Genomic DNA, 72,089 nt, shown 5'->3' with positions numbered 1-72,089 from the left:
TGTTCCTGATTGGATGAGCACCTCCTCTACTCCAAACCATACCACAGTTAATTGGTCCAGGGATAGAAACCTGGATTAGGTAAAACCAATCAGAGAAGTTCTGTATGCTCTGGGGATTCACAAATTATTATTCTTTCAGTTGCCAAAGCAAAAAGAACAAAATCAAAATATTGTGGGACATTTTCTTGCCAAATGGAAAATGAGGCCAAAATGCAGGGAGAAGCAGATTTGGGAACAAAACAGTGCCCTGCTGGAGTTTCTACCTCTGGTTTTTCTAAGACCAGGGTGATGTATTGCTTAATATTCATACTTGTATTCTGGGGCAAGAAGTTTCTCCTTTGCCTTAGTGATTTTGAAAAGGGACTCTGTCACTTGTTATAGAAGGACTCCAATACAATATTTCTTCAGAAAGCTTGTAGTGCTGAACAAACATCAGAGGATTAATGAATACTTGTTGACTGCCTACTTGCCATTTATTGGCTTAGGCTTTGCTGAGAGATATCATGGAAGGAAGGAAGTATTGACTGTCATGGATTCCAAGCAGGAGATGTGACCCAAGGCAATTCACACTTGCGGTACTTGTGAAATTCAAGTCCAAGGACCAGCAGGAAGGGAGAAAGTGATAACAAATGAAGGAGCCTCCATTGTGTGTAAGAGGGAGAGAAACAGGCAATGTGACAGATGTGCCCCAGAGCAATACACTTCAAATGCTGGCAGGGGAAAGGAACTGGGGGACAGTAGTCTAGACCAAGGGTCAAAAGACCCAGATCTTCACCCTGGATGTCCTGCTGACCAGGTGCAGTACTTTGGGATGATCATAGAACTTCTTCGGGCTTGTATTTCTCATCTATATTATTTATTTTGAAACAGGGTCTCGCTAAGTTGCGGAGGGCCTCAGTGAGTAGCTGAGGCTGTCTACAAACCACGATCCTCTGGTCTCAGCCTCCCAAATGCTGGGATTACAAGCATGTACCACCATGCCCAGCTGTATTTCTCATCTATAAATGTAGAAGCTAGAGGAGAAAATTGCCACCAGATTTATGAGGTGGAAAATATGGGGCTTCCCCTCCTACTGTGGTCTGAATATTTGTGCCTCCCATAATTCATATGAAACCTAATCATCTAGTTAGATAGTATTAGATGATGGGGCCTTGGGAAGATGATAAGATTATGAAATCTTTGCCCTTTACATGGAATCAGTTCCAGAAAGTGGCCTTGCCTTTCCAGGTGTGGAGGATACAGAGGAGGTGGCCTCAATGCCAGCTCCTTGGACTACTAAGCCTCCAGGTCCATAAGCAGTGAATGGCTGTTGGATAGAAACCACCCAGTCTGAAATATTTCGTTTTTGTAGCACAGATGGAATAAGACCCCTTTCTTTTATTCATGGAGTGCTCCTAGACCTGCATCCTCATTTCAAGGGAGTCCTGGACCCTCCACTCTCATTGGGAGGAAGTCATCACCACCTCCTCATGCTGTGCCAAGCCCTGAAAGTAGCACAGATCTGTGGCCTGGAAAGGGCAGAGCAGGTGGTTGGGGAGGCCTTTCCTTAAGTGGAACTTGGTTAAATTACCAGTCTAGAGAGCACAGGAGGAGAAATGGGGCCCACCAAATTTACCAGGGAGAGGAATCTAGGCTTCCAAGTCAAGGTTGCAGAGTGACATGCCTGCAGGGACAGAGAACTGTGACAGGTAGAAATGGGGGCCAAATAGAGAAATGGCTGCTCCTACTTGGTGGGTGACAATGGGGGCCTAGAGAACCTAGCTCTTCTGATGAAAGAAACACATGAACAGCAACAGCAGAAATTATATTGTCCTGTGAAATCTCATTGTTTTAAAGTGTATCAAAAGCACAACAAAAACCAACCATGCTGGCAAAAATAACACATCAGTAGTAACCACCTAAGCCTTCAGTCTCAGCTGGGCCCTGGGCCTCTTCACAGCATAGCACATAAGTTCAACAGTGACTCTAAGTCCCATACTATCTTACATACTAACCCACTACAGCTGCCAATGTCCTAGCAAGGGCCACTGTAGAGTGTCAGTGTCAATGTCTTAGAGATGCCTGATAAGGACGAACATGAAGTATACAGCCTCAGCAGAAATAGCAGAGCTAGAAGGTTCTAGTTATATCTAATAGGGTTTAATAATATAAGAACCCTGATCTCTCGTGGCTACATGACCTTTGCTTCAACAATCCTGGTGCTTGAGGGTCTGGTCTCTGGCTGGAAGCTCTGGAACTTACCACAGATCCAATCCCCAGTACTAGTCTTGGTAGCTTTGGAGGAAGGGAATGTATCTGAAACTCCCGCCCACACCCATATGGACTGCTGGAATTCCCTGTGCAAAGGTTAGGGTGCTATGGCCTCTCTGTCTCCCGAAGGAATGCGTACATGCCTATATGGTAGTGTATCTTAACAAGGAAGTATGGTTTGATTCAATTAGATAATTTTATATTGTATAACCTTTTGTTATACTCAGTAATTTTATAATGAATCTGACTCATTTGGAAAACCTGCCGCTAGTGGGTTTCCATTTATTTCAGCATAATTTAGGTAGCAAACATGATTCTCTGGATACCTTAGGCCTCCCAACCTAGATAGCGAGCCTCCCCAAGAGGACGAAGGGTGGGTGTCTCAGCGGGCATGCCAATTCTCAGCTGCTTGCTTTTTCACCACTTTTTCTACCTCTGTGCTGAACATAACACTTTTCCCTCACTGTTCCAAGGTTAGAAGACCCAAAGGAATCAAAAATCATTCAGCAGAGTCTTTCTGGTGCGGATAATGTGATCGAGTCAGGGACAGCTATTCTAGAATTCAACGGTCACTCATCTATATTTAATTCTGTTGGCTCTTTATGCAGTTTAGCATTTACTTTCCATTTATCTTAGTTTACTCTGCTGATAAGAAAGCAAAATTCAGACATTTTAAGTGCCCAGAAGGAAAGGATTTTCCAAACACCATTTTAGATAACCCCCTCCTCAGACATGCAGACGCACACCTCAAGCTGTGTCCAGTGGAGGCAAATCTTGGATTTTTGCTACCTAAGTCCCTGGTGTTAGGGGCTGTCAGCTCTAATCATCTGTCTTGTCTATTATCCAGGCGCTTTGTTGTTTTTGCTTTTCCTGTCTATAGCTTAAGTTGGTGCAATGCCATAGTTTCAGCTTGGGGAATAGGGAGCATGCTAAAGGTGACTCATTCATCCTTTGGAATGAGTCCTCTAGACATGTCTCCCTGGTTATTAAAGTGTAGCCCTCCTGTCCTCTCTTCTGCAGCCAAGTGGTCCAGGTTCAAGGCCAGCCTAGGTAACTTAGCAAAACCCTGTCTCAAAATAAAAACTAAAAAGGGCTGGGGGTGTAACTCAGTGGTAGACAATCCCTGGGTTCAATCATCAGTGCTGAAAAAAAAAAGGAAATGAAGAGAAGAGAAAAAGAAGAAAGAAAGTTAAAAAAAAAAGGAAGTCAATAGAAAGGTTATAGAAGGTCCCCAGAGCCATAGCGCTGGTTAGTGGCATAGCCAAGGTCTAGATCCACCTTCTCCCTCCAGTGTCTGCACTCATAAGTACTGAGATTTTCCTGTGGTTTAAAGTCATTACCTGAAATATCCTGAGTCTCCATGGGTTATTCTGTATCACAGATGGGATGTCTTGACCTCTGTTTTCTTTCTGTTTCTGAGCTGTGTTTTCTGTTATTCTAACAGATTAGGAGATAAACCAATCTGAACCCCACAAACACGTGAGTGCGCGTGCATGAACACACACACACACACACACACACACACACACACACACACACACATTTCTTCTCATAGCAAAATAGAAATGAGATTTGGAACACTGGACCTTGGAATATTTGATTAGAACAAGTATCTCCACGAAACTACATGGCATTACTCACTTTCCGCCACCCCCGCACAAGCAATAGCCACTTGATGGAAATTCAGGTTGCAGAAGCTTGGTGATTGCAATTGAGGATTCACGGGGTGCTTGGAGCATCAGGCAAGGAGCCCATTACACGCTTGGAATGATGCATGGCGTCTGCAGGGAAGCAGTAGTGCATTCATTTCTCATTCACGGGGAGACTGGGACATCTAGAAAGTATGGGTCTGAGGCAGGTGGCTGGGGATTGACCAAAAAGCAAGCAAGCTGTCAACTTGAACGGGGAGGATCACTTTCTAAAATAAGAGTTCTCCCTGCCGCCTGCACTGTAGCTAAGATGCTGCTGACGGGTGGAGAGTGCCTAAACCACCATGCAGAAAAAGAATTGGTGTAAAATCTGCATGAATCTCCACATTCCCACAAATGCGAACCATTTGTGTGCTTAGAGCTATCTCTTACTTATTTGTGTTAGTGAAATGACTGAAGTTTCAAATGTGGAGATTCAAATGTCCACATGAAGATTTTTAAAGTTTCTGATAAAATTCACTCATTTGGTATGCATGGACATCCAGAAATTGAAAAAAGAAGAAAAGAAAAAAAGTCAAAGAAAACCAGAGCTTCCATTGTTCTGAGGCTGGACTTTTAATGGGGCCACTATGCTTTCTAAGGAAAGAATGTTAGTCATTATTAGCACTGAATCAGCAAGAGCCGGGGTGCTTCTGAGACATCCAACAGGACTAGAGACACAGAAGTGGGAATCCCAAAGCATCTATCTATACAAGGACTGATTACAGAGACTTGCAAGAGGACCCCAGAGGCTGTAGAGCCTCCAACTGGTCCTAGAATTTGTGGACCAGAATCATGTGAGATGCTGGCTGATATACAGATTTCTGGGTCTCCTCTTGTGCCTATCAAATGAGAATCTCTGAGGGCTAGGCCCAGAAACATGCATGTTAATAATCTCCCCAAGAGATTTTTATGCTTATCCTTCATTTGATCCCTGGCTTAGTGATCAGGGCTCTGGACCCTTAAGTCTACAATTGGGATCAAGGGGTTCGACTTGGTTACTCTATATTCTCTTTCATTTTGGCGATGTTTTTCATTGTGTGAGTATGAAACCATCTATTTAGGAGTTAGTGGGGAGTTTATTAAGAGCTTAGGATTTATAAATCAGGAAAACCAGGTTTAGATCTGTCACTTAGGACTTACAGTAATCTTGGACCATTATTTAGTTTTTAAGCCCTGGTCAACTCATGTCAGGTGGGGAGTAATTCCTCTCAGTGCTGTGGAAGAGATTAAATCTGATCACACTTGTCAGGTGTTTAGTATAGGGATAGACATAGACCATGATAAGATGGTGTTACAGTGAGGCTCAGAGATGGAAGAAAGGGGGACCGACAGACCATGAGTTGTCCTGATCTTTGGAATCCAAAGACTTGTCAAAGTGAGATAAGAAACGGGGTGGATAAGTTCATGCGTTGATGTTTGTCAGGGACAGAGGGAGCGCCCTCGTTCCAGGGGCTCAGTAAACCACATCCCTTGGATCAACTCCAGCCTGCCATCTGTTTGTAAATAAAATTTCATTGGCACACAGCCAGGCGTCTTTGTTTACATAGTGTGTGTGTGGTTACTTTTAAGCTACAATAGCAGAGTTGAGTCCTTGTGACAGAGACCATCTGGCCTACATAGACTCTAAAATATTCACTAGCTGGTTCTCTTAAAAAAAAAAGTAACCCCATCTCTAGTGAGCTGCAAAGAAGGATTTTTATTTTATACAGGAAGAAGGGCTCATGAGAAGGAGCTGAATGAGGAAGACAAAGGTGTGAGCCGTGTAGTCTTGTGCGCACACATCCCATGCGCACACATACAGGCATTGGCTATGGTTTGGATGAGTGTCTCCCAAAAGCCCATGTGTTAAAGGGTTGGTCCTTGCAGTAGCACCACTGAGAGGTGATGAAACCTTTAGGGAGTGGAACCTAGCTGGAGGTTCTTAGGCCGTTGAATATGTGCCCTTGGAGAAGATTGTAGAACACCAGCCTGCCTTCTCTCACTTAGCTTCCTGTCTCATGATGTGAGATGTTTGCTATACTCTGGTATATAATGTCCAGTCTTTCCCAGAGACCCCAAATAATGGACTGTTTGATTTGAAGCTGAAACTTCCAGAACCATGAGCCAAAATAAACCTTTTATCTTCATACGTTAATTGCCTCGGGTATTCCATAACAGCAATGTGAAGCTGTCTAACACAGCACCCTTTCACAATAAAGCCTCAGGTACCCAAGAGACCATAGAGATTTATCAGTATTTTCTTCAAATGGCTTCTTTAGGTACTTAGCCTTCAGCCTGGCCAAGGACAGTGGGTACAAGGATGGGAAGCAGGACATTTAGACTCAGTCCTGGCTCTGCCACTAGGCAGCTCTGTGATCATGGGCAGGTCATCTTATTTTTTCTGAGCTTCAAGATTCCATCTATAGAATGAGGAAGCTGGGCTTGCTTGGGCTATTTACAAATGCCATACATACCTTAAGTGCATGCTTCCCATGAGGCACATTGCTATTTTTGTGTCTGTTAGAAACTGGGGATTAAAGAGGTAAAGAGATGGCTGGGTGCCTGGATGTCTCTTTGGCCCCTTCAGTATCAGGCTTCTGGGTCATGCACTGGGAATGGAAGCTTAATCTCTACACATCCTTGGACATGGCCAATCCACAAGTGCTAATTTCTCATGAATTGTGTCCCCTCCCCAATTCATCCTAACCTCCAATATGATAATACTTGGAAATAGGGCCTTTGTGGAGAGGATGAAGAGTAATTAAAGTCAAAAAAGGAAGAGATACTGGAGAGCTCTCTTTCTCTCCCCCTCTTTTTTTCTCCATCATCGTCATCTCTCAGAGCCATGCAGAGGCACAGTGAGAAGGCACCCACCTACCAGCCAGGAAGATGGGCCTCAGCAAAATCTGAGCCTGCTGGTACTTTGATCTCATTTCCATCCTCCAGAACTGTGAGAAAATAAATTCCTATTTTTTAAGCTGCCCAGCCTCTAGTATTTTGTAATGGTGACTTGAATGGGTGAATGCAATTCGACTACAGATAAGTGACCTTATAAGAAATTACATGGGTACCATCCTTGACTCTAATGTCTTCTTCTGTAGAATGAAGATTCAGAAGGAAGAGTGGTAGATATTCAATACTGCTGTGGTCACCTCTGTTAGTTTTAACTCATCCTTTTTAGCCCACAGGTTGGTTGTTCTCATGGCAAATGGGGCAGGTTGGGTCTTGAAATCAAGAGGTCTGAATTTCCATCCCACTTCTGTGATATTATGCAAATCAAGCTTAGCTTGAGTTCAAGGGTTGATCACACCTGTGGTCAGGTTGCAAACCCTTCTGACGAACAGTTTCTTTTCCTACGGAGTGGTAATAATATCAGCAACTTACTGGAACACTGTGATGATGATATGCAATAGAACACGTCAGGAACCCCACACTATGACAGGCATCTCGTGACAAGACAGCTGCATGTATCGCCTTTTGCTTTGCCAAGAATGATCGCCAAACTCAGCAGCTTAAAATGAGAATCACTTATTATCTTGTATTCTCTTGGAGTCAGGAACCCGTGCATAGCTTAGCTCGGTGCCTCTGAATCATCTACAGTTCTGAACAATGCTACCATGAATGTGTTGGCCTGAGCTGCAGCTGCATCTCGAGCCTTGGCTGGGGAAGGGTTTGCGCATTCCCATAGTTGTCGAGGGGATTGGGTTTCTTGCAGTATTAAGGGCTTCATTTTCCCATCAGCTCTCTCAATCTGGTGCCATGTTGGTTTGTCCATAAGGCAGCTCAGAATGTGATGGTTGGCTTCTCAGAGGGCAAACAAGAGAAAGTGTCCGAGATGCAAGTGATGATCCTTTTGTGATTGATCTTGAAAGTGACCTCCCATCACCTTAAGCCTCATTCTGTTCATTAGAAATAAGTCACTCTGTCTAGCATACACTCAAGGGGATTGACTCCACCCAGGGCATTGCTGTGGCGTGCAGACCAGGAGTTGGGGATCCCTGGAGGTCATTGGAGAAGCCCCTGATCCCAGTGGAGTGAGATGTGAAACAGAAAACACTATAGCCCATTCATGGATTCCACACTTGTACATTTTCCTGCTTGGTACAAGTTATCTGAAACAGAACAATACTTATGACACTTCTGCAGCCATTTGCAACCATTCTCAGAGCAGAAAAAAAAACCACTGAGTGCCCAACCTACACATTCCAAGTCAAAGTGGGACCAAAGGTGACACTCTGGTGTTTTGTTTCAGCTCAGAATGTGAACAAAGGGTCCCTTTTGCAGCCTATTTAGTGCCACATCGTTCTCATTTTTGTGCTTGTTGTTGTCGATGGAGATTTTGCTGTTTAAAACAGTCCCTAAACTAGGCATGGTGGCACATGCCTGTAATCTCAGTACTTGGAGGCTGAGACAAGAGGATCATAGGTTCAAGGCCAGCCTCAGCAACTTAGCGAGACTCTGAGAAGCCTAATGAGATCCTTTTCCAAGACAAAACAAAACAAGGGCTGGGGGGTGTAGGTCAGAAGTAGAATGCCCCTGGATTCAATCCCTAGTCTCACACACACACACACACACACACACACACACACACACCAAGCATAGTGCTAAAGTGGGGCCTAATGATCCTAAGTACAAAACGGCTGTGATGTGCATTTCACACTCACACACACACACACACACACACACACACACACTATATATATATATATATATATATATATGTGTATATATATACACACACGTATATAAGTGTTTTAGAGAAGCTTATTTGTGCTTGAATCATAGAGCAGTTGGCTGTATATTCAGTGCTAATGAGTCAAAAGATCACATTAAATAAGTTGCCTTTAAACAGAAGCACACTTAAACACAGTCATGTATTGATCAGTGATGAAAACATGGGGATCAGAGGAGCCTCTCTCTATGTCTCCCAGAAAGGATGGCCCAGGACTGGCTAATTCAGGATTTGTAGTCACCTTATAGAATGCAACTGCAGCAAATAAAAGAGAATCGCCTGCGTTTACTTTTTGAAACTCAATGCCCCCGCATGCCCCGCCGGGCCATCCCATCCTGGGAAAGCATCTCACGACATTTGTGTTTGATTTTCACTAAGAACAAACTGGAGATAATGAAAGGACCTATCATTGCCGGCTTTGGGAGGGTACGCTGTTATGATCCTAGCACAGCAACTGGCACATGAAAAACACCTCCTGAATAGCTGTTATGATAACGTTGATTGAGCTCAATTTTATCTGGATTGTGCTAGATTTTTCTGGAGGTTTCCCTTCTATTCTTGGACAGTGCTGGACACAGTGTGGGTACTAGTGAACTACACACTGAGTGAGGTAAGCACCTTGGACTCTGTCAGGCAAGAGACCTACAGCTGGAGAAAAGAGGCACCTCTGGGCCTGGCTCTGGATTTATCATCACTGTGGCTGGTGGAGGTAGGGGTGTAGAAAGCATTATGAGAACTCTCACATCAGAACCTATATTAAGCCGGGCATGGTGGCGCATGCTTGTAATCCCCGTGCTTGGGAGGCAGAGACAGGAGGATCGCGCAGGTTCGAAGCCAGCCGCGCGCACTGGCTTAGGAGACCCTGTTTCCAAATAAAAATATAAAAATAGGTCTGGGAGTGTAGCCTGGAGGTATAAGGGCTTCCAGGAACCCCAGTACCACCAAAAAAAAAAAAAAAAAGAACCTATATCAAAACATTAACTCCATAGTATTGACAGACCATTGACTCCCCCCAGATAATGCTGGCAGATTAAAATATGCCTGAGACACAGCAGCCATGGTATTTTCTCCATAGCACTGGTGTGAGGGCAGCAGTAGATTTGGCCGTAATGCATCTGGGATCAGTACTCTGTCAATAAGGTGCCCACGTTGTCTCGGAGATGATTTTCATCACTAAACCACCAGAGCCCAGGTGGAACATCTGTGTGGCCTCTGGGTTTGGACTCTGACCTTGCTTTTGCAAGTTGCTTTTCCAGCTGAGAGCCCTGCTCCCCAGATGCTGCCCAACACAGATGCTCTCAGGGAGGTGGCGCACATGCACGGCCAGCGCTATCGCTATTCCTCTCTCTGGAAAGCAGGAGAGCCATCTGGGAGGGAGCGTGTGATGCCCTGCCTCTTGAGAGCATCGCGACAAAGCTACGTGCCTCAAGACCAACCCGGCACTTTAGATAGCAGTCTCACCTATGAAGTAGCACTTGCTTTTACAAGGCCTCATAGAAAATTACCTGGGTGAAGGAGAAATCTGATTTTCTACCCGGTGGGGTCCTATCACCAGCTACCCCTTCGTTTCAATGTTTAGTAATAGCTCCTAACCCTGGTAAACTTTTGTTGAATGCTTACTCTATCTTAGGCATGGTCTCATCTGTTCTCCCCTCACCACACACACATAAGCCTGATAATTGTTCCCATTACACAGAAGAAGAAACTAAAGCTCAGAGAGAGAAAGCAAATTGCCCAGCGTCACACAGCTAATAAGTAGTAGAACTGGGACCTACTCCCAGCTCCTCTGATTCTGGAGTCAATATTAACACCTAGAATCTCCCCTGTTGGAGATACCTATTTTTTAAAAAGGTATCTTGGGGATAATATTTTAACCTAAATACATGATAGAAATCTGAGGTGGTATATCCAGCGAGTGCTAAAGATGGGGGAGGTGAGCCCCATACTCTGCCTGACCCATGATTATCTGAACCTCTCCTAGAGATCTGGCCACGAGAAAATGGGAACTGGAAACTTAACCTCACACATCTGTTTTTATTCTCAGACATCCATCTTCAATCTTAAATACGTTTATTGGTGCAACATCATTATACACCATACTGAGCTCCAAAGTGACACAAACATACATGCACCCAGCACTTGGTGTACTGACCTCTGTAAAATCACCCCCACGCCCCTTCTTCCCTTCCCACTCAGGCTGGTGAGATTGGTACTGAAACCTTCTTGAATAGACATAATCTTATTTAAACCGTCTTCTCCCTCACTCCTCGTCCCCCACCACCCCTGTCAACTCCCTCTCCCAGTCCCCATCCACGGTTCCACTGGTCTCTCTCCTTGTTTGACTGGAGTTCCCTTTGAAGCCTCTTTTTGTCTTAATTTCCACATAGGAGAGCAAGCTACGCTCCTTGACTTTCTGGGACTGGCTGATCTCACTTGACATATGCTTTAGTTTCATCCATTTTGCTCAATCTTAAATCAATAGTGACGATCAATTTTGTGTGTTGAGACTTTAGGGTCTTGAGCCCTGGGGAGTTGGGGTGGGGAAGGTGGCTGGCTCCCCATTCCATGCACCCCACCCTGTCCCTCACTTCATTTTTTAGTCAACACTATATCCAGTACTTGCTCTGTGCCAGGGGCTGGACTCGGCGTCTCTTAGGCCTGGTTGCTACTCCATTCAAAAACTCATGAGCCAGCTACCAAAGCCTTGTTGTAAAAAGCGAAGTCAGAGTAGTCGTGTGACCTCACAGGATAGATACTCTGTAAGAAATGGGAGGAGGCTCATGTCCAGGAACCAGAGCTGGCCCCACGCTCTAACCTCAGAAGGTTTCCTGAATGCCGCAAGGGTGCTTTCTATACCCAACGTTGTCATTACTCTGGCAGCTACGGGGTGGCAGCTGAAGCTACCAGGGTGCATAAAAGGCTGTTGAGCGTGGCAGGAGATGGATGTGTCACATAAAACAAAAACCTCTTTGGAGACAGGGGAGAGGTGGCCCGGAACAGCAGCTAACATATATTAGAGATAGACCGTGACTCGGGTTATAAGCTACCTTTTATCACACCGAGGAGGGGTGGAGATGGAAAGGCTTGTATGCCGGGACTCTCGCCTTGGATGTCAACCAGGTCTGAAGGATGTTCTTTTTCCACTACAAAAAGGCCAACTGCTAGGCCAGCATCACACAAAAAAATCTTTTCGAACATGGAAAAATCTTTTAGGCAGTCACATTTTGAACTAAACACAATAAAGAGTTTTTATTTTTATTATTTTATTATTTTGGGGGGGGGATCGCAAAGGAGGAAAAAACCAGCCAAGTTTTTGTGTGAGACCAGGCCTCTTTAATTAACTGGCACCTTTGAGGGAGGTCTGCCAACCGTGGGGGAAGGGACCGATGATCGGTCGGCAGAGTCACCAAAGAGTTTTAAAAATAGGACATAGGATAGATTCTTATACCCAACTCTAGGACCATTTGGTGCCTATTGAGCCAAAACTGGTCGTGGAAGCACATACTGGTGGATGTAGAAATTAGAATAAAATTCTGGAGGGTATCAGAGCTTGGAAATGTGCACAGCCTTTTATCCAACCCTTCTGCTTCTAGGATTGTATTCTATGGAATCTATTAAATATATACAAAAATGAGTTATCACAACATTATTTTGAAAACACAGAGAATGGAAACAATCTGCATGCCCCATAATAGGGATGGGTTATATTAACTCACCATCGTAAACCAGGCAGGAATTCAAAAGCTCAGGCCCTCCCCTCTCAATCCTGCTTCTCCTCCAGGGCGCCCCTCTGGTTGATAACACCTTCATCTATCCAGGGGCACTAGAAAGAAGTCGGGGTGTGTCCCTGGACACCTCTTTCTTCTCACCTCTCCCATCTAATCAGTTGCCAAGTCCTTTTCCATGCAATTCTTCAAGTGATCTCAATCATTGATTTCTCTTCATACCCATTTAAAATGACCTGGGTCTACACCACCAGTCATGCTCTCCTGGATACTCTTAGTACCCCGTATGCACCCAGAGTTCTCATTTCAAACACGTCCCACCACACTGGGCCAGAGTTCTTTCAAAAAGAGGTCCACATTTAGATATGGTGGTGCACATTTAAATCTCAGTATTTGGGAGGCTGACACAAGAGGATTGCAGACTCCAGGCCAGCCTCAGCAACATATACCCTCAGCAACATAGTGAGTCAGGTGAAATTGTTTCTCTGCTCTCCTCTCGAACACTCCCCATTATGTTTGTGATAAAAGATTTCCACCACATTCCCAGCTGCAAGAACCCATAGCAGGATTCCACAAACTTTCCTGTAAAGGACCAAATAGTAAATATTTAAGGGTTGGAGAAGCACACAGTGTCTCTGTGGCAACTCTGAGAATTGTCATCAGAGTGCAAAAAAAAACACAGATGTTGCAGAACCAAAGGAGCCCAGCTCTGTTCAAGGAAACGTTTACAAAACAGCTGGGATGCTGGATGTAGCCCCTGGGCTCTAGTTTAATGCCTATAGATCACCTGTAGATCCTATAGGATCTGGCCACTGTTCTCCTCTTCAACTTCTATGGAGCCACTCACCCTCCCCCAGCACCCCAATGGAAATTTCCCCATTCCCTTTAGTTTTCTGTCCGCCCCTCCCCCCCTCTCAACCTTTCCCGGCCAGCTTCTGTGTTCTTAGGTGGACTCCCTGAGATGGGACCACCCCATCTCAGCTTCTGTGTTCTTAGGTGGACTCCCTGAGATGGGACCACCCCATCTCAGCTTCTGTGTTCTTAGGTGGACTCCCTGAGATGGGACCACCCCATCTCAGCTTCTGTGTTCTTAGGTGGACTCCGTGAGATGGGACCACCCCATCTCAGCTTCTGTGTTCTTAGGTGGGCTCCCTGACGTCCCCAGGCTAGGTGACGACCCCCGATTCTCCTCAAACGCTCAATATGTGTCCTCTGTAAAGCTGGTCACATTTAAGATGAAGTAATTTTTAGCACAGTCGTGCATCTATATGTCAGTTCTGCTGGAACCAAAGTTTTATGTGATAAAAGGCTGTGCCTACCTATGATTGATCACAACTCTATTCCCATTGCCTGGTGCATGGTGCCTGGTGCAGGCGGAATGCATTCCAAATATTTGTGGAAATATTGTTGGGTGAATAAATGAACGCACAAGTAGGAAAAAGCCCATTATGGATGCACACGGAAATATCAGGGGATAAGTGTACAGATGAATCTTATTTTTTTCATATACTTTTTTCCATTTTTCAAATGTCAACTATTTCACTAAGAGCAGATATTACTAGGATACTCACAAAAGTAATCACTGGGAGAGAGAGAGAGAGAGAGAGAGAGAGAGAGAGAGAGAGAGAGAGAGAGAGAGAGAGTCTTGTTTCTGTTTTCAAATAATCTGCAAGACTAGCCCATTTTGCCACATCCCACATGAAGGATTATTATCTTTCCTCCACCTGTCAAAGCTACCTGAGAGCCACTCGACTTGCTTTGTTATTGTCTTTAACCTGGTTCTTCCCCCATTTATCCAGGTCACTTTTTCAGGCTCAAGAACAGCTGTGTACCTGGACTGTGATTTGAGTTGTACCACTGCCTGTGGGAATGCCTGTCACAGATGGACCCTGGGGCACAGACATCCACGCAGTCTAATTGGCCATCCAGGGCCTTCCGACTCCGAGCGTAAGGAGGGCTAAGGGAACAGTAGCTGCCGCGTGAGATAGCAGGCACTGGCAGCTTTGCAATGCAGAGGGCGTCCACGCGGATGGACCGTGTGACAGCTGACTTATTTATTTCACTCACCCATAGCTCAGCGTCAAACATCTGGTCATTTCCATGCCAGGCTGGTCTCCAAGTAGTCCTCGGGAGCAACAGGCCACATGGTCACCATGTTCCTGTTTATTCATCTGGTAATTCCCTTCACAATCAACAGGAAGCCAGTGAAGATGGGTCTAATTATTATCTCCAAATAGAGATAGCATTTTGGTCATCCTTTGAAAGATTCTGCATGGGTGGGAGAAATGGGGACATCCAGAATTGATGAGAGTATGTGGCTTATACAAAGGGTCATGGGCTATGAAGAAGTAACAGGTTTATCACTGCCCTCGATAGTGTGCGTGTGTGAGGGGGTACTGAGAATTAAACCCAGGGGCATTCTACCCCCAAGCCACACCCCATCCCTTTTTACTTTTTTATTTTTTAAACAAGATCTAGCTAATCTACTGACGATCTCACCAAGTTGCTGACGCTGGCCTCAAACCTGCAATCCTCCTGTGTCAGCCTCCCCAGTACTGGGATTACAGGTGTGCACCACAGGGCCTGACTATTGCCCTTGATTTTTAAGTTCCAGACTAGATGGGTATTCAAAACAATCATATTTGAAAATAAGCAACACAAAATAGATGAAATAGCAGCTATAATTATCAAATAAACGACAGTGACAGTAAGGTACACGGAGGTCACAGTTCCCCATAAGTCAAAGCCATTACTTCACATTGTTAAATTTTATTGCATATCAAAGTACTATTGGCTATAAGCAACAGAAAATCTTAATTCATATGAACTTAAGCAATAAAGCAAGTACCATCTCATATTTAGGAGTTATTGGGAACTGAACCCAGGGGCATGCTACCTCCAAGCTACACCCCCAAGCCCTATTTTATTTATTTTTTATTTGAAACAGAGTCTCACTACTTTTTGAGGCTCTCCTCAAACCTGCGATTCTCCTGTCTCAGCCTCCCAAATACTGGGATAACAAGTGTGCGCCGCCACACCTGGCCCATTTCACAGTTGACAAGGTGGAGAGGCGGGGCAGGGCGCCGTTGCTTAGCAGCTCACAAACTCACCAGGAGTCCCACCCTTTTCCACCTCTCCACTCTGTCAAAAATGGCTGCTTCAGCCTCACACTTGGAATTGAAATGGAGGCAGCACTTACAGCTAGATGCACATTCTTTCTTGTGGTTTTCTGTTAGGAATGAGAAGTTTCCTTGGAAACCCTCCAGCAGATTTCCCTAATGTACCCTTGGCTAGAGTTGGGCCATTTCCCGCAAAGACCAATCTCTGGCAAAGGGACAGAGATGACCCGAGGACCAATTAGTCCACTGGAGCCCGGAGTACAGGCAGCTTCTCCTGGAGGGCTCCGTGGGAGATGGCTTTTGTCAGGAAAGAAAGTGAACACTAAGTAGACAACCAATAATATCTACTACGTGTGGTTAATCCCTAGGGCAGGAACATCCTCTCCCTGTAGAACCTGACATTGCAATATTTCTAGGGTCATCTGTCACGACATCTCTCTCTCTCTCTCTCTCTCTCTCTCTCTCTCTCTCTCTCTCTCACACACACACACACACACACACACACACACACACATGATGAGCCAGAATGCAATAACCTCAGCTCTTCTGAAGCAACATGCTTTCCTAAATTACTCTGGATTTCCTTCAGCTTCTCAACTTTAGGCAAATCACACCTGCTGTTTTCCAAGAGCAGCCATGGTTTACACTTATGGCATTACTAATTACTAATTACTAATCGTACCCCCTCACTCTCATCAGCATTTCCATCTGAATAAGAGCATGAATGATGGAGAAGGGTTTTGAAGATTGGGCATGGACTCTCAAGCAGAGAAGAATCTAGAATGATTTTCAGGCATCTGACTTGGGAAGGCTGGGCGGGTGGTAGAGTCAGTCACCAACACAGGGAGTCAAGGGGGAAGAGACAGTTCAGGGGGTAGATGTTAGTGAGTTGACTGGACTCAGGAGATAGCCAGGTACGGATGACGGGGCAAAGATTAACAATCTAAGCTCAGAATTCAGGAAAGACCTCACTTGGAGATAGAAACGCCTGCGTCAATAGTATCCAAATACTTGAAGTCATGAATGTGGCAAGAGATGGCCCCAAAGAGAGAGCGAATTCGAATGCGCCTCCAGAAGAATCCTGTGGAGGCCAGTGCTTAGGAGTTGTGAAGAGGGAGAAGAGGCAGTGCTGAAGACTGGAAAAAATGGACGAGAGAGAAAACTGGAGAATCCGGAGACAAGAGTAATGGAAGCCCAGGAAGATGAGAGCTTTGAGGAAAAATGACTCGTCAATGAAGTCTATTGCGTAGAAAAAGCTCAGATAAACTAAAGACCTAAGAGCATTTATTGACATCAGGGACATCAATAAACATTTACTGGCTACCTTTCCTAGTCTTTCAGAGAACAGCATAGAATCATAATTTAAAGGTGAAAGAGCAATCATTGGTGACCTATTTTTTGGGTGTGTGTGTGTTTGTGTGAAGCAAAGTCCTGGGAATTAAACCCAAGGCCTCAGGCATGGAAGGCAAGTGCTGTATCCTGAGTTCTACCTCACACCCCTGACCTAATCATTTTTATGAAAAAAGTCTCATGCAATTGGTTAAGACTAAAGAGAAGAGCCTAAACTCCTCCAACGCTTGGCTCCTGGTTCATGGGATTATCCACTCTCTTGTGCTCTCCTGTGCCCTCTGTGTGCTGAAACTGGGTAGGTAGACAAACCTGGGAAGCACCAGGAGCAGCACACATCAGTTTCCGTCAATCTAGACCAACAATTCTGCTGTTTCCTGGCCCCATCTCCATGACTGCAGCCCTGGTTGTGGCCACTGTCCCATCTGGACTGCAATGGTCACCTCATCCCTGACCTCACTACCTCCAATCCATGTTTCCTAGTATGTGGGAGGCTGAGACAGGAGGATACAAGTTGGCCAACCTCGGCAACTTTAAGAGGCCCTCAGAAACTTAGTGACACCCTGTTTCAAATTAAAAAATAAAATAAAATAGAGTTGGGGGTATAGCTCAGAGGTAGAATACCCCTGGCTTCAATCTAGAGTATGACAAAATAAGTAAGTTAACAAATAAAACGAAATAAAACTAAATATTAAATGTTCAAAAAATGCAATTCAAGGTGAATTATAGATCTAAATATAAAAAGCAAAACTGAGGAGGTGCGGAGAAGGAAGCAGTAATGCTATGTGCATATATGAATATATCACCACAAATCTAATTATTATGTCTAATTGCAATGCACTAATAAAAATAATTTCTAAAAATGAAAACTGTGCTGCATCTAGAAGAAAATTTAATAAAATAACTCACAACCCTGGGGAGGCAAATAGTTTTTAGAAACAAAACAAAAATCACGAACTAAAAAAGAAAGATCAAGAGGCATTCTCCACAATTAAAAACTTAATGTTCACCAAAAGGCAAAATTAAGAAAGTGAAAAATAAGCATTAGATCCAGAGGAAATATATATGCTCTTGTTTCCAGAATATATAAAAACCTTTAAAAAGTCAATAATTAAAAAAACAAAAACCCTAAACCCTAATTTAAAAAGCTTCACAAAAGATGCTTCAGAGAAGAAAAATGAAAGGCCACAAAACAAATAAAAAGGTGCTCTAAGTCATTAGTTATCAGGGGAAGGCGAAATAAAAACACAATGAGACACCATTTCCTACCCATTAAGATGGCTAAACCGAAAAAGGACAGAGAACCCAAACGTTGACAAGTTATAGAAACGACTGGAATTCCAATACAGTACCATTTGGAGGATAAAATAATACAATTACTTTGGAACACTGTGGGCAGTTCCTTATAAAATTAAATACACATCCAAAGAAGAACAAAATTGGAGGACTCACACTGCGTAATTTCAGAACTTACCATACCCGGTGGCAATTAAACAGTGTGATGATTGTATGGAGTAGATCTAGAGACCATGGGATGGAAGAGAATCCAGCAGAAATAGTCCAACAACATATGGTCAATTGATACTTTTTTTGTGTGTGTGTGGTTCTGGGGAATGAACCTAGGGGCATTCTTCCTTTAAGCTATACCTCAGCCCTATTTTTTATTCTTTATTTTGAAACAGGGTCTCACTAATTTGCAGAGGGCCTCACTAAGTAGTTGAGGTTGGCTGCCAATCTGTGAACCACCTGTCTCAGCCTCCTGAGTACCGAGATTACAAGCGTGTGCTATCACACTCGGCTTCAGTCAACTGATTTTTGACAAAGATGTCAAGGTAATTTAGCGTAGGACAAGATACTCCTTTCAACAAGTGATGTAAGAGTTAATGGGCATACATATACAAAAATGAAGTTTGCCTCTTATCTCATGCTACATCCAAAAATTAACTCCAAATGAATCAAAAACCTAAGCAAGAGACTAAAATTATAAGACATCGGATAAAAATCTTGTGATGTTGGGGAGGATTTTTTTAGAGAAGACACAAAACAATAAAAAATACTCAATAAATTAGACTTTATACAATTTACTTTATGAAAGATATAGTTACAACACTAAAAAGACATGGTACAGACTGGGGAAAACAAACTGGCCAAACATATATCAGAATTGTATATAAAACGCACAAATAACTTTTAAAACTCAGTAACAACAAAAAAAAATACATTGCCTAATATTTATTTAGTGATTCGTTCGTTTGGGGGTATTTTGGCACTGGGAATTGAACCCAGTGGCATTCTACTTCTGAGCTATGCCCCCAGCCCTTTTTATTTATTTTGAAACAGGATCTCGCTGAATTGCTGAGCCTCTTGCTAAGTGGTTGAGGTGGGCCTAGAACCTGCGATCCTCCTGCCTCAGTCTTCCAAGTATTGGGATGATAGGTGTTCGCCATCATGCCCAGCTCTGATATTAAAAAAAAAGATTCTAGCAGACTTTTCACAAAACAATTTACAGGAATGACACATAAGCATATGAAAAGGTGCTCAATATGATTATTCATTAGGGAAATGCAAATTAAAGCCAAATGAGAAAACGGCACACTGAGCTTCCTGGGATTTCTCTCCTTTATAAAAGCAACGAGAAAACTTACAAAAGCGGTCAGAATCAACTTTTTTTCAGATTTCAGTAACCAACCGAAGTCTTGTGGCAAAGTGGGAAGCATTTGAGAAAAACATCTAAATCTCACTGAGAACAATGAGCTTTGTGCCATTTTAAATTGCCCTGCTCCCATGGCCCCCTGTTCGGTTTTACCCTTAGCCTTGAAAATTAGCAGCCCAAGTCACAGGGAAGACCAGGAGCCTGGCAGACTCTGCAAGGGGCAGAATGGGGCTGGAGCGCCTTCAGTCTCCTTTCCCAGAGAACTGTTACTATGCAGCCCGTCTAGTGGAACACTGCCCTGAAAGACTGCCATCAAAACAATATGCAGTGTGTACCTTCATTTCTATGACGTTGAGAATAAGCAAAAGTTATGTCTATATGGTCATAAAAATCAGGGAGAGGGCACCAAGCACAGTCTGAATGTCTGCCATTTTTAATATGTTCCACATAAAAAATTTTAAAAATTAAAAAATATAAAAACAGAAGAGTGGCTGTCCATTGGGAGTGGCAATTGATTTGAAGGGGACATGATGGAACTTTCTGGAGAGATGGAAATATTCACACACACCGGATGAGAGAATTTGTTATAGGGCGCGTGCACTTTCTTTGTTTCCTGGTAGAAAGGCACACTTAGTATCTGCACACTGACGCCTCTGTCAAGTTTACAAACTTCGAAGGATTCTCGTTGCTCCAAGAATAAAATCCAGACTTTACAGGGACGCTCAAAGTTTCAGCTAACATCTTCAGTTTTCTTGTTCCATATTGTCCTTCCCTTCCCATCCTCCAGGCTTCTTCTAGGACTTCAAACACACCCCAGTAATCAAGGTCTCTGCATGTGTGGGCCTTTCCGCTTACACATACTTGAGATCTCAGACAAATGCCAGCTCCTTGGAGAGGCTTCCCTTGACCACATCCAAGGTACTCTTTCCTGGATATTTGCTTTCCTCTTGGTTTTGTTTCATTCACAACTCTTACAGTTGATTCTTGCTTTTTTAAATGATCTATTTCATGCCGGGCGTGGTGGCGCACGCTTGTAATCCCCGCGCTTGGGAGGCGGAGACAGGAGGAGTGCGCAGGTTTGAAGCCAGCTGCGCTGGCTTAAGAGACCCTGTTTCCAAATAAAAACAATACAAAATAGGTCTGGGAGTGTAGCCCTAAGATAAAAGGGCCTCCAGGAACCCCAGTACCACCAAAACATAAAAAATAAATGATCTATTTCATTCTTTTGGCCTACCTAAACAATGCAAACTCCTAGCCACTAAATTTGGGGTCTTGAATGTACCCCAAACATTGAATGCTTGCTTCTCAGACTATGGTGCTGTTGGGAGGTGGTTAAACTTTTAGGAGGCGTAGCCTAATGGGAGGAAGTTAGATCACTGGTAGCATACCTGAGAAGGGGATGTTGGAGCACCACATTCTTCTTTCTCTTAGCTGCCACAAGGTCGGGCACATTCTCCTTCTGTGTGCTCCCGCCTTGCCACAGTAGCAAAAGCAACTGGGCTAACTGTTCATGGACTAAAACTTCCAAAACTATGAACTGAAATCAATCCTTCCACTGTTAAGTGGATTTATCTCCAGTATTTGTTATACAAATACCACCTATGTCAATAGCAACTCAATGTTTTCATTTTCTTTGTTGGAGGGTGTGGAGAATAGAAAGGTAAAATTGGTTTGAATTAAAAAGTAACACACATCTCTGTTTTCCCCTAAACCTGTATCAAGTACGTTTTCATCTCTGTTATGACTTTCTAGATTGAATTAAAAGCCCTAATCATAGGATTCATACTTATTTATTTCTACATGGGACTTTCCAGACACTTACTTGGTTTAGTTTGCTCTGGAAAAAAAAAAAAAAAACTGTATCTACCCTGCCCTCCAAGTATTAAGCTCATCTGCTAGTATGTCAGTATATCAGAATCCTCAATCCTTTTTTGGACCAAGACCATTTTTTGAGTCCCTTTTGGAGCCAAGACAAAATATCACTTGAGGATCCATGTGGAAATACAAATATATTCTCTGGAGTGGGTAAAATGTCATGTACGTGCAATTATTACTATTATATGACTGCTTATGGCCTTCAGAAAGTCAGAAATTCAAATCCTAATCCTCCAGATGATGCTATTAGAAGGTAGGACCTTCTTGGAGGGGAGTAAGTCATAAGGACAGAGCCTTCGTACACGGGAATAGCACCCTTACACAAGAAGCCCGAGAGAGCTTGGCTGCCACTTCTACCATGCTTGGACACAGCATGGCCTTCTAGAAATTAGGGGGTGACACTCACTGTATGCCAAATCTACCAGTGCCTTGATCTTCAATTTCCAGCCTCATGAACTGCAATATGTTTCTGCTCTTTATAAGACACGTGGTCCCTGGTATTTTGTTATAGCAGCATAAACAAAGTAAAACAATTATTAATAACACTGTTTTACTCTCCAAAGTGTTCAAGTTTGGGCTGGAAGTGGTAATGCATGCCTGTAATCCCAGCCTTTAGGAGGCTGAGACAGAAGGATCACAAGTTCAGGACTAGCCTCAGCAATTTAGCAAGACTCTCAGAAACCCAGAGAGACCTTGTTTCATCAATCTAGCGAGACCCTGTTTCAAAATATAAATAAGATAGGGCCAGGGATGTAGTTTGGAAGTAGAATGCCCCAGGGTTTAATCCCTAGTACCACAAAAACAAAACAAAAGGGCTGGGATATAGCTCAGATACAAAATGGATTGATTCAATCCCTACTCTGGATTCTAAACCTACTCTGTCTCTCTGTCTCTGTCTCTCTCGGTCTCTGTCTGTCTGTCTGTCTATCTGTCTCTGTGTTCTGGTTTGAACATTAAATTACACAGTCACCCTCAATGTCATATTGGCACAGAGAAGTGAGTTTTGGTAGGGCTGAGGGACAGAGGGCAGGAGGCGAGATGGGCCGATGAAACCAATGGAAAGTGCCAGGTATGTGAGAAGCCCTAGGAATGGCAGGTGATGAGCAGGGGCAGAACTCACCAGAAAAAGTGTGAGAAAGCCCGAAACTGGAGCCATCCAAGCAAACTTGGCTTCTTAACAGTTTTGTCAGGTGCCCGCCCATCCCGCGGCACTCAAAACACATTTGCTTTTTCCCACAGGCAGAAGTGATTACCTGGTGCCAGACTTGTCCAGAGGAAAATTAATACATTTCAGCAATTTATATTCAGCACCACAATCTTCATTTATTCCAGAAAAAGAAGTAGGAGCTTCTCTTTCAACACTTTAATCCTTTGGCCCGAACACCCTCCAGCAGTAGCTGCAATGGCGGACAAGGGTAGGCCCTGAGGGATGGGCTACAGGGGAAATCCTGGAGCCTGGCAAGCCGACCAATTCAGCAAGAAATGCTGGCTAGTGAGCTCCAGCTTCTCATCCCTCAGGGAAAGTTAGTGCAATTATTATTAATGCCTCCCTCAAAGTTGCCTGGCTTGGCCAGTTCACTGCAACGTCTCTTAAGCAGGCTGGTCTTCAGAGAGAACTCTTTGTCATTTATTATTCCTCACACCTGGAAAAGATTCTTGTTACACCTTTCGCCATAGGTATTATCAGGAGATGTAAAAGCCAGGGCCTCTCCTGAGAAGACGAATCTGAATGTTTGCACTCAAGGGCTTCTAGACAGAGGTGAATTCTCCCATTGCCCCCTTTTCTTCCTCCCCATGCTTATTCTATACCATGCAAAGGGGAACGTCTTGGTCTTCATGTACACAAGATACAGACACTTGCCAGCTTTTTGGCTTTTCCTCAGGATTGATTGTTTCCCAAGTGGCAGCTTGTGTTTATTCTACAGGGCTCTTGGAGAACTTAGGAAAAGGAGGGGGAAAAAAATCAACAAAGTGTAGCTAGGCACATGGAAAGCCATATGCTTCCTAAAGTTGCATATGTGTGGTGTTGGTGATGGAAAGGAAGATATACAAAAATAGCCACCTGCCAACTCCACGATCCACCTTGGTTAGAAAATTCCAAAGCTTAGAATCAGACGCAGAAAAGGAAGAAAGAAAGGAAAAAAATCAATGCCCATGTCTTAAATTTTACCAATTATTAAAGCTGAGCGCATTCAAGGGTTGCAGATGCCACTTCCTATAGCATGCAGGCAAGTAATGTAAATGAGGGAAGTGAGCCAGATGCGATCCTGTAGAACTGGGAGCAAGGGCTCTGCCTGAACAGGCTTCTTAGAAAAATCACTGCCTCATAGAAATGCAAAGGAATCCAGAAATCTAGGTTCTTATGTGAATTTTCCAGACGTTTTCAATGTTACGGAGTCATCCCAGTTTATTTTTAAAAACATTCTTTTGATGAAATAATATGCCTTGACAAGATTTCATTCAGGAGCCTCCAGTTTGTTTCTAGCATAATTCCATTACTAGTTAGAGGATGAGAAGTACAGTGTAAAGAAAGAAACTTTCTCACAGTCACACTGATTGTCAACGACAGAGGTCTCACTGGAGCTCCGACCTCCTGGCCATCAGCCTGGTATTTTTCTTTTTCTCCTCATCCTGGTATTGTACAACCTGTTTTAACTTGCAAGCTTTCACGCAAGAGATCCAGGTGATCAGTCTCATTGTGTGTTTATCCTGGTTATTTTTTCATTTTCTCCTTAGGATACAGTCTGCACCTCCATTATCTGTGTCTCTGGAGGCTGAGCCCTGTGGATTAGGTACAAGGACTCCCTTGCCCTCTGGCTTTTAGCTGAGTTCAGTCAGTGGGAGGCCCCAACAGGGGTTCAGAGTAGAGGGAGGAGAAGCAAATTGATGTATTTCATTCTGGTTTCTATCAGCTAAGGACACCCGGTGGGTAGAGTACGCCACAGAGCTTGTTCCTCTGGATTCAGTAGCCACACCCTCTTCTTGCCCCTTCATGGTTAGGGGCGATGACTGCCCCCCATTATTGTTAGGTCCAGGGAGCTGCACTGCTTTTTATTGGCTTCCCCAAATGCCGAATCCCAATTTTGTAATCATTGCCTTTATTTATTTATTTTGGTGGTACTGGAGATTGTGAACCAAGGGGCATTCTACCTCTGAGCTATGCCCTCGGCCCTATTTTATTTTATTATTTTGAAACGGGTTCTCACTAAGTTGTGAAGGGCCTCACTAAGTAGCTGAGTCTGGCCTCAAACCTGTGATCTTCCTGTCTCAGCCTCCCAAGTACTGGGATCACAGGTGTGCACCACCATGCCTGACTAATACTGCCTTTCTTAAAACCTCTTCAAACCTCTTCAGTTAGTTGAAGTAGGGTGACCAACCATTCTGGTTGGTCCAAGGCCCTATTTTAGTATTGAAAATTCTGTGTCATGAAAAATCCCTCAGTTGGTTACTCTTTCCATAAGTTCTGTTTATATATTTATATCTACTAATTATTTCATCCTACTATTCCCTCTCTTAGATCTTAAGAACGTCATATATTCTTATTTTATAGTATCTTGAAGACACTTCTGTTATTTCAGATTCTTCTGATGCTAATTATTCTTCTGCCGCACTTGCTGGAACTCCTTTTGGTGTTGAATTTACTTGTGCAAGTCTTCTGTCCCCTGAGTTGTAAAAATGACATGACAATCCAGTTTGGTCACAGTTTCTACTCCACTCTAGGGGTTGCCTGGGCCTGAGCAGTTTGTGCTAACTTATTAGTTGTACACATTTGGATATCACACCCAGATATAGTACAGACCTAGGGTTTCAATTTCTCAAACACTGCTTTATTATAACCAGGTCCTAGGCAGGTGGCAAGATTTCTCACTTTTTCCCCAAGAATTAAGATATGGAGTTTTTGAAGGTGCCTTTCCACGGACAGCTCAACTTTTCAAAGCCCACTGCTTTATACCGAAGCTCAGTTCTGGTTCTCTCCCTGACTGGGGCTGGAGGCCGCATTTCCTGTACCTAAGTGGCCATTAAATAGCCAACCTTCAGTTCTTAAGGCCTATATCTGGAACAGAAATTGTACTGAAATACCAGCTCTCCATTACTGTCTTGCTTTGATTTCACTCGTTATTCATTGCACCTGGGGATTTTCCTTTTTCTTTTTTTCTTTTTTTCTTTTTTTTTTTTCATGCCAGAGTATTTTTAAAAGCTCTGTTTTTTAAAGAAAAAAAATCAGCTGTTCTACCAGTTTGCTCTGCCATATCGTCAGAATCAAAGATCTCTTTGAGACATTGAAGTTCCTGGCCCAAGTAAACTTGAGACAGGCTGTGTAGGTCTGCTCTGCTTTCTGCATAGTTAATAACAGAGTTCAGTTGACAAATTGAGGCCAGGATAGAACAAGTCTGAGGGGCCAGACTTGTACACCTCACCAGGTGTGAGTCATTTCTGATATTAACCTCGTCTCATTTAAGATGATTGGCATTGTGACGCAAGGTGAAATGAAATATTCATGGCCCATTCGATATTACCTAATTTGTATGTCCAAGTGTTGACAAAAGAAAAGCTTCGGCCGTCTACTTTATGAGTAATTGTACATTAATATGCAACCCTGCGCCCAGCCCAGTGAGAAGAGAACCACTTGGATTCACCAGCTGCTCGACAACATGGCCTGGTTTCAACTGCAGATGTCACCCATAGCACCGCCATCACCACTGCGGCAAATTCAGAGGGGACTTGGAGACTTTCTAAGGGAACCGACTTTGCATTACATGGTAGAGTCTGGAATATAATCATCTTAAGTGATGAAGAGGAAGAGCAACATGAAAGACCACCTCCCCATTTAATACCCAAGGAAGATGAGGCCGAGCTTGCATTTCAGGTCTAGACGTTTCCTTCAACTCTCCCAAACACTGCCAGATGCGGTTGTTTTGCTCCTGCAAGTTATTTCCTCCTTTCGTGACTTGCTAGATCCCTCTTTTTTCACTTAAAAAGTTGTGCTGCTCAGATCCCTGAGTGTTCGATCTGTCCACAGATGTAGCAGACAGCAGCAGAGAGCTCCATCCATCCACCTGACTTACAGCCCACAGACGGCAGCTCTTTCTTCATTTGCTTAATACATGGGGCCCCCAAGGTTTCCTGGGGCTCTGTTAGGAAGGATATGCACCAGGCTTTGACACTTTGCAAATGTCAGCTCAAAGTTTCAGACATTTCTCCAAGCATGTAGGCTTTCTTTCTGCTGGCATGATCACCAAGGCCCATAGCGCAAAGCAAGTCCCTCGTGCTCCATGGCCAGGAACCACCTATCAGGGGATTCAGCACAGTCAAAGACTGGGAGTAGGAGGTCCTCTCTCTCAATCCTATTTCTTTATTTTATAACAAGACAGGGGCCAGTGGACGTGTATCTCAGAGGAACCAGGCTACGTGGCAGTAAACTATGAGAAAAGCAATAATAGAATTGGCAAAAGGAGAAATGGTCATGATGAAACTAGTAAGTAATTGTGTATGTTCTTTGCATTCATTATCATATCCATTACAAAAAAAACCCTATGAGTTAAGTACTAATATTAATCCTATTTTTACAGATAGAAAAACTGAGGCACAAAGCTATCAGATGTTACATAGCTGGTAAGTTCAGATCCAGGATTGGATGCAGGTTTCCTGGCCCCAGAGCCTCCAGCCTTAACCTTCGTTCTCTCCATTCCTGTCGGCTATGCCAAGAGCACCACAGTTCAAGGACTATATTTACCTGTTCCTCTTCAGTTTTCCTAGGTCTGATCTCGTCTCTTATAATTGTAGGTTTTAATAATAACAACAGTTACTGAATATTTCTCATATTTTAAAAACCACCGGGTTATGTACTTTATATATTATACGTCATCTCATTTATTCTCACAACCCCCAGAGGCATTATTAGCCTCGTCTTCCTGGAAAGAAAACTAAGGCTGAAAGAAGTTACATTACTAGCCCAAGGCCTGCAGGTAGCATAAGGTAGAGACTAGATTCAAATCCATACCTTTTCATTCCAAAGTAGGAGCTCTGGTCACTATGACAGTTGATCTCAACCTGGGGTGTGTGTGTGTGTGTGTGTGTGTGTGTGTGTGTGTGTGTGTGTGTGTGTGTTACTGGGAATTGAACCCAGGGTCATGTCATTCTCTTTCTGAGCTATACCAAGTCTTTTCTTTCTTTCTTTCTTTCTTTCTTTCTTTCTTTCTTTCTTTCTTTCTTTCTTCCTTCCTTCCTTCCTTCCTTCCTTCCTTCCCTCCCTCCCCCCTCCTTTCTCTTTCTCTTTCTCTCTCTCTCTCTCTCTCTCTCTCTCTCTCTCTCTCTCTCTCTTACGGCACTGTAGATGAAACCCATGGGCATCCTACCTCCAAGCTACACCCCCTGCCCTATTTTTTATTCTTTATTTTGAAAGAGGGTCTCTCTGAGTTGCAAAGGGCCTCACTCAGTAGCTGAGGTTGTCTGCAAACCACGATCCTACCCTCCCAAATGCTGGGATTACAAATATGCGCCACTACACCTGGCTCACTTTTAGTTTTTGAAACAAAATCTTGCTGAATTACCACACCTTGTCCTCAAACTTGTGATCCTCCTGTCTCAGCCTTCTAGATACTGGGATTACAGATGTATGCCACCATGCCTGGCCCGTCGGAATCTTTTAGGAAACAAAACTCTAGGCCCCTACTGACTGAAATTCTGACTAGTAGATTTGTGGACAGCTCTGGAATTTGAATCCTTTAAAAACATGGATGACTCTGACACAAATCATTTGAGGTCTCTGCTTTACCTAACCCCTGGTATCTCCCAATGCCACTGTGACTATAAAAGATCAGGCTTATATCAGTCAGTTGTATTTTAGCTGCAATAAAGTAGTGCTGCCAAAGTGTTTTTCCTCAGCCTGTTGGGTATAGCCAACCCCAACAGGATATATGCTATTGTTCACTGTATTTTCTTATTATATTAGAAGTGTGTGTATTGGGACATTTCTCATGGAAGGCTAAAAAAATAAAAAAATAACTTAAGTAATTGAAAGAATTCATTGAGAAAAAAGTCCAGCGGCAAATCTCCCTTCAGGCCAGCATCACCAGGATTTCTTCTCTGTCACTTTTTAGTTTTGTCCCCTGTATATTGGCTGCATCTTCAGGTCCAGATTTCCTCAAGAGCTTGTAGCCAAGTGCAACTTAAAGCTTATCTGTGTCTGTAGTCTGATAAGAGTCTTATTCTCTTATTTTGGGAAAAAACTGAGACTGTTCTAAGTTCTTATCTTTGTACCCAACACTGTGGCTGGAGAGTGTAGAATACTCTGACTGACAAGACATGAACCAAGGGAGAAGGTTACTAATCATCAGCAAATGGGTGGAGAATGGGGGACAGGTGGTCCTCCAAAGGGGAGAGCAGAAAGGAACAAAAGGTATAGATAATGAGTGGGCAGAAAATACCAGAGTCTAGAATAGCAGATTCCTGGAACAGAGAGGACTGTGTTATGCACGATTTAGTCTCCTCCAGGGACAAAAGCCCTTGAGGTCAGTCCCATATACACAACTAAGCAAGGCTGGCTTGGGGCCCCTGGCATTCTGTACTAACCAAACAAAACTTGGCCCTTTCTGCCTATCATGGACTACATCACAGAATTTTAGGGTTGAAAGAAATATATCAATCATCCAGTTCAGACACTTAATGTTGACATTTAAAAATAAAATCAACAGAATCAATCATTCTGAGTTAGAGAAGTCAATAAAGCATTCACTTAGCACACAAGTATGAGACAAGCTTGGTGATGTTTGTGGAAGCAGTCCTAGGAGTCTTGGAGTCTTGGGTTCTAGTCCCAGATAAGGAAGGTGAGCCTCCTAAGCAATGTGGTACCCCTTGTGGTACCCATCTCCCTCCATCTTTTATTTAGGAGACTTTTTCAGCAATGCATCATCAGAATCAGTATTGCAACTGAAGTCCCCAAACCTAGGACTCGCCTTCCTCTGTGTTTTTTTTTTTTAATAGGAGATCATCTTCTTTCCCTATCTCAGTCATACTTTCTTTTTATTATTATCATTTCTACCCATCAGAGCTTGACTATGCTCATCCAGCCAGTGTTTGTTGACTGCCCACCAAACATCTAAGGAGGGTAGAAGGTGTCAGTAACCAAGACATCACTGATTCCCCCAAATGCATTACGTTTTGCAAACTTCTTGGAAAATACCTCTTCCCTTTCACCTCACTCTTTTCTATCATATTTGGCTTTTCAGTCTCAATGGCTCAGAGCCATCCCTGGCCTCTCTCTCTTCTTTTGAAATTCGCTTTCTCAGGGAAGTTGTGTGGAGACAGACTGCTTCCTTCTCCTGCTCCTACCCCCACAGGTCCAGAGTAACCTTTCTCGGAGCTCATTCCGCACCACCTGACACCATTCGTTAAAACTTAACGGCAAGTGCTTAGCGCAAAGATGACGAGCTTTATTGGCCATTCAGATCAGGTTATTGGGCACCATCTGCCTTCCTTCAAATTAATGGGAAGAATGAATGGATCCTTGGGGCTTTGCTTATTTTTAGATTATGGCAAAGGAACCCAGCGGGCTGCCTCTAGATCATGTTAATCCCCACTGTAAACGAGGCCAAAATACCACACTGGATAATATGTGACCATAAGCAGGTGTCCATTCACAAGCAGGAGTTTTGGGAAAAGCAAAGCAAAGTTTTCCTGTCACCCTTTCCTCTTCCTGTGGTCTGCCTACCCTGTTGCCAAACCCAAGAGGGGGAAAAGACAGTGGAATTATAGCCCCAAGGACGTAGATCGTTGAGGTTTTGCTTGAGTCACAGGAATACAGCTGGAACATCCTCTCTTCCGCAACCCGTATCAAATTCAAGTCCATATCAATTTCAGGCCAAGTCAGGAGTTACATCTCACCTTCAATTTCAGTTCCCAAGGCAGAATCAACTCCAGAGAAAAGTCTCCCTGGATAATACTAGATGGATCAAGTTTGGACCGGACTGAGAAATTCTCTCCGTGTGTCATGCCCCTCCCCTAGGCTGATTTCTAAAACTCCGCCTCTCGAAGGCACTGGCTCTAGAAAGTTTCTGTGATAAAGCAAACAGGTTCTTACCCAAGAGAAGGACCAATTGCTCCTTAGCAGCTTCTGCTTCATCAGCAGAGGCTGTTGAGATGCACTGCTCTCCTTGGGAAGAGAACAGGGCTCATGAGGGTGGAGAGGCTAGCCAAGTCTCTTGGGAGCCAGAATGCAAGAATGGATTGAGAAGACTAGATGGAGGAGAGAGAAGAGGACCTAGGAGCTTCCAGGTCCTAGGAGTCTGGAAGCGTTGCCTGGCAAAGAGGAGCATGGTAAAGAGTTAAAGTCATGGAAAAGGGTGGGAAGGTTCCAAATATAACTTCTGCTGCCTCCAGTATCTCCTCTAGTGTACACTGCCCAGTATCAGAAGGAACTCCAGAGCCCTCGACGTACCCATCCTTGACATGGTAACAGGCATGGGGCAGGCAGCTTGAGAAGGAAGGGCTGTTTATGTTTTTAATATTCACATTAATAAATTAAAATTATATTATTACTCCAATTTATTTTGTATGTGCATTATAAAGTAGAAAGGCAATTTTTGAGAATTTCTGGCAGTAATAATTTTGCATGAAAATGTTTTACAATTTATTTAATGCAAATGTGCACTATTTTACAAATTCCCATTAGTATCCTACCAGTATCTCATAATGATGAGTATTTTGTGCTTAAATAAATTTAGTGCTATAGTTTAGATCTTAAATATCCCCCAAAGGCCCTTGTATAAAAGGCCTGGTCCCTAGGGTGGTGCTACTGAGAGACAGTGGAACCTTTAGAAGGAAGAGCCTTCTGGGAAGATCTTGGGTCATTGCGGGGTATGCCCTTGAACCAGATTGGGCTAATCCAGCCCCTTCCTCTTCTTTTTCCCTTTACTTTTTGGCTGATAAATAAGCAGTTTTGTTGTTACAAAATTCCTGGAATTGCTATTTGGAGACCCCACTGGGGGTCTAAAAACAAGGGATCCACCCAATCATGGATTAGAATCTCTAAAACTCTGAGCCAAAATAAGACTTTTCTCTTTATAAGTTAACCATCTCCAGCATTTTATTATAGTGATGGAAAGCTGACCAAGCCACTTAAGGAAACCTTCATTTTGGTCTTCAAGCAGTCTTGCGTGTACATACCCATCGATGGAGAATGCTGTCCCAACCGGCAGTGGTGGCTCATTTCACTGCCGCAAATGCCCTTGGGGAGAGCCTTCTTCCTGATGTTAAGTCCAGTGGTTCTCAAACTTGAGTGTGCATCAGAATCAGTTCCAGGCTTGTGAAATCTGCCTTTCTGGTCCTACGACTGGAGTTTCTCAGTAGGCGTAGAAGTTCTCAGGTGTTGCTGATTCTGCTGGCTCCGGCACAGGTAGAAAACCACTGGCTTAACCCATCCACCCCTCTGCGAATTCCACTCATCTTCCCCAGCTCTGATTCCTAGGGTGACAGAGCAAGTCTAATTCAAGTCCAGTTCCTTTTCTACCATGTACAATGCCAAACGCTCGAGCCCACTCCCCACAGCAACATAAGCACTATAAGGGTAAAGGTGGGGTTAGCAATGATTTATTTGCTTTATTCCCAGGGGCTCAAACAATGGCAACAACTTAGTGTGCATGCAATACAGGTCACGGAAGGACCAACACGTATGGAGTGGGTGTTGTATAATTGTTACCTGTTATTTATTTTTCTGGGGACTAAAAATTTCACCAGACAGACTTGGTTTCTAGAAGGCTCTGAGATAAGCTGTAAATGTACTCTGACCCTGTCTTTTATATTTCCAGACCTAAAGAGAAACTAGAATTGGGCCATGGGTGTGTTGGCCTAGGCTAAATGGATTCTAGAATTTTCCAGACATAGCATCGGGAGAGCTTAAGCTCCTCTACATCTCTTTAAAGAATGGGCTTAAAAAAGGAGTGGCGAGTATTTTCACCACAGAATTCTGTTAATAAGTGCAGGGAAATGATGGAACAATGGAGCTCACCAATAAGATAGAAGGTGGAAGGGTGGAATGAATCCTACAGAAGATGTTCTGCAGATGTTCTGGTAGAGGCTGAGTATACTTAACTGAAATGTTTGGGACCAAAGGGGCGTTAGATATGGGATTGTTTTTTTAGATTTTGGAATATTTGCATATACATAATGGTAAATCTGAGGGATGGGACCCAAATGTACACACAAAATCTCTTTGTTTTATATATCTTACACGCATAATCTGAAGGTAATTTCATACAATAGTTTTAATAATTCTGTGCATGAAGCAGAGTTTGTGTACATTGAACCATTACAGGTCAGGCATGGGGTTTTCTGCTTGTGATGCCATGTTGATACTCAAGAAGTTTCAGATTTTGGAGCAGTTCGTATTTGGGATTTTGGGATTAGATTTACTCATCAGTTTAGATTTGGGATTTTTGGATTTGAGATACTCAACCTGTAATAATTTAGCCTCTCATTAAAAACCCCGTATCTGGAAAAAAGTAAAAAATGGTCATGCAAAGACGTATCCCTCCACCGGTAATGACGTTGTTTTGCCCCCTTTGGCTACTTCCCTTGCTCCTCCAACCCCTAGCAAGGCTAAACAACTTCAATTTGAGGGAAAAGAAAAAAATCCTTTGAAATTAATAATTCTAAAAGCAATTTTTTCTTTTCTTTTTGTCCAAAGGCATAAATAGACGATGTGAGTTAGGGAAACTTTCTTTTCTGAGCCTGTCCCAACCTCAGGAACAAGTTCTTCCAAAGCCATTCCAGGCAATTGCCTCGGCACAGAGACAGAAACAGAAGAAACTGTTTCTATAATTAGGACTAATGACAATCCCATGATTCCCTTTAATCGCCACATAAGAAGTTCACTGATTGGAGAACAGCATTGATCCTCTGTGCTCGAGCCAATTAGATATTTTGGTCCAATCGAGACTGCTTACTCGGTCTTTGCCAGAATGAAATTGTGTTTAGAATTTTATTTTTCTAGCCTCCAAGGCATCCCAGATTTTAACAGGACATTGGAAACCATCCATTTGTGGCACATCTGCTCCAGCAAGATCTGTAGATTTCAAAAATCATTAAGAAATTAATACTGAGACCCATTTTAACTTTATCCTCAATGATAAGGAGGCTTATTTAAAACATTCAAAAGGTTCAACTTCCCTAAGACAAAATATAAATCATGCCTTAGTACTGTGGAGTTTTGATCCAGATAGGCTAGGAGAAAGAAGATTATAAGTGACATCTCAATTTCAGGCACCTCATTAGTCAGGGGGACTTGATTTCCGATGATTGCTCTTCTAATTGCCTGGCAGGCCGGCTGCTGTTCTCTGGGAGGAGTCCATGAAGCCAGCCTCCAGGCCTCCAGGGACTTGCAGACTCCTGCCTTTTGCTGCCTGGGTAGGTCGCTGGGCCTGGAGAAATTCCGACAGAGACATTCAGCCCTCTGTCATTTAACTACCTTGCGATTTGAGGGCGGTTATGCATCCCCTCTGACCCTCCTCTTGCTTGGGGTGTGAAATGAACAAAATGCCATCTACCTGAGGATGTGCAATGAAGATGATAGTCCCGGCTGCTCTAGGGGCTGGCAGAGTCAGCACCCCCAAACAACTGCTTATTTGTTTATTCAGCCAGAAGCAAAGCCCAAGACTGAGCATGCGACCTGCCAGCCCTGCTTTCTTGACAGCTCCAGTCTGGTGGGGAAAACAGATCGGAGCCAAATAATTGCCCAGAATAATTGCAAACAGACACAAGTACAATACAAGGAAGGGGTGGGGTGCTGTGAGCGTTTACAGCGGAGTAGCGCCTGGCTTGGTGGGGTGGGAGGAAGATGGGGGTGGGGGATTAGGGAAGACGAGGAGGTACCATTTGATGGAGATAAAAAAGATGAGAAAGAGGTTGGGAGCCATATTGTAGGTGCCTTGAAAGACTGGATCAAAGAAAGAGTCTCCAGAGAGATCCAGGGGCAGCAGATCCACAGAGATGCAGGTGGGTGAATCACCACCATGTTTATACCAATTATTAGTAAACTGCACCCCAGATAAGAACACAGTGAATACAGGTAAAAATACGGTGACTTAAAGAACAAAATCTTTGCTATGAAATAAGATTATTGACAGAATTAATTCCTGATCAGTTCACTACTTTCTCCACAAAGACACCTAATTTATGTAAAAGGGGGAAAAGGAATATATACATACATGTACGTATATATAGTTGTATGTAGTGGATAAATAATGGAACATAAATGAATAAATGTATTATCATTTATAATAAATTATAAGAAGTGCAGTTGGTGAATGATCTGAGATGGAGGTGCAGCACTACTCATTATTAGCTATCTGAAAAATATGTGTTATCGTTTGCTTTGAGTTTTCTCTGTGCTGGGTACTGAGCAAAGTCCTTATACAGCCTGTATCACTGGATTTTCACAACCACGTACAGCCATACCCAGGACCTCATTATCGTCATCTTTATTATCTCTTTCACCTCTACTTGACAGAAGAAGAGACTGGGGCTCAGAAAAATGAAGTTACGTGCAGATAGTGAATTATGTAAATTGAAGTAGTAAGCTAAATTTGTACAGGTGGTGAATAAAGCAAAGTTGGTACTCAAATCCTAGCCACCAACTCTCAGAATCTACTTGGTTAAATCACTGTATCAGCTGGATGTGGTGGTGCATACCTGTAATCCCAGTACTTGGGAGGTTGAGACAGGAAGATCACAAGTTCGAGGCCAGTCCCAGCAACCTGGCGCGACTCTCAGGAACTTAGTGAGACCCTGTTTTAAAATAAGAACTGGGTGGTGTGTGCAGGTATGTCTACATAAGGTTTTTATACCGTTATGATGTATGAATATAATGCACCAATCAAATAATTTTATTTATTTATTTATTTATTTATTTATTTATTTGGTGGTACTGGGGTTCCTGGAAACCCTTCTACCTCCGGGCTACACTCCCAGACCTATTTTATACTTTTTATTCAGAAACAGGGTCTCTTAAGCCAGCGCGGCTGGCTTCGAACCTGCACAATCATTCTGTCTCTGCCTCCCAAGTGCGGGGATTACAAGTGTGCACTACCACGCACGGCCACCAATAAAATAATTTAAAAAATAAAATAAGGAATAAAAGAAGGCTGGGGTGTAGCTTGGAGACAGCATGCCCCTGAGTTCAATCCCAAGCCTTCAATCCCCCCAACTACTATCAAAAAAATATCATAGGATAATGATCTTTGCTCTTTCTAGCCTAGAAGATGGCTGTGGAGTTGAAACAGTTACGGAAGCCCTTTGTAAAACCCACAAGGTCTCCCACCAGCAGCAGCATCCAGTCCACCAGAGTGAACATCTCTGCTTTCTTACCCTGAGATGCACTCTCTCATGATCACTCCAACTTTCTTCCAATTATCCAATCCAAAACTTCAGAAAGATTTTTTTTTTAAGCAGGGTGCTTCACCTGCCCAGAGACCCATGGGTCCACATGCTAATCATATGCAAAGTGTTAGATGTGGGCATACATGTGCGTTTTCAGGTTGGTTAACCAAAGTGTTTAAGAGCTTCTAGAAAGAAGAAACTTTCCCCCAACTTCTGATTTCAATTAGGTTGACTTGGGGTAATAAAGGGCTGGGAATTGGGGAGAGACTTAATTCAATCTTGTTTCAAATAGAAATGGCTTGCTTACTGGATACTTAAGGAGGGCCTGGGATATCCCAGCCCAGAGGTCTAGCCACAATAAACTTCTTAAAGCATTCATCCGAGTTCCCTCAATTTCAAAAATGGCCTTATGCCTTTATAGAAATTTGTATGTTAAGGAAATAACTTGCAGGAAAAAAAAAGAATCTCAATGCACTAAACTGTGAACAATCTGCGCCTTTCAAATTCAGCCGTCTTTGCCAATGTATATTAAGAATGCCTTAGCAGAGTTGCAATTATTATTCACGTTCCCCTTGCATTGGTTTTCACAAATGTGGCGTTTCACGTAAACATTTTCATGCAGTGATGTGGCCTACATACTTGCCATTTTTAATACCCTGATAGTCTTTCACTTTGTGAACATGTCTTGACTGCATTAAAGCCAAGAAAGGAAGAATGACAGAAGCGCTTCCTTTTAGATCCTCGGCTCCTCCTTGATTTGGGCTTTATCATTTTAAAAGCTGATATTTAAAAAATGCAGCCCTGTCAAACTTGATCATTTCAGAACCTAGGTTCTAGAGTTCAACCCATCATCTGTATATGAATTTCTTTTCTACCTCTTACAAGTTAGGTGGCCTTGAGCAAGTCATTTAAGCCCTCGGAGCCCTGTTTCCTCATTGGGAAACAGGAGAAAGGCAGTATCTCCCTCTTGCCATTGTTACACAATTAAGCCGTGTAATATGCTTCAAGGGCTTTGCGGAGAGCCTGGCACATGCTAAGAGCTGAGTGTAGTGATAGCTTCTAGCATACTAGATAGAAAATAGAGAAAAGGACCTACCTAGAGTCTTTTCTTTAAAAAGGGTGAAAAAGCTATTTTGCCAAGGTCACGGGGAAAGAGACTCAGAAGAAAAAAAGGAAACATCTGAACTGACCACATGCTGGTGTCAATTTACTTGCCAGTTCCGAGCTTGGATGTCTGAAAGGCACATCTTCAGTGCTAAAATAAGGATGGCAACGTGGGGCTGGTGAACGTGGATAATTATAGCCAGGGAATAAATAAATACCATTCTGCATGTCCCCGGCACCGTGTACATCTGTTCATCCTCAGTAGATTGCCCACCTCCCTGCAAAGTAGGTTCTTCTAAGCTCCATCAACCCTGTACCACCAACACCACCGCCCTCCAAGAGAATTTTCTGGCACCTTCTCTGGTTGAATGTTAGAACATGCATGCTAGACAGAGCCACAATGGTGGTGGTTCTCTCCTGTAGGACTCAATTCCCTGTGTAGATCAGAAAGGGAGGCTCAGGCTAATGAGATGAATTTCTAAGGTGCCACAACTACAAAAGGGAGCTGGTGGGTGTAAGCCCCGGGATCTTTCTCGTCTGCAGCCCATAGATTTTATAATTGGCCATATGTATTCCACATTCACCATAATTTATTTAGCTATAAACCCCTTATACTGAAGGTTTCTTTCTTTCTTTCTTTCTTTCTTTCTTTTTCAGTACTGGGGATTGAACCCAGAGGCATTCTGTCTACAAGCCACACCTCCAGTCCTAGTTTTTATTCTTTATTTTGAAACAGGGTTTCACTAAGTTGAGGAGGACCTCACTGAGTAGCTGAGGCTGGCTGCAAACCTGCGATCTTCCTGTCTCAGCCTCCCACGCCCTCATTTACTGAAGTTTTTTTTTAGTCTCTTTTTTTCTAAAACCAAATTCCAAAGGAAGTGTTATTAACAATTGATGGAAAATCCACTACTACTTACCTAAATAAAAGCCATAAAAATTAATACCAGAACCAGAGTGGTGGCACACACCTGTAATCCCAGTATCTGGATCCAGCCTCAGGAACATAGTAAGACTTTCAGCAAGCTGATAAGACCCTATCTAAAAACAAAATATTTTAGGAGCTAGGGGTATATCTTGAAGGTAGAATTCCCCTGGGTTCAATCTCCACCACTGCAACAAATAAAAATAAAAGCCAGGTGTGGTGGCCCACGCTTATAATCCAGCATTTGGGAGGCTGAAACAGGAGGATCCCAGTTTGTGGACAGCCTCAGCTACTTAGTGAGGCCCTTTGCAACTCAGTGAGATCCGATTTCAAAATAATGAATAAAAAACAGGGCTGGGGGTATAGCTCAGAGGCAAAATGCCCTTGGGTTCCATTTGCTGTATCAAAATAAAAAACACAGGTAAGTAAAAATAAAAAATAAAGATAAGTAGTAGAATAACCATTCTATATTCCAGCTAAGAGGCACAGTGGCCTATCTAAGGATCAGAGACTGAGGATGAAGGCTCTCGCCCACAGTGGAGATGAGCGAGGATTCGAGAGGGCTGGATCAAGGCCAGACAAGCCCCAGCATAAGATGTCATCAGACAGACAGTCCAAACTTATCTCAAAGAAGATGGCAGAAAGAATGAAAAGAGGATCGTTGCATTGGCTTGGTATGAGGGGTAGAAATTGAAATATTTTCTGGTCTCCCCTCCACCATTTTTTTTTAACCTCACATTCATCTTGGTATGGTTCTTTAAGGCCTTGTCTTTGGAGGTGGGTTCTAAGTTCAACAAAACTATCCACATCTTCACTTCTTTTTATGATATTCCAGCCCTATTCAAAGCCTCAATATTTCCCTGCAGCTAGTTTACAAGCAGTTTGAACTGTAGGCTCATGTTGTGCACTTGCACCCATCTCAACAAATTGTTTTTTGTACTTTTATAGTCTCACATCTTAATGTCAATCATGTTGACAATGGCATTCATGCACACGCTCTTATTGCCCCCCTCCCCATGTCCCTTCCTCCCAATACCAAGTATTCAGATTGACATTGGTATATAATCACATGTATTCACATAGTCGATGGTAGTATTTCTAGTAATGAACCTAAGTCTTCCTCCATCCCTATCCTTATATCTCCTCTCTGGCTCCCCTGAGGTTTCTCCTCATCATCTGTAATCTTTTGTATCCCAATCACTCCCTATCCTGCACATATTAAAGAAAACATATGACCCTTCACTCTCTCTTGCAAATTACATTTTTATTGCTTCCATTTTCTTGCAAATTACTTTTATTCTTTTATTGCTGAATAGAATTCCACGGTGTGTATTTCCCATAATTTTGTAATCCATTTATCTGTTGATGGACACCTAGGTTGATTCCATAGTTTGGTTATGTGCATTGTGCCGTTATGAACTTGGGTACGCATATATTACTGTAGTTCTCTGGTTACAACAACTTTGGAAAGATACCCAGTAATGGTATGGCTGGATCATATGGTGGATCCATTCCCAGTTTTCTAAGGACTCTCTACACTGATCTCCATAGTGGCTGGACTAGTTAGCAATCCCATCAACAATGTAGAAGAGTGCCTATTTCTCCACAGCCTTGCCAACATTTATTGTTATTTGACTTCTTTATGCTTGCCATTCTGATTGGAGTTAGATGAAATCTCAATGTAGTTTTGATTTGCATCCCCCTGATTGCTAATGATGTTTAACATTTTTTCCATATTTTATGTCATTTATAAGTGGAACATAATGAAAATGGTGTACATTTAGATTGTGCTTTGTGCCCTCTTCCCCCCATTTCCCTTCCCCCCTCCCAATAAAGAGTGTCCAGGTTAACCATGTTATATTTATACTATTACACATAATCGGATGTAGCTCCTCCATTGAACAACCTCAGCTTTCTCCCTCTCCTATCTTTCCATTAAAGCTTTGCTGAGATTTCCCCCCCATCATCTGGAGTCCCTCTGGTATTACCACTATTCCCTAGCTTGGGTATATTAGAGAAAACACAACCCTTCTCTTTCTGTGCTTGACTAATCTCACTTAACATAATGTTCTCCAGTTCCTTCCATCTTCCTGCAAATACTATTATTTTATTCTTCTTTATAGCTGAATAGAATTCCATTGTGTGTATTTCCCATAATTTTGCAATCCTTTCATCTGTTGATGGAGATCTAGGTTGCTTCCATATTTTGGGTAATACAAACTGTGCTGCTATGAACATGGGTATGCTTATGTTAATGTAGTTCTCTGATTTCAACCACTTTGGAAAGATACCCAGGAGTGGTATAGCCGGATCAAATGGTGGATTTATTCCCAGTTTTCTAAGGAATCTCCACACTGATCTCCATAGTGGCTGAATTACTTTGTACTCCCACCAACAGTGTAAAAGAGTTCCTCTTTCCCCACATCCTTGCCAGCAACTGTTGTTGTTTGATTTCTTTATGTTTGTCACTCTGATTGGGGTTAGATGGAATCTCAGTGTAGTTTTGATTTGCATTTCCCTGATGGCTAGTGATGTTGAACATCTTTTCATGTATCTATTGGCCATTTGTATCTCTTCTTTTGTGAAGTGTCTATTCAGTTCAGTTGCCCATTTCTTGATTGGGTTGTTTGTTTTGCTAATGTAGAGTCTTTGAGCTCTTTGTATATTCTGGATATTAGCCCCCTATCAGAGTGGTGGCTGGTAAAGATCTTCTCTCATTCTGTAGGCTTCCTCTTTCGGTTCTTGATGGTTTCCTTTGATGAGAAGAAACTTTTTAGTTTGATGAGATCTCACTTATTAATTCTTGCTTTAATTTCCTGGGCTTTGGAAGTCTTATTGAGAAAGTTACTGCCTGTGCCTATATGTTGGAGTGTTGCTCCTATGCCTTTCTCTAATAACTTCACAGTCTCTGGTCTAATTTCTAAGTCTTTGATCCATCTCGAGTTGATTCCTGTGCATGGTGAGAAGTAAGGATTCAGATCCAACTTTCTACAAATGGATAGCCAGTTCTCCTAGCAACATTTGTCAAAAAGGCTATCTTTTCTCCAGTATATGAGTTTGGCCCCTTTGTCAAAAATCAAATGACTATAGATGTATATGTGTTTGTTTCTGTATCTTATATTCTGTTCCACTGGTCAGTCTGCCTATTGTTGTGCCAATACCATGCTGTTTTTAACTACTATTGCTCTATAGTATAATTTGAAGTCTGGGATTGTGATGCCTCCTGCCTGGTTCTTGATGCTGAGAATTGCTGTGCCTATTCTGAGTCTTTTCTTTATTCATACAAAATTCATAACTGATTTTTCCAGGTCTATGAGGAATGTTGTTGGTATTTTAATGGGAAGTGCATTGAATCTATATATCACTTTTGGCAGAATGGCCATTTTGATGATATTAATTCTGTCTATCCATGAGCAAGGGAGATCTTTCCATCTTCCAAGGTCTTCTTCAATTTCTTTCTTTTATGTTCTGTAGTTTTCTCTATAGAGGTCTTTTACATCTTTGGTTAGGTTTATTCCTAGGTGTTTTATTGGTTTAGAGGTTATAGTAAATGGAATAGTTTTATTTATTTCTTTCATTGTGGATTCATTGTTGGCATAAAGAAAAACAACTGATTTTTTTAGGTTGATTTTATATCCTGCAACTTTTCTGAATTGGTTAATCAGCTCCAGAAGTCTTTTGGTTGAGTTCATTGGATCTTCTAGATAAAGAATCATATCATCTGCAAATAAGGATAGTTTTAGCTCCTCTCTTCCTATTTGAATTCCTTTGATTTCCTTCTCTTTTCTTATTGCTGTGGCAAGAATCTCAAGGACTATATTGAAAAGAAGAGGTAGTAATGGGCATCTTTGTCTTGTGCCTAATTTTAAAGGGAATTCTTGCAGTTTTTCTCCATTCAGTATGATGCTGGCTTTGGGTTTATTGTATATAGCCTTAATGATGTTAAAATATGTTCCTTCTATTCCAGTTTTCTGCAGTGTTTTAACATAAATGGGTGTTGGATTATGTCAAATGCTTTTTCAGCATCTATTGATATGATCATGTGGTTTTTGTTCCTAGTTCTATTTATGTGGTGAATAACATGTATTGATTTGCATATGTTGAACCAGCCTTGCTTTTCTGGGATGAAACCCACTTGGTCATGGTGTACAATTCTCTTGATATGGTTTTGAATGCGTATAGCTAGTGTTTTGTTTAGAATTTTTACATCTATGTTCATTAAGGATATTGGTCTATAATTTTCCTTTCTTAAAGTATCTTTATTTGGTTTGGTGATTAATGTGATACTGGCCTCATAGAAGGAATTAGGGAGAATTGCATCTCTTTCAATTTAAATGAAACAAGTTGTGAAGTATTGGTATTAGTTCTTCACTGAAAGTTTTGTAGAATTCAGCTGGGAACCCATCAGGGCCTGGGCTTTTCTTTGTTGGCAGAATTTTGATTGCTGTTTCTATTTCTTTGTTTGCTATTGGTTGGTTTAGGCTTGCTATGTCCTCTTGGTTCAGTTTAGGTAGGTTATATGTGCTTAGAAATCTATAGATTTCTTCCATGTTTTCCAGTCTCTTGGAGTGTAAATTCTCAAAATAGTTTCTGATAATCCTTTGAATTTCCCCTCTGTCTTTGGTGATGTCTCCTTTTTCATTTATGATTTTAATAATTTGAGTTGATTCTCTCTTTCTTTTGATTAGGTTGGCCAGGGGTTTGTCAATCCTATTAATCTTTTCAAAGAATCAGCTTTTTGTTTTGTTGACTCTTTTAATTAATTTTTGTTCTCTATTTCATTTATTTCTGCTCTGATTTTAATAATTTCCTGCCTTCTGCTGGCTTTGGGATTAGACTGTTGCAGTCCTTCTAAGTCCCTGAGTTGTGTCATTAGGTTGTTTGTTTGGTGGATTTCTGTTCTTCTTATGTGGGCACTCAATACTATGAACTTTCCTCTCAACAGTACCTTCAAAGTGTCCCATAGATTTTGGTAAGTTGTTTCTCTATTTTCATTTAATTCTTGAAATTTCTTTATTTCTCCCCTAATTTCCAATCTTACCCACTCATCATTCAATACTATATCATTCAATCTCCATGTATTTAAATAGTTCCTTTGGGGTTTCCTGTTGTTGATTTCTACTTTCATTCGATTATGGTCTGAAAAGATGCAGGGAATTATATTGCATCTTTTGAATTTGCTGGTGCTTGCTTTGTGTCCCGGAATGTGATCTATTTTGGATAAGGTGCCATGGGCTGCTGAAAAGAATGTGTATTCTGTTGTTCCTGGTTGAAATATTTTGTATATATCTATTAGGTCCATTTGGTTTATAGTTTTCATTAGTTCTGAAGAGTCTTTACTCATCTTTTGCCTTGAAGGTCTATCTAGTGGTATAAGAGGTGTATTGAAGTCTCCCACTATTATTGTACTTGGGTCTATTTGAGATCTGATGTCCAAGAGGGTTTGTTTTACAAATGTGGCTGCACCCACATTCGGGGCATAAACATTTACTATCATTATATCTTCTTGGTGGATTGTTCCTTTTAATAAAAGAAAGTGCTCTTCTTTGTCTCTTCTGATGTTTTTTAGCTTAAAGTCTGTTTTGTTGGATATCACTGTTGCTACTCCTGCCCGTTTTTGATCCCCATTGGCATGATATATTTTTTCCATCCTTTCACTTTCAGTCTGTGAATGTCTTTTGATGTAAGGTGTGTTTCTTACAAATAGCATATATTTAGATTATATTTTTTAATCCACATTGCCAGTCTGTGTCTTTTGATTGGAGAGTTAAAAGTCCTTTGACGTTCAGTGTTGTTATTGAAATATGCTGTTTGTTTCCTGTAATTTTGTGTTCTATCTTCTGTTAGACATAGTATTATTTCTTCTTACTTAGATGCCCTGCTGATCAACTTCATCTCTTCTCTGGTTCTGGAGTGTGCTTCTTTTTTCTTCTATATGGTTTATTTCTTTAAGTATTTTCTCTAGTGTTGGCTTAGAATTCATGAAATTTTTTGAAAATATCTTGAAACACTTTTATTTCTCCATCAATTTTGAATAATAGTTTTGCTGGATATAACAGTTTTGTTGGAAGTTGTTTTCTTCCAGGGTCTGGATCACATCATACAAGTCTCTCCTGGTATTCACGACTTGGGATATATAGTATGGAGTGATTCTTATTGTTTTGACTCTATATGTCACCCATCCTTTTGTTCTCACTGCTTTTAAGATTATTTCCTTGATGTCTATGTTGGTCATTTTGATTATTATATGACGTGGGGATGTTCTTCTTTGATCTTGTCTTAGTGGTGTTCTGTATGTCTCCCGAACATGAAGATCCAAGTCTCTTTCCATGTTTGGAAAATTCTCTGAAATTATTTCTTTGAAGAGATTACAGATGCTCTTGGTCTGTACTTCTACCCCTTCTTCAATGCCTTTTATACGTAAGTTAGGATCCTTCATATTGTCCCATAGATGCTGGATGTTTAGGTTTTGTTGCTGTACTGACTTCTGTATGCTGTTGACTGTGTTTTCGGTTTTGAATAAACTGTCTTCTAACAGTGATATTCTGCTTTCCATTTCATCTACTCTTCCAGAATTTCTTTCTGTTACTGTATTCATTTCATTTATTGACTCATTTCATTCCAGACCTCTTTCTGATTCTTTCTTAGTGTTTCTATTTCCTCTTTCATTTTATGTAGACTTGTTTTAAAGCCTTTTATCATATTGTAGATCAAGATTCTGAACTCCCTTTCTTGCATTTCTTGTAGGTCAGTATTCATGATTTCTGTTGTCTCTTCATTATTCCTGGTTTTCATATTTTCAACATTCTCAGTACTGTTTTTCTGATGTCTACTCATTGTTTGTGAGTATTATGTCTAATCCAATCTTAGTATTAGGAATTTAGAGGTATCCCTGGGTCAGCAGTGCTTTTTCCAATGTTGAGGGTTGGGTGATAGGGGAGGAGCTGGGGTGATGGGTACAGGAGTTGGATTAGGTAGAGGACATGTTTAGGTTGAGTAAGAATTTAAGTATGATAAGGTAATATCTTGTTGAGAATGAGAGTGAGTTAAATAGTAGTACTCTTATAGTTAGTAGAGTATTTAAGTATGGAGATATAAAATACTTTTGAATATTAAACAAGGAGATATAGTATGGGAAAAAGTTTTGTGGGAAGAGAGTAGATAGGTTAGGGTGGGGAAGTTTGTAAGAGGGTGCGGGAGGAGCAAACAAACATAAAGCATCAACACAAGATACGAGAGCTAACTATTATATAATCAAAGAAAAAACAACTGAAAGAGAAAAAAGAAACAAAGAAAAAAAGAGTAAGACAGAGGAAAAAAGGACAAGAATAAAATAAAAAGAACTAGCGACTGTGTGAGACCAGAAAACAAAGCAAACTATCAAATATATAAAAAAAATAAAAGTAAAAGAAAGAAGGGGGAAAACAAAACAACAACAACAACAAAACAAAAAACAAACAAAAAAAGCAGTCCTAATTTGGGTTCGGATCCATATAATATTTGAATGTCTGATTGCTGTGGTAGCTTTTGGAGTATAACTCAATGTCTCTTAATTTGCTCTGTATTCTATTGTCAGCTTCTTAAGCCACTCTGGGTGTTTGGACTCCTTTCTTTCCTTTGACAGCTTTGGGTTTAGGTGTCAGCACTTCCGGTGTCACTGTTAATAAATTCTGTACAAGTCCCAGGTTTTGTGTATTTCCAGCCTGTAGTCAGCAACTCTGCATTCTCCACCCTAGACTCAGGCCTGTGCTTCCCTACCGCAGGTGTGGAGGATGTCCAAAGTAGTCTTGGAACCTCCCCCTGAGGCCCTGTGCAGGTCTTGCACCTTGATGACTTTTCCTGTGTCTCTGGAAATTCTAACTGGGCTAGCCCATGGGGTCCTAAGATGCACCCTGGGCAAAGGGTTGCTGTAGGGTCCCAGGATACATCCAATTACCACCAGAGCGCTGCCAGGTCCCAGGGCATGGGCTGGGTGCATGGCTATCACTGGACCCAGGAGCGGGTGGGCACAAATGCCTAGCGCCTGGTCCTGGGCTCGGGCAGGGTGCACAGGGCAAGAGCCCAATCTAGGGTGTGGGCTGGGCGCTGTAGACTAGCACCGAGTCTCCAGCTGCCGGGCAGGCGCAGACAGCCAGCAGTGGGTCAGGGGTGCGGGGTGGGCGCAGACGGGTCCGGGGGCACAGGCATAGCACAGGGTCTAGCACTGGTCTCTGGCTCAGGCAGGGTGCACGAAGGTAGCACTAGGTCCCAAGACGTGGAGCGGGCATACACGGCTAGTGCTGGACCCAGTGCTTGGGCTGGGAGCCCAAGGATAGCTCCTGGTCTCCGGGTTCAGGTGGGGCACACACAGATATCACCGCCCGGGGAGCGGGCAGAGCCTGTGAGGTTAGTGCCTGGGCTTGGGCAGGGCACATGGGCTAGGCGCACAAAGTGAGCACCAAGTGCACGAGGCTAGTGCTGGGTCATGGAACGGGGGACAGGCACCCAGGGCTAGACCCAGACCTGGGGCGCATGCTAAGACCTGCAGCTTCTCTGGATGCACTCAGATACCTGGCTTCCTTGATTCAGGTGTCTAAATCAGGTGAGGACTCACTGTGCCGCTGTGGTCCCGTCTTTGGTGAGCATGCAGGCTTCTGGCTCAGGCGCCGCTCGCTGCTTAAGATGTTGGAGTTCTATGTCTGTTTTCAAACTCTTGGGTTATTTTGCCACGGTGGTATCAGTCAGGTCCAGGGATTACGGTTTGAGCCGGCAACCCGCACTGGCGCCAGTGGATGGCCCGGTTGTGTTTGCAGCAGATCTGATGCCCCAACTTTTTATTATTATTATTTTTTCAGTGGATCTCGCAGTTCAGGGTTTCTGGATTCCTTCCACTGAGGTTCCTGGATCTGTTTTGGTTCCTGAGATATATTTATTTTGTTGGTTAAGACGCTGCCTTCTAGGTAGTTGAACTTTATTTCAGCTACTGTGTCCCTCAGTCACCATTTTTCTACACGAAAAAATCTTGCAACAGGAGCCCACAGATGCTGTAGAAGCGGAGAACAGCACTGCATTTCCAAATAATGGTCCCTTCTCTAAGGGTCTGGGGAAGGAATGCAGGGGCAAGGAGATTCTGGTGAGCCAGGCACACGAATATAGGGCTCTGCTGGTGTCCTCCCAGCGCATGCCGGACCCATGGTCCCTGCCACTGGGATGTTTGAACCTGCGGCGTTTAACATTTTTTCATGTATCTATTGACCATTTGTATCTCCTCTTTTGTGGGATGTCTATTCAATTCAGTTGCCCATTTCTTGATTGGGTTATTTGCTTTTCTCATGTAAAGTTTTTTTTTTTTTTTTTTTTTTTTTTTTTTTTTTTTTTTTTTTTTACTTCTAACAATACCTATTTTAAATGAATACTTCTACAATTCCCACTTTACATGTGGAGAAATTGAGTCACAAAGGAATTACTAAATTTTGCCCGTGTCCTTAGCTGGTAACTCAGAGCTACATGATTTCATTTTCAATGCCCAAATCACTAAGGTATACTGTCTTCCAGTCTAACTTTGATTTATTTAACTTGCTTCTAAAGTATTTACTGATTATTCCTTATAATCTCATCAATGGACCCACTATAGCAAGCAAAGATGAGTATAATTAGTCCTTGTTCCTTGTTCCTGAATTTTATATTCATTGGCCTAGTAGCAAATTTTAATCTCTTTACAGAACCAATACATGTGCAGATGAAAAGATGTGCACACAAACAACATAATCAATATAAAAATGTACAGAATAATTAATAAGAGTTACAGGCAGCAAGGGAAGGAGCCAGGCCCTTCTCCAGCATTAATGGGGAAGGCTTTGTGGGAAGGCATTTCAAACAAAAGGATGGAGGCTGCACCAAGCATCAGGGTAACAAGAGAGTCCTCTTAATTCCTCATAAATGAACAACAATAACAAAACAAACAAACAAACAAAGCACTCGGCCCCGGGAGCAGCCAGGTCTCATACTTCTGAACTATAATTTTCAGGAATCAATTATAATAAGCCCTGTGAGGAGGGAGAAAAGAATTCCTTCACTGTTAATAGTTGCACAGGGTCAAAAGGGAGCACTCCCCAAGGATGCTTTAGATTTCAATTGTGTAGCGAGAGAGCCCTGCAGCCAGCGTGGCTTAGAATACCAACTCCAGGGCAGGGAGTGCTCGGCCAGCCTCCGAGCAACAGAGGGGGAGGGAAAAATGTACTTATTAGGATTGTTCGCCTCAGAAGCCTCAAGGTGCTCTGAGCTAAGGAAGCAAGGCTTGCTCCTTACAGTTCAGTACCAAGTGCTGCCGATAGCTTACGGCGGGCTCATTACGGGCCTATTTCAGCTAATCCTCCGCAGGCCACATTTCTCCTATTTCCTGGGACTACGGGAGCCTGAGGGAAGCCATTCCTTTCCCAGTCTGGTTTAAGGTGGAAGAGCCATCCATCTTTCATAAATCTCCAGGCTCACGGGATCCTTCCCAGTGTAACTAGTGCTAGACAGTATGAGTTGGCTGCGCTCTGAGATGTTCAACATCCATCCACCTCTTTCTAATTGAGCCACCACCATCACCACCCATTTACTAGGCATTCTGTCTCTCTTCTACTACATGCTGAGTTTCTAGAAGAGCCATTTCTGAATTCACTAACCTATGCATTCATTCAACCAACAAAGGCTTGACTCAGCTGTATGAAGCTCGATTTTAGCATCCAAATGCTTAACTATTTGCAGTCTGACCTTAATCTGGGTCTCCAGCCTCTCTTTCCACTACCCTGCTCCTAACAACCTCCATGTTGACTCTCCTTCTGAGATGGCCAGCTGGGCCCCTTCCTCCCAACATAAGCATTCACGGTACCGATAACATCTTATGTGTTTAGTGACTGGCACAATGCCTGGCACAGGAACACCTAGTAAACATTTGTTAACTAAATGAGTGATTGAAACTTCTGTGTGCAAGTTGGCACTTTAAGGTACCATGAAGGACCAAAGCCATATAAACGAGCCACAAAAAAAAAAAAGAAAGAAAAAAGGCAGAAACAGAAAGAAATTCCTGGTCCTGAATCTCAAAGGGTTTTTGGCAAGAAAAGAAGACAAGTACAAAAATAATGACCAAAAATAAGAGAGAGAGAGTAAGAGAGAGAGAGAGAGAGAGAGAGAGAGAGAGAATGAATGAATGAATGAATGAATGAATGAATCTGGGGTAGGAGGAGAGCACGCTGAGGCAGAAGGAGGGTCGGGTTTTATCAGGTGGCTTGAGCCTGGTCTTTATGTGGGGACCCTGTGTCTAGAGCTCTGCACGCAGGGTTATTCCTGGCTTAGACTTGGGCAGCAGAGGTTTGCATCTATCACAATCTCACTTCTGAGGCTTTTCTCTGTTGCCTAAAGGCTCAAAGCAGAGCAGCTGATTTCAAAGCCTGTGGGGCCAGGCAGCTAAGATAGCCGAAAGGTATAGGTTGGCTGGCTGTGGGATTGCGGCCAATTCCAAAGTACATTCTCTGCCTTACTAGCCAGGGCAGATGCTTCTCGGTTACTGTGCTTTGTGTAAATAGGCTTTTGGGTGGTGACACACCCCGAACCCCCAAGAAAGTATAGAAATACCAATTCTTCCAATGAAATCTCCCAATGTTTCAATGTTGGTGACGAATGAATTTTTTTGTTTTCAGCTCGAAAAAACACCCTTCAGATGCCGGGCGTGGTGGTGCACGCTTGTAATCCCCGCGCTTGGGAGGCAGAGACAGGAGGATCACGCAGGTTCGAAGCCAGCCGCGTGCGCTGGCTTAGGAGACCCTGTTTCCAAATTTTAAAAAATGTAAAAATAGGTCTGGGAGTGTAGCCCGGAGGTAGAAGGGCTTCCAGGAACCCCAGTACCACACACACAAAAAAAAGCCCTTCAGGTCAACATTACGTATCTGTGGCTCGTATCCAGATGTCAGGCCTCATCTGGACATGCACAGCTGGTTCGCAACCTCTGGGCCACGCAGATTAGACCTGTGAAATTGAAACCATTATTTTGCACCCACAAGATTAGCAAATGTTAAGCAATCGGATAAAATCAAGTGTTGCCAAGGAAATAGAGCAAGAGGAAGTCTCATACGAGGCTACTGGGACTGATGACTAGAACGGTCACTCTGGGAAACAAATTGGTATCATCTTGTAAAGATAAAAATATGCCTATCTCATTACATAGCAGTCCTATCCCCAGGCATATTCTGTAGAGAAATTGTTGCAAATATGCACAAAGAAGGATACAAAAGAATATCATAGCTGCATTTGTTATAGCCAGAAACTGGAAAAAAAATCAAAAGCCAATTGATGGAAGAATAAATAAGCTAGAGTATGCTCAGAACGGAATAAAAATAACTCAAGCACTATCCATTGGCCTAGGTCCAGTGTCTTGAAGGGTTAGGTACACTCTTGTAAAATTTTTCCTCTAAAATCTCCAAGAACTTTCCATTCCCAAATAAGAAAGCAATCCTAGATATTCCTAATCCATTGAGAGAGGAACTTTTGTTTCTTCAGCAGGTGTTTTCTAGGTACCCATGTGCTGGGCACACAGCTAGGTGCTGCTGGAGAAGCCATGAGGAAGCAAGTGGGTACCATCCCTGCTGTTAAAGCTTGGGGAGAGAACACAGCAAATAGAGGTGTTTTTTTTTTTTGGGGGGGGGTTGGTTTTTTTGGTGGTACTGGGGTTTCTGGAAGCCCTTCTACCTCCAGGATACACTCCCAGACCTATTTTTACATTTTTATTTGGAAACAGGGTCTCTTAAGCCAGCCAGCGCACGTGGATGGCTTCGAACCTGCGCGATCCTCCTGTCTCTGCCTCCCAAGCGCGGGGATTACAAGCGTGCGCCACCACGCCCGGCGCAAATAGAGAATTCTAAGTGTTGAACAAGCAGGATGCTATAAAGGGAAAAGGAAACTTAAGGGAGGAGGAACACCACTTAGATAGGTGAGGGAGGGCCCAAGTCTTCTCTGTTAATGGGACATTTAAGTTGAGAGCTGAGAAGTTAGCTGGGAAGACAGCAGAAGGGAACACACTTGACAGAACAGTTCTGCAAATGCCTTGTGCATGGACACAGCTTGTGAATGCTGAAACACAGACAGCTCAGCATGGCTGGAGCGTGGAGCCCTGGTGCAGGGCCTTGTTAGCCAGGAGAGAGAAATCCTCACTCATCCTTCCACCCAATTCTAAGATGCAGCAAGCCAGAATCGTACATGAAATGGAAGTAGCAAAACAAAATAACTGCATTTAGCTGTGTTAGCATGAAACTCTACTAACTACTAGTCAGCTAGAAGGAAGAGAATATTAAGCTCACATGTCTTCTCCTTTCTGCCCATGCAGAGGGACCAAGGATAGGTACAGGGATCAGAAGTCAATGCTCCAAATAGATTCAGGTATCAGAGACAGAAATTTCATATGAAATACTCGGCTCCATGCAAGAAAGTCTTTTAACGATTGCTTCGTTCATGGTCAAAATTCACAGCTGGTGCATGTGGTAAATGCCTGTAATCCCTGTACTTGGGAAGCTGAGACAGGAGGACCACAGGGTTGAGGACAGCCTCATCAAGTAGTGAGACTCTCATCAACCTCATGAGACTCGGCATCAAAATAAAAATAAAATAGGGCTGTGGGTATAGCTTAGAGGTAGAATGCCCTGGGCTCAATTCTCAGTACCAAAAATAATTTAAAATTTGTTGCATCGTGCGTATGTTTGTGTATGCGTATATATTTGCCTATACACATGCACACAAATATAACTGCACAAATATTTCGGAATCCAATTTAGATACGTTCTGCTTTTGCTGTTTGATCCTTGGTACCTGGCCAAAAGAATCCAACTAAGCGTAGCTAAGCACTATGGTCAAACTTTAATATTTTTTTACCTGCTAGATAAATGTAACAACCAGCAGGGCCCTTGCAATTGCCCACCAAAAACCCCACAATCGGCACTACCACATTTGAGAAATGAGCGAGAAGCCTTTCAATTTCAGTAACGGCGTTTGCCAAAAGTCATCCGTAACTAATTTCACAGTCAGATTCCACAAGACCTATTCAGATATTTGGCTAAATCTCATGGAACATCTCATTTCCTTTCAATTTTTCATTAGTTAGAATTAAAAATTAGAAAAAGCTAACAAGCGTGGCTTGCATGGATATTTCTAAATTACACCACAACAGCATTCTCATTCACCCTGTTGTTGGTGGAGCCAAACCCTGACTCTCTCTTCTGTCCCAGTCTGAAACTCTTCCAAACCCACATTTGGCTGGGCAGTGCCTTCTCTATGCCCCTGGAGAAGTGACCTGACCTCGTTCCAAGCAAAAGATGGGGAGAATGGCTTGTTCCCTACCACACATGCGCATGGTTTTCTGGCTGCCTTCCTGTTGCTGCTCTTTATTGCTAGAAGCTAGACAGGGAGCATCTGCCTTCAATCCAGATCTTACACCAATGAACTCCTGTATTACAGGATCTGAATGGGACTTATAGGCAAAAGGGGGCTGGGCTTGGGGAGGATGCAGAACACAAGTGTCCTGGAACTGTGGACAAATGCATTATCTTGCAGGAGCCCCAGTGGAGATAGGTGTCCATGAACTTTCGTATGAAAAAAAAAAAAGAGATTGACAATACTGTATAGTCTATATGATCTTATTAGATTCATAAACTTGTTGCTTATTGTCAGATAATTTTTGGAACTGAGTTCTTCTTGAGTTCTCCATCACTGCCTACCTTTTTTATATTCTTCTACCTCCTTGGCCATATTCATTCATTTATTCATTCATCCAGCCCATAAGTATTTCTGAAGACTTCTCAGTGCCAGGGTTGTGCTCAGCACCCACATTTCTCTAAGAGGCTTCCACATTCACCCACTGTCAGTAACCTGCTTCCTAAGGGTTGGTTTGAACCCAGCCACAGGTCAAGCTTTGGCTGATGGGATGGGAGCAGGCTGGCGATGCACCATGCCTAGGCAGAAGGTCTTAGCGGAATCACCAGATTCTGCAGGTCTCTTGCTTCTCCTCTCTTTCCTAAAACCTGCAGGTCCCTGATAAAGGCTCTTCTTCCCACCAGAATGAGAAGAAGAGGAATGCTGGAATGAGAAGACCGGTGGAGCAGCCTGATGCCCAATCAGAGCCCCAGCCAACATGTGGTAAAATATGAGTGTTACAGGAGTGAAAAAGAAATGCCTCTTGCTGAAAGTCACTGAGATGATTAGGTAGTTTGTTACTGCAAGCCTGATTAATACATCATCACCATCACCATCATCATCACCATCATTATCACCATCATCATCATCACTACCATCATCATCACCATAATCATGATCATCACCATCATCATCACCACTATCATCATCACCATCATCTTCATCACCATTATCATCATCATCATCATTATCATGACCATCACCACCATCATCACCACTATCATCATCACTACCATCGTCATCACCATCTTTACCACCATCATTATCATCATCATCATCATCATCACTACCATCATCATCACCACCATCATCATCACCATCATCATGATCATTACCATCATCATCACCACAACCATCATCACCATCATCTTCATCATCATTATCATCACCATCATTATCATCATCATCATAATCATAATCATTATCATGATCATCACCATCATCACCATCACCATTGCCATCATCATCATCACCATCATCATCATTGTGGCCTTGGAACCTTTCTTTCTATTGCGGAAAGTTGGGACTTCCTTAGAGCATGACTTCCTGTGAACAGTCAGGCTATTTACAGGATAGCAGAAGATTCCAGTGGTGACATTATCCCAGAGAGCAAGGCAGAGTGGAGTCATTTTCCACGACTCGCCATCAGAAGTCGTCTGGTATCACTTCTACCATATGTTAAATGACAATCACATGAAGATCCAAGATTAGGGAATTTGACTTTTTTTAATGCACTGTGAATAAAGGTACTGTTTTAGTTATGTTTAGACAATTTAACTTGCCACACTCTCCATCAGAGCCTCCTCCCCATTTCTTTACTGTGCCCTGTACCAAATCTCCCACAACTGTCTCTATTCTCTATTCTCAGAATAATCTCTTCAGGATCAGGTTCAGCCCAAGTGTGGTTGAGCCCACACTCGTTATCTCAGTACTTGAGAGGCTGAGACAGGAGAATTGCACGTTCCCAACCAGCCTCAGAAACTTAGTGAGACCCTCAGAAATTTAGTGAAACCCTGTTTCAAAATTAAAAAAAATAAAACAGGGCTGGGAGTGTAGCTCAGAGGCTGATTGCTTCTGGGTTCAATCCCAGCAGCACAAGAAAAAATTTTAAAAAGAAGGAAAAAGAAAAAAAAATAAGATCAGGTTCAAATAACTTTCTCTATGGTACAAGGATGAAGCCAGCTGACTCTTACTACAACTTCTCTTCTTTCTTTTCTGCTGCTGAACAGTCTTCTTTCTTAAAGAAAACCCTAATCATGCCAGACATCTGCAGAGTAGATAGTGCATAGTAGGCACTCTTTATTATTTTATTTTTTATTTTTTTTGCCATATTGGGGATGGAACGCAGGGTCACTCTACCTCTGAGCTATGCCCAAGCTCTATTTCTTATTCTTTATTTTGAAACAGGGTCTCACTGAGTTTCAAAGGACCTCACTAAGTAGCTGAGGCTGTCTGTGAACCCAGATCCTCCTGTCTCAGCCTCCCAAATGCTGGGACTACTAGCATGCACCACCACACCTGGCTTGGCACTCTTTAAATAGTTTTTTTCCTGAAAATCATTGAGGACTTTATCCATTGAATTAGTTACCGTGCCTTTGGTTTGACATTGAAAGGTTTTTATAATATTCCTTCAACAAGTATTTATTGAACGTGCACTCTACATCACACATAGTTCTAATGATAAAATGGGCACCAAGATGAACATATTCCCTGCCTTTGTGGTGCATCTATGTGGTACGTTTGGGGGATAAACATTCATTCATGCATTTTAAAAAATACTTCATATTTTGAGCATATAACTGCCTGCCAGACACAGTCCTAATTCAATCTAGGTAGGAACACATTAATCAATATAACATTACTATGTCTACATTGTGCCTTATTTGACACAATGAATTTAATTTCCTGCTGTTCTTCCTCTTGAAATACATGCTCTTGAAATAAGCTGGACTATCCATTTATTTCCCTTTTGTGTCCAGAAAGTTTCTATTTCTATATTTTAGTTTAAGTTGGCCTCTTTGTTGGGAATACTTCTTGTTCCTCCCCTCTTTAATATCTATCTCACATTTTGTACACTACCAGAAACATCTTACTCTACCCCCCTCCGAGTATGGACTATTCCTTTTTTAAATCTTCATGCATACCATTTGCATCTCCCACTGCTTATGTTCTGCTTTGCATAATAAATGATTATGCATGAATTTATTATGGCTCTTCTACTGGACCATTGGGCCCTTGAGGGCAGAGACTGTGTCATATACATCTTTACTGGCCATGTTACCTACACTTAAGGTAAATCCTCAATATTTATCCATGGTGATGCAATTGCTGTTTGGTGTCACCAGGAATCCCCCCTTTCTCTGTCGATACTACTTTTTATCAGATAGGGTCTCATGTTGCCTGCCAAGCCTAGATCTTAGGAGTTTAGTAACATCTTTGGAAAGAGAACAACTCTTTGCCAAGTTCCAGGGTTTGGGCACCATTGATTCATTGAGTCCACACGCACCATTACTACCACATGCTCGTGGCTCCTTGGCAGGAGAAAGAAGATTGTCAAGGAGTGCTGTGGGGAAAGCAATCCAGCAGGAGTTGGAGACCAGACTGCTGGCAATTCTAGACAGAGTAGGAAGTTTGAAATGGCATTTGAAGACCAAGATGAGGACTCAGATACAGCCAAAGCTGAGGAGCAGAAAGATTGCAGGAGGCCTAAAATGAAAGGCTTGGGAATGTGCGATGCTTAATCTTGATAGTGAACTTGACTGCACTGAGGGTACAAAATTGGTGAAGCTCATTTCTGGGTTTTCTCAGAGCCTACTGGCATGCAAGTCAGAAAACTGAGTGAGGAAGATCCTCCATGAATGTTTGCAGCAGCATCCAAATGGCTGGGGGCCAAGGGAGAAAAAAAAGGAAGTTCTCATGTTCACCAACCTCAGCTCTTCTTGTTTTTTTTTTTTTTTTTCTGCCTTCCTTGTTTGCAGATATCAGGCTCCATATTCTTCAGCCTTGGATCAGGAACCTGCACCAGAGGCTCTCCAAGGGGATTTCCAGGTCTCCAGCCTGGGGCTGGGGCAACATCTGGTGCTGAGGTTGCAGCTTCTTAGGCTGAGCAGCAACCAGTCTCTGTGGCTCCCTGGCCTGCAGACCACCATTGTGGGACTATTCAGCCTCTGATCATGTAAGTCAATCTAATAAGTCCCCTTTTGTAATTATGTGTGCATTCCATTGTTTGTGTTCCTCTAGAGAGCCCTGGGTACTTCTGGCAGCCTTTGCTGGGGACTGGCCGGCCCGCAAGCCCACCAGAGAGCAAGGAAATTACTAGACTGACAACAGAGCACAGTCAGGAGATGAGCTTTCCCCTGACTCTGCCACAGACTGTACAGAACCTTGGGCAAACCATTTAACCTTTCTGACCCTTGGTTTGCTCATTTCTAAAATAAGTAAAGAGGGCTGCATGGTCATTGACTTCTTTTTTCCATTTTGACATTCTGCACTGCTCTCTCTCTCTCTCTCTCTCTCTCTCTCTCTCTCTCTCTCTCTCCTTCCTTCCTTCCTTTTTTTAAAAAATGTGGTACTGGGCCGGGCATGGTGGTGCACGCTTGTAATACCCACACTTGGGAGGCAGAGACAGGAGGATCGCGCAGGTTCGAAGCCAGCCGCACGCGCAGGTTCGAAGCCAGCCGCACGCGCTGGCTTAGGAGACCCTGTTTCCAAATAAAAATGTAAAAATAGGTCTGGGAGTGTAGCCCGGAGGTAGAAGGGCTTCCAGGAACCTCAGTACCACTAAAATAAATAAATAAATAAATAAATAAATAAATAAATAAATAAGGTACTGGTACTGGAAATTGAACTCAGAGGTCTACCTCAAAGCTATACCCCCAGCCACCCACCACTCTTAATTATTTTGTTTTGAAACATGGCCTTGCTAAGTTGCTGAGGCTGGCCTTAAACCTGTGACACTCCTGCTTCAGCCTCCCAAGTACTAGAATTACAGGCAGTTGCCACCACACCCAGCCCTGCACTGCTATTTCTAATCTGAATGTAGTCATTTCTTATTTCATGATAGCTCTGGAATACCTCTTCCTGCCTAAAGCCTTAGATATTTTCAGAGTCATTGAGTGTGGTGGCAAACTCTTGTAATCCTAGGATTTGAGAGGCTGAGACAGGAGGATAGTAGTTTATGGACAGCTGCTTAGGCCCTTTGCAACAGTGAAACCCTGATTCAAAATAAAGAATAAAAAAAATAGGGCTGGGGGTGTAGCATGGAGGTAGAATGCCCCTGGGTTCCATCCCCAGTACCACAAACAAACAAACAAACAAACAAACACCCAAAAGAGTGTGGTAGCCTCTTCCATTTGCCACACGTGGGATCTTGAGTGAATGACCTAATCTTTCCATGCCTCAGTTACGTTATCTCTAAAACAACCTCTTGGGATTGTTATAAGGATTAAATTGAATGAATACATATAAAGATCTAAGGAAAATACAAGGCAAATTGTAAGGACAACTAATACTAATTGTTGCCTAGTATTAAAATTATTCATTGTGTTGTTTCCTGACTTGTTTTAGACTGAGGGGCTACTGGAGCCAGTGTCTGACAGATACATCTCCTTGGTTACACATATAATTCGTCAGTGGCCATGATGACAGCCTTCTTTTTTTTTTTTTTTTTTTGGTGGTACTGGGGTTCCTGGAAGCCCTTCTACCTCCGGGCTACACTCCCAGACCTATTTTTTACATTTTCATTTTGGAAACAGGGTCTCCTAAGCCAGCGCGCGCGGCTGGCTTCGAACCTGCGCGATCCTCCTGTCTCTGCCTCCCAAGCGCGGGGATTACAAGCGTGCGCCACCACGCCCAGCAATGACAGCCTTCTTTGGTCTTGAGAAAGCAAAGCAGTGCTTTACAGGTATGGAAACCATATTTTCAAACCCCCCAACTGAACCATAGAATTTCATAATTCTGTTTAGACGTGGTAGGCTAGTGGGAAACATCATTTGAAACAAAAACTGTCTGACATTTTGGACATAATCATGGGTGGATTTCATTCATATGAATTCACAGTGGTGTTCCTCTACAAACACTTTAACGACCCATGAGAAGTACTACTGGCATTAGACCCAGACCAGGGTGAACTGAACCTCACTCCCTCCTGAGAACCATTTTTGAAATGTCACAGGGAGAGAGCAACGCTTAGGATACAAACATACACAGGTACACACCCCCACAGATACTTCTTCTTTTGCTTCCAAAGGCTGAATTTTTACCAATTTCTGACTCCTCCAGAAAATTCCAAATGAGTCATTTTCCAAAACCTCCTTTGGTGGTAGTGCCTGTTGCTGCCTTTATGCAGAAAATAAAATAAAATGGGAAGATGTGAAATTGATGGGTCCTGCTGATTTCTAGAAACTGCCCTATTTCATTGACTACAGTTATTGGGAATTTTGTTTATGAAGGCTGGGCTCTTGTTCCAAGGCCTTGTCCGTAATCTTCAGCTAAGTTCAGAGGACAAGTGACCTTTCTTGGGTCTGAGTGCTGAGGACCTGGGTTAAAACAACAGCTCCTCTTTGTGTTTTTGTCTCCTATGGGTTTTGTTTGGATTCCTATCCTGTACCCATTTCCCACAGTAGCCCTTTGGAAAATACTATTATTGTCATTTTACAGACAAGGTAAACTGAGGCTTGGAGAAAAAAAGATGTGGGCAAAGACAAAACAAGTTCATGCTTCAGTAGTATCAAAAACATGTGTCTCCTATGACTTCGACCTCAATCAATTTTCTCAAGGCTGCCAAGTGGGATGTCCTTTATATGCTAATTCTAGTCTACTGGGGGTGTCCAGCTGGAGATCTAAAACTAAAAGGCATTTAAGATCATGCCTACGATTGTGATGGATTAGCAATGTCTGCTACAAAAGTGGTGTCACCTATGCTAGGTACTTGCCATCTCTATGCTGTATTATGATATCTACATTCTTTTACCATATTCATATATTTTTGAAGTCTATAGATCATTATGTCTCAGAAGTATCTCTTTTTGTTGCAAGTAGGCTCAAAAATACTTAAGTCAAAAAGGAAGAATTCATTATAAGAACAGAGATGTCTCTTGGAACTCAATAACAGAAAATGTTGACAGTTGCCTCAATGAATTAGAACCAAGAACTGAAATGCCATCAGGATCACAGGTGGGCTCTCCCTGTCACTTTCTTTGTAGCTGTCTGGTTTTCTCTCTAATTCTTCTGCCTCTTCCACTGCCCCCCACTACTCTCCTCTCTCTCCCTTTTCTACCTCACTTTCTCTATATCCCTTCCTCCTTCCCTCTCTTCCTTGGACTGAACCCGAGGACTTTCTACTTCCAATCTATACTCTTTTTATTTTTTATTTTTGAAATAGGGTCTTGATAAGTTGCTGAGGCTGACCTTGAACCTGCAATCCTCCTGTCTCAGCATCCCAAGTACTAGAATTATAAGTGTGCACCAACATACCTGGCACCACACACACACACACACACACACACACACACACACACACACACACATATATATATATATATATATAATCTTTTGGTACTAGCTTCATTCTTCTTTCTCTGAGGATAGACTTTCTTTTTCCAGGGACATGTGGTCAAGAAAAGAATGTTCCAATGGAAATATAAATGTGCCACAGTTGTAATTTTTAACTATTGAGTTTCCACATTTCAAAAATATAAAGGGGGGAATAATTTGAAAATGCATTTAAAGCAACATTGGAAATATTATTTAACATTCAATTCAATATAAAAATTTCAATGAGATATTCTGGATTATTCTTTATACTAAGTCATTGAAATCTATTGTATAGTTTATACTACTAACATCTCAAATTTAATTGGCCATCTCCAATGACCAGTGTTTTGTGGCTAGCAAACTAAACAGCACAAATCTAGAGTTCACATTTCTTTGATTCTAGCAGCAAGCAGGGATAGGATAATATCTTTGAATCTCCATTTCAAGTTTTCCAGACAGAGAATCTGATTGGCTCATATGGAGTCAGATGTCTATTTCTAACCCAATCAGCCCTGTTCAGGAAGACAGGATCTCACATCCCATAAACATAGGTACCAAAAAGGAGGTCAATTGTCAGAGAAGAAGTTGGAAGACTTGCCTAAGTCTAAAGAATCTATAACACAAGGTAGACAGTGGACTTGTTAGGATGAAGCATCTGGTATCAGCCAAATTCTTTGGACAGTTCCAGAAATCCTCAATAATCTTGCATTTGGGGAATATAAAACAGAGAACTCTACAAGGCAAGAACATGCCAAGAAGAATAGGGTGCTGCCACTTGGGGGAGACCAAGCCTGCATCCCTAGCTCAGGAGAGACTCTGAGCTGCCCAAAGAGGAGACACTGTACAAGATAAACAGTGCTGGAGCAGAAATGGAGACAACGGCTGGGAAGAGCGTGGTTAGGGTCACTTCCTCAAGCTCAGGACTCCTCTTGGAGAATACAACTAATTCAGGAAAGATAACCACTGGCAGCTTGGGAGTATGCCCTAGCCCTCTGGCCCTCAGACTTCAGGATAGAACATTTTTCATGCCCTTTGCCAATACCAAGAGCTCCCCTTTCTACAGGCATCTTCCAGTTACACAAACAGTTTTTGTGGGAACATCCAGTAATCTCTGGTTTTGTTTATTGAAGCTCTTCAATATGAAGAAGGCTTAAGTCCTTAATGAGAGCAGAGGAAACAGCTGCTCCTTCTCTCCTCAGTATGCCTCTCGAGCAGCCTCACACTCTTGCTCAGCCAGCTGCAGCCCTTTCGTGAGGTGCCTGTCTCTCACATCCCCTCACAAAAACATCCCCTCTGAGCCCTCAGGTAATGCCAGGGACAGAGAAAGATGGGCACTCTGACATGATGGTCACTCTTAGGAGAGCTGCATTGGTCAGGGTTATCTAGAGTACCAGAATGCACAGGATATGGATATGGTAAAAAAGGAACTTATCAAATCATCTTATAATCCAAGGCAGTGTCATTCCCAAGTAGCTGCCTGCATGTGGAGAGCTGAAGGAACCAGCAGCTGGTTGAGCCATATATGAGCCAGAGTTTCAGATGAGGAGTTACCCATAATGTAGTCCCAGTCCAAGATAGAAAGGCCAGCACACACTCTGGAAAAACGACGGTGTTCAGCTCAAAGAGCAGAGGGGCTGAAGGCTGATATCCCAGGCAAGAGCAGACATACTTTTCTTAGGAAGAACCACACATCCCTTCATTCAGATTTCTCCTTTTCATCCAGGTGCTGTGCCTATCAGAACAGCCCTGCCCACATTCAGGGCAAGACTTCCCCTTCAATCTGCCATTACCTAACTCAATCATCCCATCAGCACACCCAAAAGCCATATAATCTTAGGTGTTTCATAATCCAGTCAAATTGACAACCCAGATTAACCATCACAAGAGCTAAAACTGGAAGCAGAAAGGCAATAATGGTAAGAATCCCAGGATCCTCTCTTCTGCTGAGGCCCAAAGTTTCTCAGAGTTGTCCAAGGCGCCAGGATTTCTGCTGCTTCTCAACCTTCTCAGGCTTCACACTTCCCTTGGGATCTAAGATCCCCACTCCCATCGCAGCCTGCATGATCTGATTGGATCCCGCCTACCTCTCTGGCTTCAGCTTGCAGTTGGCTTTATTCTAATACTGGTTTCCTTTCTACTCCTTTGGTCGTGGAAATAAATCCCTCAGAATGTTTGCCCAGAAACCTCTTTCCCAACTCTCTGCCCAATTCATTCATTCTTGTGGTACAAGAATCAACTCAAACATCATTTTTTTTGTACGTAGGCCTCTGCTGACCCTAAAACATAAAGCAGCACCTTGTCCCTCCCCAGGGCCACTCTTCTCAGCTACTATCACCTACCTACCACAGAGCACTTTCCTCTTTTTTGAATTCTCTTGCTTATTCGTCTGTTTCCTTCTTTATCATCTTCACTGGAATGTAAACTTCTTGAGGCTAAGGGCATGTCTAGCTTCTTAACCTCTGAACCCCAGGCTACCAAACAGTTCCTGGCACCTTGTAGTCACTTATATCTTGTTGAAGATAGAAGTCAACTGTCTGCAGTACCCCAGAACCATTAACTCACATCCTGGAATCTGCATTAAAAAAATTTTTGTATTGGTACATTGTAAGTCATACATCTTAATGGTGTACAAGATGGTGGAAGCATATATGCACACATTTCCTAATTAGCCCTTCCCCAATTCCCACCCCATTCCCTTCCCCTTCCTCCTTTTCATGTTTGGCTTAGTGCTTGACTTTGATATGATTGTGAATGTACATCATTGCATTAGAAAATCTGCATTTTTAATGTGCATCTCTGATGACTTCTATAAGTCCTGGGGGCACTGTTCTTAACTGGCTTATCAACTGCCTACCTTTTCTTCTTATCCTCAACCCAAAGGCTCTGCCCTGCCAAAAATCTCTGAGGAAAAATCAAGGAGTTTAAGTGTCCTCTAGCTTGGAGGCTCTGTTTGGCTTTGCTGTGACTATTCATCACACCATAGTGTGTTAGAGGTGTGAGCCAATGACCTCAACAAGAACAAGAACCATGGGGGTTTTTCTTCATTATTTCTTCCTGGGACTTAAGAAAGCACCTGCCAAAGGAGGCAATAAATATTTTCTAAGTCAATCAATCATCAATAAGAAATAAATGAGCCCTCAACCAAGTACCTGCAAATGGGCTACTCATCAAATATGGCAGATATTCCTGGAACTTACTGAAACACACAGGTGAGACCTGATCTTTGGAATATAAGCTATATGTAAAAGGTATTACAGTAGAGGCAAAATCTAAGTTACTTGTTTTATTTCTTCTGTACTCCCAAATAAGTCTGATAATTATCTAGAGGTGTAGTAAGTTACTTTCCTTAAGAGGCAGTAAAGAATAGTAGTTTCTTTCTTGGTACCATAATTCAGTCTGTTTTCTGTTGTCATAACAGAATACCTGCAACTAGGTAATTTATTTTAAAAAAGATGTTTATTTAGGTTCATGGTCTAGCATTGTCTTAGCTTCTGGAGAGGATTTGTGCTACTCCTGGTGGGAAAAGTGGAAGGGAAAGCAAGCGTGAAAAGAGATGAAAAGGTGGTAGCTAACCTGCTCCTATGAGGGAAATATTGATCTATCCATGAACATGGGTCTCTCACAATCCATACCCTCCCCTGGAAGTGATGCCCACTTTACTTCCCAATGCTGCTGCCCTGGGACCAAGTTTCTACAGGAATTTTAGAAGGGACATATCATAACACTTACTGCACAAAATGCAGCCAACATCTCTAGGCCTTGGTTTCCTCCTCATATATCATCCCCATGAGAGTGTTGTCTTGTCATGAGAATAAGGTAATGTACCCCCAAAAAAACTTGTCCTAGCACCTGAGACATAGTCAGCACTCGAAATACAGTGGCTCTTATTATCATGTGTCTTTAATACCCTCTAAGCTCTGCGTGTAGCCCTCTTGTCATGCACATTGAAGAAATGCATTTTTTACAAATTTATTTTACCAGTTGTTAATGTAAAAGAGAATATCAGTCCCAGCCTCTGCTCAAGTGAATACAAATCCCAGGTTAGTGAAGTCTGAAATTAATTGGCTTTCGCCTCTTTGTGACAGTGTAATTTAGAACATAAGTCTTTTCTCCCTGGATGGGAGAGGAATTTCACTATTACATCACAGAGAATGGTAGTATCCCCATGTCTGTCTGCTGAAGCTTTGGCCAAAAAAAATTCTATTATAATAAAGGGTCATGGGCAAACTAAGATTTTTTTCATTATGTGAAACTTTGACTTCAGTAAAAATGAAGACCTGTGTGCATGTTTGTTTGTAAGACTTTGAATCTCACTACAATACGTAATTACAATGTACCATTGTATAAATAAATAAAGGAAATTTTAAATAGGTAGGTTACTGGCTATGCCTTGGAGAGGCTCTGAGAACCATGAAATGTAGAGGCACTGGCATCTGTTAGTGTTCTATTACCTGGAAAATTCCTGGACTTTGAGGTTACAGGAATGGTATGCCCTGGCTTGCTGGGGACAGTCCCAGTTTATGCTGGTCATTGAAATTTATTAATAAATAGCACTCCCTTACACTCTCAAAAGTGTTCCAGTTTTGATGACAAATCATAACCCTGCTCATGGCTTTTCATGTCTCCCCAGCAAAGAACCTGTGTTAGTCAGCTTTCAGTTATGTAACAAATACCCTAGATAACCAACTTATTTATAAAGAGAAAAGGTTTATTTCAGCCCACAGTTTTAAAAGTTTTAGTCCAGAATCTGTTGGCCCCATTACTCTCAAGCCTGTGGTGAGGCAGTACATTTATTACAGCAAAAAAAAACATGTAGTCAAATAAAGAGCTTTTTACCTCATGCAAAGGGGAGGAGGAGGAAGAGGCTGAGTACCCATTACCCCTTCGAAGGTACAGTCCCAATGACATAAGACCTTCAGTGATCCCTATTTCTTAAAGTGTTCCCCACCTCCCAAGTTTTAGGCTGAGGGACTAAGACTTCAACAAATGAGCCTTTGGGGACATGTAAGAGACAAAGTCCAGTAGAACCAGCAAATTACAATGTATGGAATGCCCACCATGAATCATTTCATTTATTCCTCTCCCAAGGCTCAGAGAAGACTGCTAGAGGACATAGACCATGGGAAATATCCTCTACCCTATTAGACATGAGAGTCACTGTATGTGTAGTCAAAACCTACATGCATTTTGAAATTAAAATATGTCACAAAATCTGAAATTTAGCCAACAAGATTGAACTTCTCACTTTTTTTTTCTTTCTAGCTGTTGCTGTAAGCATATGTTGGTTTGCCTGTGCTTACAGTCGTAGAACGGCTCCCTATAACCCAGTGAAGCCGATGTTTCTGTGCACATTTTACAGATAGGACACTTGAAATTTGAGATGAGCACCCAATTTCTTTGGTTTAGAATAGCATATCTAGACTTTCTCATAGTTTTTTGGGTTTTTTGTTGTGTTTTTTTTTTAATTTTGGTACTAGGGATTGAACCCAGGGGTGCTTACATCCTCAGCCCCCGCCCCTTTTTTTTTTGAGGGTCTGGGGATGGAACCAAGGGACATTCAACCTCCAAGCTACACCCCCTGCCCTATTTTTTTTATTCTTTATTTTAAAACGAGGTCTCACTGAGTTGCAGAGGGCCTCACTAAGTAGCTGAGGCTATCTGCAAACCACAATCCTTGGTCTCATCCTCCCGAATGCTGGGATTACAAGCATGCGCCACCACGCCCAGCTGAGCCCTATTTTATTTTTTATTTTAAAACAGGCTCTCACTAAGTTGCTGAGGCTGTCCTTGAACCTATGACCATCCTGTCTCAGCTTCCCAAGTACTGAGATTACAGGTATGAATCATCATACTCAGAACTCCTTATAGTTTAAGATTTCTGGAATAAAGATATTCTCACAATCGAAGTTCATTTTTGGCATTTTTCTCCTGGCCCATTTTTATTATTTTCCTAATATATATCATGTCTGATGGCTTCCTAAGGCTCCAGGACATATGATGAACAGCAAAGCTGACATTCAAACCTGTTCCAGCTGATTCCTTCTTAGCCACTGTGCCATGCTGCACTTAATGAATTTTTATTAAATATCAATTATGAATGAAGATAAAAATGTTTAGTGAAACGTAGTTGGCTGTGCGTGTGAGTCAGGCAGAAAAATCTCTATACCAATAGTTCTCAGCCTTTCAACATCCTTCTAATATTCTGTACAAGGGTCGGGTGGGGACTGGAGGGAGGTGGGCATAGACAAGACAAGGTAGAACGCTAACAGGGTGAGGAGGGCACTTGAAAAGGCAAGGCTTAAGGGCAGGAGCCCCGAAAGTAAGTTCTGGGGTCTCACATTTTAAAGGGACACTGCCTATTCCAAATAAGTCCCATCTGAATTAAACTCAGCTTAGCTATTCCATGCCATGGTTCCATCCTTGGTAAAATGGACAGAAGAGTTGAGTGAACATTGAAGTCATTATTACAGGCAAGCATTCAGCCACTGGCACTAGATCAGCCCTCAAGTAATATGACCCATTATTATCACTCATCTCTTCAACCTCATGTGGCGCTACTAACTCTCCCTGTCTGCACACACACAAGCACACACACACACACACACACACACACACACACACACACACACACATGCACACGTGTGTACACAATCTATAGCATGTTGGTTTTCTTTTAACAAGAAACAGGACAACCAAATAAGCCCTTCAGCTCTCTAGAGTTTTCTCCTGTCCCTTCTCCCTGCGATGTGCTTCCTCTCCTCTTTGAAGGAGCCAGTGCAAGCTCACACTTGAACCTTACTGAATTATTGACTCTTCAGAGACAGCTTTTGGGTCTTCTTCAAAGGAATCTCACTCCTGTCCCTTTCTGTTGGGCTTTTTTACTTGTTTCTTTCCATGCCCTCCCTGGAATCTAAAATGGCTTTATTTGTTTGTTCATGCATGTTATTACAATAGTCCTGCCCCCTCTTTTCTGAGGTTGTGTATTCTACAGTTTCATTTACAGTTAATGGTGGTTTGAAAACATGAAAAAAATATTCCATAGGTACATAATTTGTAAGTTTTAAATTGCATGTTATTCTGGGTGGCATGATGAAATCTAATGCCCTCCTGCCCCGAACACAAATCATCCCTTTGTCCAGCGTTTCCGGGCTGTATATGCTGTCTGCTCGTTAGCCACTTAATAGCCAACTAGGTTATTAGATAAACCACTGAGGTGTCCAGGTACTTGTGTTCCAGGAACCCTTATTTTACTGAGTAATGGCCCAAAGCACAAGAGTACTACTGCTAGCAATTCAGAGATGCCAAAGAGAAGCCATAAAGTACTTTTATTTTTTATTTTTTTTGCAGTACTGGGGATGGAACCCAGGGGTATTCTACCTCTGTGCTACACCCTCACCCTATTTTTATTCTTTATTTTGAAACAGGATTTCACTGAGTTGCATAGGGCCTCAGTAAGTAGTAGCTGAGGCTGTCTGCAAACCACAATCCTCCTGTCTTAGCCTCCCAAATGCTGGGATTACAAGCATGTGCCACCACGCCCGGCTCATAAAGTGCTTTCTTTTCTTCTCTCTTTTCATAAAAGTGAAAGCACAATATTTTGAGACAGAGAAAGAGATAGAGATACCACATTCACATAACTTTTATTAGATATATAATTGTTCTATTTATTAGTTATGATTGTTAATCTCTTACCATATCAATCTATTACCATATATATGCATAGCAAGGTTTGGTACTATCCATATTTTCAGGTATCCACTGGGGGTCTTGGAATGTATCCCCCATGGGTAAGGAGAGACAACTGGACCTGTCTCCACCACTCCTGGAACATAAACTGTCTTGCTAGTCCTGCATCTCTGCACAGAGCCTGGCATGATGGATGTTCAATAAAGATTTGTTGAATTGCATTTTCCAAACTCAATAAATGGAAACTTCAGACTCTAAATCCAGGTCAGGGGACAGCCCGAAGCACTGCTAGGGAAAGAGCGATGGTTTGTCTGCAGCCAGCTTTCTCTCCCCTGGGAACCTAGGTCACCTTCAAGAGATCTGGGCCTATGAACCAGAATTCCATTTCTGGTGCCTCTTCCCATTTGTTTCCCAGCAAACATGCCTATTAGTGAAGGAAAATTTTCATGCTCATGTATATGATAGTTTGAATCCATTTCTGACACCCTTGAGAAAATAGAAGCCTTCCAGAATAGAGAGCACTATAAGTGGCTTCACAAAGCTTTCATTACCTGTACTGTCTGGGGAGCCACAGTTTCATTGAAGACATCACTTCCTGCATTGGATCTTCCTAAACAGGATGCTTGTGGGATTTGGAGAGCTTGGATCAGGTAGGGGATTCTCCTGAGCTTGCTAGAGATAGAGTATAGGCATACCAACTTCCTGGGGCATAAAACTTAACCTCTAATCTTACTTAAAAAATGCATATTTCTAGCATCCTAGCCCCCTAGGAGTCTGAGTCAATAGAACTTTTTATTACAGTGGTATTTATTCAGAGGATCTTTTATGACTGTCTCCGTGCCAGATTTTGTGACAAGCAGCTTTACACGCATTATTTTGTTTAATCCAACTAAGCATTCTATGGTGCAGGTATCACTTTTATCCCTGTTTAGAGATAAAGAAACTAACATTCAGAGAAATAAGGACTTTCCCCCAAAGCCATGATGCTCATGAATGGAGTTTCAAAGCTTTGCTACTCAAAGTGTGACCCATGGACCCACAGCTACCTGGAAGTTTGTTAGAAATACAGACACAGGTCCCATCTCAGACCTCCTGAACCTGAGCCTGAATTTTAACAAGGTCCTCAACTGGCCACTATGTAAATTCAAGTCCAAGAACACTGTCTAATTTATCTGTCTCAAAGTTGTCCTTTTTCTCTACTTTCTTGCCCCATGGTTTTCACACACGAGTTTGCATAGGAGTCATCTGGGACCTTGTTGCACAGGTAATCAGGTATTTGGGCCCTGTGTTTGCAGAGTTCTGATTTAGCAGGTCTGGGTAGAAGCCCAAAAGCTGGTATTTTTAACCAACAGTCCAAGTGGCTGTAATGTGGGTGGTCTGAGGATCACACTTTGAGAACACAAGATGGGAAATTCTTAGCCACTTTTTCTTCATCTGCTGAGAGTGAAACAACATTTTCAAAATCAGTTTGTAGCTTATAAAGACCTTGGATTTTCATATTTTTGATGAATCGAGATGAAAGGCTTCATCCAAACAGTGAAACTTGGGGGTGGAGGGACTTCAATGAGCAGGAGGTCAAAGTCCCTCCTTCAACAATGAGAAAACTGAAGTGCCGATGTGACAGATAACTTGCCCATGACCATGTGACTCCTTAGGCAGAGCCTGCTCTGGATCCAGGATCTCCTTCAAAGTGCATGTGTTGAGGGCAGGGCCCCTGAAGCAGCAAAGTTCAGAGGAGGGGCTGTCGGACAGCGATTGGACCATGAAGGCTCTAACATCATTCATGGATTAATTAATTAATTAATTCACTTAATTAATCAATTTAATGGAATAACCCATAGGTTTAGAGGAGGGACTTTTAGGAACAGATTGGATCATAATGACTCTGATTAATAGATTGATCCATTGATGGCTGAATGGATACCAGGAGGCGGAACCTGGCTAAGCTGGAGGAGCTTAGCCCTAGAAGGCTTTATCTTATCCACAGACCCTTCCTTCCTTTCTCTCTCTTTCCATGCTGCCACAAGCTGAGCATTGCTCCTCTGCCACGACCTTCTACCATGAGGTTCTCCCTCCCCTCAGAGAAAAGGAGCTGGCTGAGCATGGACTGAGACCTCTGAAACCATGAGCCCGAACAAACTTTCCCACATCTAAGTTGCTCTTGTCAGATATTGTAGTTGCAGCAACATAAAGCTGACTGATAGGTTGGGTTCCCCCACATGACCCCACAGAGAAAACAGGAGGTGAAGCCCTAGAAGCTAGAAGCAGAGATATCACGAGATCCCAGGCATCGTGAGGCTCCAGATGTCGTGAGAGAATCAGAATTCCCACGCTTAGTACCACCCCTAACCGCCCCCACTTAAAACACGGGTACTTCTACCCTGCCGCGTGACTCAGCCAGCTTATTGGGACTACGTGGGACTTCCCGAATGTGTGGCTCATCGGTCCCTTCCCCCACAGCCAGCTGACTCCCTGAAGGTGCCATGTTCTTAATTAAAGCCATTGTTAATAACCTGGTTGGTGTCTGCCTCCTTCATGTATTCCCTAACTCTATTTTCAACGTTTCACTGACCAACACATCAGGGGTCCTCATATTTTTCCACTGAAACACAGATTATCTACCATAAAGCAAAGAAGCAGCAGCAGCAGCAACAACATCATCATCATCATCACAACTAAAAATTATAATGTCCTTGGCACAATTTTAAGTGCTTTAATATATTAACTAATTTAAGTTCCACAACAGCCTATAAGGCAGATATGATTATCCTGTTACACTAATGAGAAAACTGGACCACAGAGCAGGTAAGTCACCTTCTTATCTCCTAAGTAGAAGAACCAGGATTCAGACATAGGTGGCCTTTAAAATTTAGATTCTTTAAGCACCTGCTAAGCAAAGAATGAATGAAAGGGTGAGTGAATGAATGAAATACCAAATGACTGTATCATATTCTAGAATGCCCCATCTGATTTTTTTTAACTTTTTCTTTGTCCCAAGTAAATTAAAGTGGAAATGTCCCACACTTCATCAGCATCTGATCAGAAACATGGAAGTAGTTGGAGTCAGATGGAAACTGAAGCCCAGATATTTCTTTTTCTTAGCTGTCTAACCTTGGGAAAGTCACTGTATCCACTTGAGCCTTAGTTTTCTTATAAGTGGAAGAGAAGCAATAATACTGGCTATCTCCTAGGGTTGTGGCAATAAAAATAATGCCATTCAAACAAGTTATTATTTTAAACACCAGCACTTATTTTTACAGCCTGTATTTGGTTTTTAAATGAGCTTGAAGTGGCTTTAGGAGTTTGAAAGCCCCCTGAGGGCAAGCAGCAGTTCCTTGAACCTTCTCATAGCTACAGCCCCCCACTGGGTGTATTAATGAGCCCGTGCTCAGCGATAGAGATCAGCCCCAGTCATTACTATGTTTGCATACTGAGGGAGGGAAGCAACTCTGCTTCAAGGCATAGTTTCCCTGACCCGTCCCTCACCCCACCCAGTTTCTCCCTTTGCAGAGGGAATGCAGGAATGTGCAGGGAACCTTCTCCCAACAGCAGAAGATGAACTTTGCTTTAGTGAAAAGTTACCTTGAAAAATAACTGGGCTTGGACAACACTATCAGATTCTTCTGATTCTGGCTTATGACCTTGGGCAAATCACTTCATCTCTCTAGGTCTCTATTTGTCTGTCTCCTTGTAAAAGCAGCAGGAGAGCTACCCAGATCTCTAAGGGCTCTTGAAAGTACTCACATTCTAATTCCTGGAGTATCTGGTCAGTGATTCTCAATTTCCCCACCCACCCCTCTTAGACTTCACTGCGAGTTATTGTTAGGAATGAAATGGATGATGCTTAAAAATAATGAAATATCATGGCATGTATAAGATATTAGTGTTGCCAGCTATGGTGGCACACACTTGTAATCACAGTACTTGGGAGGCTGAGACAGGAGGATCACAGGTTCAAAGTCAGCCTCAGCAACTTAGTGAAACCCTGTTTCTAAATAAAGAATAAATTAGGGCTGGAGGTATAGCCTAAAGGTAGAAGGCCCCTGGGTCCCATCCACGGCACAATAAAATAAAATAAAATAAAAAACATTCATGCTAACATATATTCTGCACCAAGTCAGTGTTACCCACCATGTTAGTGGTTGCATATGTAAAATTCACAACAACTCTAAGAGATAAGCATTGGGACTCTGATCATAGAGATAAGGAAACTGAGCTCAGATAGCTTAAGATATTTACCCAAGTCTCACAGCTAGTAAGTGTTAAGGTAAGATTTGAAACCAATGTTTTTAGGGCTCTAACATATATTATAACTGTTTTAAAAAGCAAAATAACATAATAATGTATATAAGCACATTAAATGTCTTATACATACAATGATATCTAATCATTTTTATAATTATTTATTAAATAAAATAATTTAATGTAAATAATGTGTATAAACTACTATAGTTTAAGAAAGGTGAGATATTGAGTACAACTCACACACCCACATGAAAAGTCACCTATTATACGATGTCTGTCTATATTGTATATCTCTATATTGATGTAGTAGAAAGAAAAATCATAAATATTTAAAGTGGTTACTTACAGGAGGAGAGAGGGAATTGAGGGGAAATGGTGGGGAATTCTTTTAATATGTCTCATTTTAAAAAGTACTTCCATATGCAAAAGCTAGGGAGAAATGGGTAACAGGAGGAAATCTAGATGAAGAAGAAAATTCTATAGAGAAATAAGGTGACCTAACTGAGGGGATGGGAGGGGGGGGAAGAGGGAAACTATCCAAAGCACAGGGTGTACTTAAACAAACATACCAAAGTCAATCACTAAGCCAAGCATGGGAAGGAGGGATGGGGAGGAAATGGGGTGGGATGGGTAAAGGCTAATTGGGTGATGTG

Source organism: Muscardinus avellanarius (assembly GCF_963383645.1).
Source record: "Muscardinus avellanarius genome assembly, chromosome: 7".
Lineage (NCBI taxonomy): Eukaryota > Metazoa > Chordata > Mammalia > Rodentia > Gliridae > Muscardinus > Muscardinus avellanarius.
The sequence above is the reverse complement of the archived record's forward strand: the minus strand, read 5'-3'. Positions refer to the sequence as shown.